This window comes from Caretta caretta, chromosome 1 (assembly GCF_965140235.1).
Source record: "Caretta caretta isolate rCarCar2 chromosome 1, rCarCar1.hap1, whole genome shotgun sequence".
NCBI classification, from domain to species: domain Eukaryota; kingdom Metazoa; phylum Chordata; order Testudines; family Cheloniidae; genus Caretta; species Caretta caretta.
The window spans coordinates 295,518,220-295,590,308 of NC_134206.1; the positions used below are offsets into that span (position 1 = coordinate 295,518,220).

A 72,089-nucleotide genomic window follows, 5' to 3' on the forward strand; every position below is an offset into this window, starting at 1 on the left:
CCACAATGACACAACACTCATGGGGATCCAGCTGTGGAATGAACACAGAAGATTAGACAAATCTAGAATCTGACCACCTTTAGGAATGCTGCAAATCCTTTTCTCTTTGATAAATGTCTTTTTTCCATAACCAGAACAACATTCACAAGATCAATCATCCCCTTCTACTGCCAACAAAAAATCAACAACCAAAGAACCCTACTTCTAGCAGAAGCTGAAATGAAGTCAACAGCAAAATGCCAACTTCAACAGAGTCGAGATTTCACCTAGCTTTTAAAAAAAAAAAAAACAGAAAGGAGCAAGAGTCCATAAAGTTTACTTGGAACATCACTATTGCCAGTGTGCTTTCTGTGGGTGGCACTTGGGATGGGCAGCAGTAGAAACTCTAAGGTAAACAGACAGACTTCGCTAAGAGTAAGATGAAGCCCTTCATCAGTATTCCAAAAGGCAACCTATTTTCTCCTAAGAAAGCCAAGTTCTTTCATTTTATGATAATACTTTGAATTAAGATAGATTATGTAAACTTGCTGAGGAACGATATCTGCAAAATAAGTACTCTATGGAAATAGAATATTGAGGTTCTGCTCAATAAGTATTTTTTAATAAGCAAGAAGATTGCTAGTGTTTTGACTACCATGCTGCTGATTAAACTGAGTCCTGAAGTAACAAATCTAGAGGACATAAAAACTTTAAATCCCTAGCAGAAGGATGGATAAAACCTTTTTATTGTCTGAGACATACCTGTGAGTTAACTAATTGTGAAGTGACAATAAATGATTTAATTATTTCCCATCTGTTAGGATTTCAACTAGGTGCCACTCAATTTGGATAGTTACAAACTCTCCATCATTTTACTCTGCATTCCCTATCCAGGCTCATACCACTGGAGGGTGAATTATGTTATTACCATCTGGGGCAAAAGGACAGAAGGGGCTTTCTTTTTACGAGTTACTATTTAAAAAAAAATCAATCATCGCTATAACTCTACTGTGAAGGAGGTGACATCTGCTTATTGGATTGTATGTGCCCTATTTTCTGGCTCAGAAATGTAAGAATTGTGTCTTACGCCACATTAACAGAGAAGAAAACTTGTGAACTTTGAGCTAATGTTGCTGCTATATGCTAATTACATTTACAGTTTAAAACAAATAAACAAAAACGTATGGACCTGAGCAATTAAGGGAGGGGAGATAAACAATTAAATGCATTTACCATTCTCTTATTAAATGTACAAGTGTTGAATATCACCTGGCACGTTCCAAATACAGCCTTCACTCCTTCCAGCTATTCATCACCCAGGGTCAGCCAATGCATTGGAGATCCCCTTATACTTCTCTCAAATCATAAACATTTCCCATATGCTCTGAAACTCTCCCAAATTACCACTCACTCAACTATCACATATGGCCAATGAAGCATATACCCATTTGCTTACTATTATTAGATAGAAACACTAACCTCTATCTATCTACTAGAGTTATTTGGGAAATATTATTGAGAAATAGAGACAAAAATTCTTGAAATCCTCCAACCCCCATTTTCTAATTGGCCCTTCTATCTATTTTCTTACATAATACCCATCACTGTGATATTAAGCAGGCCTTATAATGTTTTTACAGAGAAGAATCTAAATCCTTGCCAATCCCAACTATCATATAGTCAAGAAAATACAAATATCATGCTTTATTCTTCCTGTTTGGTCCAAAAGCACCTTTTCACCATCTGCTGTTCTATTCTCAGACAGATAATTCAATCTACCCCATTCACCCTTCTATGTAGAAATCCTATTTCTTTCCCTTTTCATCCTCCAGTTACAAATCAGACATCCCGTCTTCCATATACAAACCATTTGTCCATCTTCATCCAAGGAACGAAGACCTCACAATACCAAGTTCATCAGACCAGTCTATTTATTATATAGTTTATCATGGGAGACAGAAGGGAGTCAATGCGGTTGTAGAATGCATTTTTCATTCTGTGCTCAATTATTTCAAAATGCTAAAACCTTTAAATGCTTTGTTCATAGATATGGTACTAATAATATATGTTTGTACAATTCTTGATAATAGAATGTAGTCTTTTCTGCTCACTCAGTCTTAATGTTATATGTGTCACTCCTATTACAGTTCTTTCACCACCACTTAAATTCTTATAATTTAGAATACATTTTATATTTAATATCCTATATTTTTTACACCGTGGAATTTACTGTAATGCTCAAATTCATTATTTTGCTGACACTGCCAGGTTTCCTAAGAGAAAAAGAAGAGCTGCAAGGCAGGAATCCTATGGTGAAGCAAAATATAACTAAAAACCTGTCCAGCATGAAGCATCATTCTTTGCAAATGAAACATGGTGGCCCCATTGGAGCTGTGACTTCTCTCGACTGCAGCAGCTAGCAGTATGAGCCATAGAACTCAGTCTGAAGGATTTTGCAGACACAAACTGAGCCCAGTGAAGCACCCAGTGGAAGGAGTTTGAACTGTACACAGACCTGGCCATGCAGGATGACAGTGGCAAGAAACTATTATTTTATCTGATTGGGGAATAAGGCAGAGGAGTTTGCAGCACTTTGCAGCTCACCACTTCCTCAAGATTCACAGCAGTCCTAGGAGCCCTGGAGACTTATTGATCTCCGAAGCAGAACACAACCACTAAACTTTAGAACACTAAAGACCAACCTGAAGAGGAAAGAATAGACCCCTATGCTGCAGCCTTACACATACTGTCTGCTACATGCAATTTTGGGGACTTGACAGACTTCCTAATTCAGGACAAGATAATATGTGGCACTTGAGATCACAACCTGAGAAAGCGGCTGCTCCAGGAAGGCGATCTCACATGGTGAGACATGGGGCATGCAGTGGAAGTCTGAAGAGAAAGGATGAAAGTCCTAAGAGGCACAACATTTCCAGAAGAATATGCAGGGAGACAACAGCAAAGGAGAGCAGGTGGCCAGGGTTTGCTATCCTTAGATGCATTTACTGTGGAAGACAGCACAAGCGAGTAAAGGAGAAGTTCCCTGCACTAAGATAGCATTACAAGGTATGTGGCTTGTCTACACTACGAAATTAGGTCGAATTTATAGAAGTCGGTTTTGTAGAAAGCGTTTTTATACAGTTGATTGTGTGTGTCCCCACACAAATGCTCTAAGTACATGTAGTCGGCGGAGTGTGTCCACAGTACCAAGGCAACCATCGACTTCCGGAGCGTTGCACTACGGGTAGCTATCCCACAGTTCCTGCAGTCTCTGCCGCCCATTTGAATTCTGGGTAGAAATCCCAGTGCCTGATGGGGCTAAAACATTGTTGAGGGTAGTTCTGGGTACATATCGTCAGGCCCCCCTTCACTCCCTCCCTCCGTGAAAGCAAGGGCAGACAATTGTTTTGCGCCTTTTTTCTTGAGTTACCTGTGCAGACGCCATGCCACGGCAAGCATGGAGCCCGCTCAGGTAACCGTCACCGTATGTCTCCTGGGTGCTGGCAGACGCGGTACTGCATTGCTACACAGCAACAGTTTATTGCCTTTTGACAGCAGATAGTGCAGTATGACTGGTAGCCGTCGTCAGCGTAGTCCAGGGTGCTCTTTTAACCGACCTCGATGAGGTCAGGGGCGCCTGGGCAAACATAGGAGTGATTCAGCCAACGCATTTCCCTTTTAAGTTTTGTTTCATGGCGATTCAGTCCTACCGGCAGTGCACTCTCTTTTAATCTGCAGCCACCAGAAGACGATGGCCAGCAGTCATACTGCACCGTCTTCTGCCGAGCACCCAGGAGATGGCGATGGCTAGCAGTCGTACTGCACAGTCTGCTGCCAGCAAGATGTATAAAGATAGATGAAGTGGATCAAAACAAGAAATAGACCAGATTTGTTTTGTATTCATTTTCTCTTCCCTCCCTCCGTGAAATCAATGGCCTGCTAAACCCAGTTTTGAGTTCTATCCTTGAGGTTTTGAGTTCTATCCTTGAGGGGGCCATTCTGTTTCTCGCAAAGCCACCCCCTTTGTTGATTTTAATTCCCTGTAAGCCAACCCTGTAAGCCATGTCATCAGTCGCCCCTCCCTCCGTCAGAGTAACGGCAGACAATTGTTCCGTGCCTTTTTTCTGTGCAGACACCATACCATGGCAAGCATGGAGCCCGCTCAGATCACTTTGGTAATTAGGAGCACATTAAACACCACACGCATTATCCAGCAGTATATGCAGCACCAGAACCTGCCAAAGCGAAACCGGGCGAGTAGGCGATGTCAGCGCAGTGACGAGAGTGATGAGGACATGGACACAGACTTTTCTCAAAGCATGGGCCCTGGCAATGTGGGCATCATGGTGCTAATGGGGCAGGTTCATGCGGTGGAACTCCAATTCTGGGCTTGGGAAACAAGCACAGACTGGTGGGACCGCATAGTGTTGCAGGTCTGGGACAATTCCCAGTGGCTGCAAAACTTTTGCCTGCGTAAGGGCACTTTCATGGAACTTTGTGACTTGCTTTCCCCTTCCCTGAGGTGCAAGAATACCAAGATGAGAGCAGCCCTCACAGTTGAGAAGCGAGTGGCAATAGCCCTGTGGGAGCTTGCAACGTCAGACAACTACCGGTCAGTCGGGAATCAATTTGGAGTGGGCAAATCTACTGTGGGGGCTGCTGTGATGCAAGTAGCCCATGCAATCAAAGATCTGCTGATATCAAGGGTAGTGACCCTGGGAAATGTGCAGGTCATAGTGGATGGCTATGCTGCAATGGGATTCCCTAACTGTGGTAGGGCCATAGATGGAACCCATATCCCTATCTTGGGACTGGAGCACCAAGCTGGCGAGTACATAAACCGCAAGGGGTACTTTTGAATGGTGCTGCAAGCACTGGTTGATCACAAAGGACGTATCACCAACATCAACGTGGGATGGCCGGGAAAGGTACATGATGCTCACATCTTTAGGAACTCTGGTCTGTTTCAAAAGCTGCAGGAAGGGACTTTCTTCCCAGACCAGAAAATAACCGTTGGGGATGTTGAAATGCCTGTAGTTATCCTTGGGGACCCAGCCTACCCCTTAATGTCATGGCTCACGAAGCCATACACAGGCAGCCTGGACAGTAGTCAGGAGCTGTTCAACTACAGGCTGAGCAAGTGCAGAATGGTGGTAGAATGTGCATTTGGACATTTAAAAGCGCGCTGGCGCAGTTTACTGACGCAGTTAGACCTCAGCGAAACCAATATTCCCACTGTTATTACTGCTTGCTGTGCGCTCCACAATATCTGTGAGAGTGAGGGGGAGACATTTATGGCAGGGTGAGAGGTTGAGGTAAATCGCCTGGCCACTGGTTATGCGCAGCCAGACACCAGGGCGGTTAGAAGAGCACAGGAGGGCGCGGTGCGCATCAGAGAAGCTTTGAAAACCAGTTTCATGACTGGACAGGCTACAGTGTGAAAGTTCTGTTTGTTTCTCCTTGATGAAACTCCCTGCCCCTTGGTTCACTCTACTTCCCTGTAAGCTAACCACCCTCCAGTCCTCCCTTCAGTCACCGCTTGCAGAGGCAATAAAGTCATTGTTGCTTCACATTCATGCATTCTTTATTAATTCATCACACAAATAGGGGGATAACTACCAAGGTAGCCCACGAGGGGTGGTGGAGGAGAGAAGCACTGGGAGGGGTGGTGGAGGAGGGAAGGACAAGGCCACACAGCACTTTAAAAATTTAAAACTTATTGAATGCCAGCCTTCTGTTGCTTGGGCAATCATCTGGGGTGGAGTGGCTCGGTGGCCAGAGGCCCCCCCACCGCGTTTGTGGGCATCTGGGTGAGGAGGCTATGGAACTTTGGGAGGAGGGTGGTTGGTTACACAGGGGCTGTAGCGGCGGTCTGTGCTCCTGCCTTTCCTACAGCTCAACCATACGCTGGAGCATATTAGTTTGATCCTCCAGCAGCCTCATCATTGAATCCTGCGTCCTCTCATCACGCTGCCACCACCTTTCAGCTTCAGCCCTCTCTTCAGCCCGCCACTTACTCTCTTCAGCCTGCCACCTCTCCTCCTGGTCATTTTGTGCTTTCCTGGACTCTGACATTGTCTGCCTCCATGCATTCGTCTGTGCTCTGTCAGTGTGGGAGGACAGCATAAGCTCAGAGAACATTTCATCGTGAGTGCATTTTTTTGGCCTTCTAATCTTTGCTAGCCTCTGGGAAGGAGAAGATCCTGTGATTCTTGAAACACATGCAGCTGGTGGAGAAAAAAAAAGGGACAGTGGTATTTAAGAAGACACATTTTATAGAACAATGGGTACACTCTTTCACGGTAAACCTTGCTGTTAATATTACATACACAGCACTTGTGCTTTTGTTCCAAGGTCACATTTTGCCTCCCCCCCACCATGTGGCTAGCCACTCATCCCTCCCCCCGTCCCCGTGGCTAACAGTGGGGAAGATTTCTGTTCAGCTACAGGCAAACAGCTCAGCAGGAACGGGCACCTCTGAATGTCCCCTGAAGAAAAGCACCCTATTTCAACCAGGTGACCATGAATGATATCTCACTCTACTGAGGATAACACAGAGAGATAAAGAATGGATGTTGGTTGAACACCAGCAAACATACACTGCAATGCTTTGTTCTATAATGATTCCTGAGTATGTGCTACTGGACTGGAGTGGTAAAGTGTCCTACAATGGTGGACGGAATAAGGCTGCCCTCCCCAGAAACCTTTTGCAAAGGCTTTGGGAGTACATCCAGGAGAGCCATGAATGCCAGGGCAAATTAATCATTAAACATGCTTGCTTTTAAACCATGTATAGTATTTTAAAAGGTACACTCACCAGAGGTCCCTTCTCCACCTGGCGGGTCTGGGAGGCAGCCTTGGGTGGGTTCGGGGGGTACTGGCTCCAGGTCCAGGGTAAAAAACAGTTCCTGGCTGTCAGGAAAACTGGTTTCTCTGCTTGCTTGCTGTGAGCTATCTACAACCTCATCATCATCATCTTCCTCATCCCCAAAACCTGCTTCCATGTTTCCTCCATCTCCATTGAAGGAGTCAAACAACACGGCTGGGGTAGTGGTGGCTGAACCCCCTAAAATGGCATGCAGCTCATCATAGAAGTGGCATATTTGGGGCTCTGACCCAGAGCGGCCGTTCAACTTTCTGGTTTTCTGGTAGGCTTGCCTCAGCTCCTTAAGTTTCACGCGGCACTGCTTCAGGTCCCTGTTATGGCCTCTGTCCTTCATGCCCTGGGAGATTTTGACAAGTGTTTTGGCATTTCGAAAACTGGAACGGAGTTCTGATATCACGGATTCCTCTCTCCATACAGCGATCAGATCCCGTACCTCCCGTTCAGTCCATGCTGGAGCTCTTTTGCAATTCTGGGACTCCATCATGGTCACCTCTGCTGATGAGCTCTGAATGGTCACCTGCAGCTTGCCATGCTGGCCAACCAGGAAATTGAAATTCAAAAGTTTGCGGGCCTTTTCCTGTCTACCTGGCAAGTGCATCTGAGTTGAGAGTGCTGTCCAGAGCGGTCACAATGGAGCACTCTGGGATAGCTCATGGAGGCCAATACCGTCGAATTGCATCCACACTACCCCAAATTTGACCCAGCAAGGCCGATTTCAGCACTAATCCCCTTGTCGGGGGTGGAGTAAGGAAATCGATTTTATGAGCCCTTTAAGTAAAAATAAAGGGCTTCGTCGTGTGGATGGGTGCAGGGTTAAATCCATTTAACGCTGCTAAATTCGACCTCAACTCCTAGTGTAGACCAAGGCTCAGAAAGATTCTGTCAGACATGTACAAGAAGGCAATGATGCATGAGACAGTGATGATGACATCATTACTCTCTACTTGAGTCCTAGTGCATATCAAGCTTAGGGTGTTAGGAGGGATAGCAACAAGGGACACTACCACCCCCCCATGCATGTAACAATGTTAATAGTGAAATGCCCTGTCCGATTTCAGCTGTATATCAGGGCCTCCTGCACTGCGAATTGGACTTGAACACCCCTTAAAAAGGACAGGCACAATGAGAGCATAATGCAACCTGCAAGAAAGTGCAGTAACTGATAGTAACTAATCCAAAATATAAGACGATACCAACTGTAGTTTGTAGTGGTGGATAGTAAACATTACAGACCCCTCTTGGGGAATACAGCCATATAAGCCATGGATCTGATCAGGGTGCAGCGTCAGAAATCTATACTGCAGCACAAGAAGCAAAAGGGAGAGTCCAATTGACAATGGAGACCATTTTAAAATCATATGGGGATGTTTTCAAAGGGAACGAGTCCCTACCATGGAAGGAAGATTCCAGTGGCCCTAGGTAATCCAATACACAAGGAGCTCAGAAGCAGAGTAATGGTATCACAACACCTATAGAGGCCAGTGAAGCCTAGAAAAGCAGCATGGTGGTAAACAAGCCATTGGGCAAATTATGCATCTGTATAGACCCAAAGCCTCTGATCGGGCATTGAAAAGATGCCACTCTCCACTGCCCACAACTGATGACATCTTGCCAGAACTTTCCAAAGCCAGAATCTTTGCAGTCTGTGATGTGAAGAATGGGTTTGGGCACATAAACCTGAATAAAGTGTCCCAACATATTGACAACGGTTGCAACACCATTTGGTCACTACAGATGGCTGCATACGCTGATGGGCATAAAATGAGCAACTGAGGTGTTCCAGAGAAGACTCACCCAAGTGTCGTAAGGACTGCCTGGAGTGAAAATAATTGCAGATGATATGTTCATTGTAGGTGAACAAGACCATGACAGAAAACGATAAGCTTTTCTACAGTGATGCAGGGGCAAGAACATAAAATTCAACTCAAAACAAATGCTACGCAAATAGCATGAGGAGATGTACACTAGACATTTGCTTACAGCAGAGGGACTGAAAGCAGGACCTAATAAGATCGAGGTAGTCAGAGACAGTCCAGCTCCAGTGGATATGAAAGGGGTACAGTGCTTCATAGGAATGATACATTTTCCATCTGAGTTCTGTCCACGCCTGGTTGCAGTAGCGGAACACATACATCAGTTCACAAGGCAGGATGTTGAGTGGGACTGTGTAGATCACCAACAACAAGCATTTGACATGCTGAAACAAATGATAGTGGATGTCTCTGGCTTGAAATACTAGTATCCATGCGAGCCACTGATATTCCTGTGTGATGTATTGGGGAAGGATAGGGTGTAGTTCTTTTGCAGGAGCAGCCGGTCACTTATGCTGGTAGAGTCCTGTCAGAGACTGACCAGGGCTTTGCCCAAATAGAAAAAGAGCTTCCGGCTGTGGTATTTGGAATGAAGCAATTCCATCGGTACACTTATGGCCACTCAGTAATAATGCAATCAGACCACAAACCCATAGAGACAGTCATGGCAAAGCTCCTTCTTAGCACTCCAAAGAGACCAAAGAGATTGCAGTGCATGTTGTTGCGCCTCTGGCACCACCTGGAAAAGATCAGATCTTGTCAAGGATGATTATTGGTGTTAGCTGACAGCCTGAGCAGGACATAAATACCCAGCATCAGCAAGTTGGGGCAGGGGATCAAGACACAGAATCCATTAATGTGCTGCATTGCCTCCCAGTTTCAGCTGCAAAGCTGATGGAAATCTAAGAGGCTTTGGAAAAGGACATTGAGCTACAGGCAGTCAAGAAAGCGACATTAGTAGAGTGCCCAGAAGACAAACGCCAAGCATGGGTAAGAGCAGAAACATTTTTTTTAATTAAAGATGAGTTGAGTGTGCAGGATGGAATCACATTTCGAGGATAGAGAGCTGTTGTCTCCATCGCATTACATTAGGATGTCATGAAAAAAATACATGCCTCACACCTTGGCATTGACAGCTGTCTTAGACAGGCTCAAGAATGTATTTACTGGCTGGGAATGAATACACGACTACACTCTTCGATAGAAAGGTGTGACACCTGCCAGTTATGTGATAAAAGTCAGCAGAAAGAGACTCTATTACAGTGGTGGGCAACCTGCGGCTCGCAGGCAGCACGCGGCCCATCAGGGTAATCCGCTGACGGGCCACCAGACAGTTTGTTTACATTTGCACAGCCACCCGCAGCTCCCAGTGGCCATGGTTTAACGTTCCCAGCCAATGGGAGCTGCCGGAAGCGGCGGCCCACCACTGCTCCATTACCACAAGAGCTGCCCATCTGACAATAAGAAAAGGTGGAAGTGAAGTTATTTCCCTTCAAGGAAAAGCAACATTTGATTACAGTTGACTACTCCTCACATTGTTGTAAGTTTATGCCCTGCCTTGTACAATAAGCAAACCAGTGATTGGCAAACTGAGGGCCCACTTTGCAAAAAAACTGTATTCACTGACAAGAAACCTCAGTTTACCCCAAGAATTCAAGGAATTTGCACACAAATGGGAGTTTGACTACAATACCTCTTCCTCAGAATGCCCACAGAGTAATGGTAAGGTGGAATAAGCATTGAAAACCACTATGAAAGCGTTACACAAGGCTGTTTCTTTGGTTCAGACCCCTTCTTAGCATTTTTGGCATACAGGAATACTCCATCACAGGGGTGCCAAAACAGTCCAACACAGGCGTAGATGGGATGAAGGACCAAACCCTGCTACAAATGAGTGGAGACCTGTTGCAGCCAGAAGGATGAAGATGTTGTCAAGAGAAGATGGCCAACAGTCAGATAAAACAGACACTGGAGTATGACAGATCAGCCAAGGACCTACTGGCCCTGGAGACAGGTACTCTTGTGTGGATCCAGTCAATAGACAGACACCAGAAGAGGCCGAAAGGAGTTGTGAGGGTGCAATGACAGCCAGGTCATATGTGGTAACTGTGCAAAAGGGACAAGTGACCCAAAGGAACAGAAGGAATTTACAAGCCAGCAGACACAGCACCCAGAAAGAGCCTACAGAGCAGAGGTGGGCAAACTATGGGCCGCAGGCCACATCCGGCCCACAGGACCTTCCTGCCCAGCCTTTGAGCTCCTGGCTGGGGAGGCTAGTCCCCGGCCCCTCCCCTGCAGCCTCAGCTTGCCATGCCGCCAGCGCTCTGGACGGCGGGGCTGTGAGCTCCTGCCGGGCAGTGCGGCTGCGAGAGCTGCCAGCCTGCCCCGGTGCTCTAGACTGCGTGGCAGCATATCTGGCTCCAGCTGGGCAGCGCGGCTGCCAGTCCTGCATGACCGGCATGGTAAGAGACCTGGGGGGGGGTAGTTGGATAAGGGGAAGGGGATCCTGGGGGGCAGCCAGGGGACAGGGAGCAGGGGGCAGTTGGATCAGAGGTGGGATCCCAGGGGGGCAATCAGAGGACAAGGAGCGGGGGGGGGGGGTTGGATGGGTCAGGGTTCTGAGGGTGGCAGTCAGGGGGCAGGAAGTGGGAGGGGGTGTATAGGGGGCAGGGGCCAGGCTGTTTGGGGAGGCACAGTCTTCCCTACCCAGCCCTCCATACAGTTTTGGAATCCCAATGTGGTCCTCAGGCCAAAAAGTTTGCCCACCCCTGCTTTAGAGATACAGAGATCATCAAGGAACTGAGACCAAGAACAATCTAGAGGCCAACCCCACAGGAAGGTAGGAGATTCCACAAGGAGACAGTTTGCTAGACTTGGAGACAGAGAAGCAGAGATAGGTCACACCTGTTCAAGTGCCCAAACTATCCTCAAAGACAAATGTAACCAGGTGAGCCTGTGGTGAAGATAAAATTCCAACTAGATTACGTGCTAGCAGCCTCTGTTGAAGGGATACATGGTGGGGACCAGGGCACCAATCATTTGTTTTTAATCTTTATATTTAAATGTTTGCAAAATGAGGAAGATGTATTATGATTGGTGGAACTGGAGTCAGAGAACCAATGTTTCTGGAGGGACTGTTATCGACAGGACATCAGGGAATGTGGGGAATTAGTGTGGAAGCAATACAGCCACATGAACAGAGCAGTGCACAGTCCAATTGTTCAACTCAACCTGCGTTCAGCATCCTTATTTTAGTTCCTTCTATGCTGCTGACACATGGAGCAGTCCAGTTCCTCTATTGATTATGATTGCTTGTTAGTTGTAGTATTTTTTCCCAGGTGATGCCAGTGCATTCAGTTTCCTCTGTCAGTGTCTTCTGCCTGTTCTTCCTTGGTCTTGGTTTTCTCTTTCCTCCCTCAGATAGCCAATTCAATGCTTGCTTAGCATGTCTCCCATCTTCCATACAGTGTACATGTCCCATCAATCTGAACCTTCTTCCTTTGATGACATTTTCTAACCTCTGTCAGCTCCTTTATTCTCACTTTTTTTTGTCTTTCCATGAAATGTGTAGTATCTTCCTCAGCCATCTGTGATGGCCAGCCTCCAATCTCTTTTTGTTAGCCACTGTCATTGGCCAAGTCTCTTCTTTGTATAGCAGCAGTGTGCTTAGTTCACTCACATGTATAATCTGACCGTTAGTTTGGTGTGGAGACCTCTCTGACCAGATGTTGCTCATTCTTCCAAAAGTGGTGTTTGCTTTACCTAATTGTGTATGAATATCTTTATTGCAGCCACCTTCAAATGTTTTCACACTCCCGAGACAGCAGAACTCTGTTTGATTTCTTTTCCATCCATGTATGTCTTTGCATCTGTTGTCTAGTTGCCTATCTTCACAATCTTGGTTTTCTCTGCATTTACTTTCAATCCAATTTTTGCTGCTTCTTGTTTTACCTCTGATGTAAGGGCAATCATTCGTTCCCTGTCATACCCAATTAAGCAATGTCAAAGTTGTGTAACTCATCTCTGCCAACTCATTTTATGCTGTCCACAATGCCTTTCGTTGCTTGCTTCATCAGCCGGTCTATTGCTAATGCAAAGAGGATTCTCCCTCTTTTTTGCACTCAGCTTTATTCTTTGTACATGAAACATTTGTGAGGCAGCAGAGAGGAACTGATATTTTGCCAATAGACCCAAGATGAATGCAAACCTCAGAAGCTGAAGGCCTGTTCTTAACATTCAAGTGGGTTGAAAAATTAGGCAAAGCCCTATCCATACGTCATATTTTAAATCATTCCTTAGTGAAAAAATGTTCCTTAAAGCAGTTAGTCTACATGCACATGCAACTTGTTTGATGTAAGTATTGAACAGCTCTGAGTTTCAATCTAGTAACTATCATTTAATATTTACCATGTAATTCTCGATTGTATTTAAGAAGCTGTGTTCTACTCACCTAGACAATATATACTATTATACACAATGGACTAAGTGAAAATGTCAACACACAATCAGGATCACACAAAGGCTAATGTGCTCAGATAAAAGTAAACTGAAGAAAGTGTTAACCTTTATTTCAGGCAAACTGTCTTCTTTTGGTGTTTTGTCTTTGAAACTATGCAGCAAGTTCTTCTGGAAGGGCACAAAGAAAAAAATCATTATAATCTTATTTAATTCTATGACAGCTCTTCACTCAGACGTGAAGAGCCTCAGGTGACATGACTTAGGCCAATTGTTTCACTTATCAAAAATAGATAACATAAGCCCTAAACAAATCCGGCTGCATGGTTGTTTTTTGACCTCTTATTGAATGTTTGTCAATTGTCACTTTGACTCACAGCCCTACATTAAGAAGATTGAAAAATATTGCTTTGCTGGTGTAGATTCATATTGACATAGTTTTTTTTCTGGAGCAGTATATCATCAATGTAATGCTGTGCTCCTCTGATGATTTAGCACACAAAAATATAGCACAAGCCAAAGGACATTGGTAAGGAGCTTATTTATTTCTGGTTTATGTTGTTTTAGTTGTGCCTGAACATAAAGGTAAATGTTTCAGCTTTATTTTGGGCTTGTAGACAGACAGACACAGACAGACAGACAGATTCTCTATTCTGCTAAGGCCACTTTGCATTGTACAGATTGGCCTTAAATCATTCAAAGGTTCTCTGTGGTGGATTTCTCCTGTGTAGAAGGGGATCTTTACTTTAGTACAGACACCCTATATGTATATTATGTTAGTCATTCTCACCAACCCCAGCATAAATGGTAAGTAGGAGCATGATGGGTGGGCAGAAGTGTGCATTAGCAGTGGAAGGGGGGTATAGCAGAGTTGAGCTCCACTGGGCCTGATCCTTCACTGGAACCTTTTGCCAATAGCGTAAGTTAGAGTAGGACCCGCCCTGCTTTAACTCCTGCTTGGATTGGGCAGGGATCTGCAGCAGGCTCTCTACAGACACTACATAAGAATACAGCTCAGACAGAGTGGAGAATAGGGGCAATAATGTATATAAAATATACATAGATGCACACCCAAATATAGCAGGCATTTTTATGTGGTAAATTACAGAGCTATTTTGATAAACGGTCTTCCTTGTGCACCTTTGATCATTTCACCTACTTCACTTTAAAAATAAAATAATTTGTTGGAGAAGTGGTTCCCTTTTCCCCCTGAAATGTGGAATTTCACCAAAAAAATTACACATTTGTGAGGCACATGACTGGCAATTTTCAGTCCTTGAATACTATTCAATGAGCAGTGAAACATTAAAGGTCTGATGTCTCACAATATTTTGGAGATAGAAATGGGAGCTTTATACCACAGGAAAGTTTGCTTCTAAACTTGGATATTACTGAGGAAATGGACTTCACAGTAGCAGAAAAGCTGTATAACAGCTATTATAGGCAGGGCTGGTAGTAACACTTATTATTAAGGTTACCAGATAGCTCCCTTGGAAGACCCTGTTTTCAGTTACTTGTAACTTTGCCAGATTTAACCATTCAGACTGAAATTTTCCATGCTGGATGTTTGCCACAGGCTGCCATTTCCAAGAATGAGGGTAGGACAACATATATTCTTTTGACCACATTAAAAAATTCTGGCTACCTTTTCTTTGAAAATCTCTAGTGCCCTCAAACTTTGGGGCAGAGAGTTGAAATTGTGTGTGTGAAATTTCACTGCAATTGCTGCTCTGGGCTGCTATGGACCAGGTCCAGGCACCAGAACAGAAAGCAGGGAAGCTGTGTTTCCTGTGCTCTCAATGACCCTCATGCTGGGGCCAGCCAGCAGGGAGGAGGAAGCTGTCTGATTCAAATGCAGAGGAGACAATTAATGAACCTGCAGGAGCAGGGAGAATAGATTTGAAAAAGGATCCAGGGGCAGGGGGTGACTAGTACTGGAGGCTGGCAGGGAGGTAAACTGTGACTGGGAGTTTGGGGAGTGACTGGGAGCTCGGGGGCGGGGACCTGAGCTCAGAAGAGGAGCTGTGGGTGGGGAGAGGGGGAAGGAGTAATTGTTACTCAGAACTCACAGTTTGGGAGGAATGAAGGTGGGTGGGAGGGAACAGCTGACACATCTGATAAGGATCTGGGTACAGAGAGAGAACTGGGACTGAGACTGGATGAGGAGCCCAGGGAGGGAGACTTGGACTGGGAGTAGGTGGGAGCTGGGCAACTGGAAGCCAGAGGGAAGGAGAGAGACAGATCAGATGAGGAGCTGATGGGGGAGGGGGAACTGGGACTGGCTGGTCCAGGAGACTGGGGCTAGGATAAGAAACCTGAGGAGCAGAGATTTGCACCAGATGAGGAGAATGGAACTGGGACCCGGAGCCAGGAGTGGAGAAGAGACAGGATTCTGACAGAGACAGGTTGGAGAGGGTGGTACTGAAGGGGTCAAACTTGGGGGAAACAGGCAGAAGAATCTGTGCCTACAAAAATACATTCCTTCGCAGGCCTGGAATGGAACCCTCTTTCAGTGCACAGGATGGAGCTGCTCTGGAGATCATGCAGGGCTGTGTTGTCAAGGAGACTGATGTCTGAAGGACTCATGCTTCATTTGTTGCAGAAGTTGGAAGGTGTGAGAGTAGGAGGCAGCGGACTGCAGAAAGAGAAAGGATTGTTCATGGTTAAGGCGTGTCATAACCATACAGCTAAGAGTAGCCTAAAATTCCTCCTTACCTGTAAGGGGTTAAGAAGCTCAAATAACCTGGTTGGCACCTGACCAAAAGGACCAATGGTGAAAGAAGATACTTTCAAATCTGGTGGGGAAGGGGGAGGCTTTGTTTGTGCTCTTTGTGCCGGGGTTTTCTCTCGGGACTGAGAGGGCCAGGCAGAAATTCATCTCCTCCAAACAATCGTGAGTGAGTCCCTAATATTACAAAAATAGTAAGTAAAGCCAGGCAAGGCAAGCTGGGTTATCTTTTGTTTTAGCTTGTGAATTTTCCCTTTGCTATAGGGAGGTTTATTCCTGTTTTTTGTAACTTTGAAACTAAGCCTAGAGGGAGTTCCTCTGTGTTTTTGAATCTTTTGTTACCCTGTAAAGTTATCTTCCATCCTGATTTTACAGAGGTGATTCTTTTAACCTTTCTTTAAATAAAATTCTTCTTTTAAGAAAAAAAGGGTCTTTCATGCGGGTCCCCACATCGGTACCCCAGAGTTCAGAGTGGGGAGGGAACCTTGACAAGGTAGTTGAATGCTGCCATATAAAACTGCATTCTACCCCTGCATCTGTTACTGAGTTCCTGTGTGATAATAGACAAGGTATTTAAACCAAATTTTTCATGGTTGTCCCTTATTGTGTGTTCCTCATTTTCTGAGTGCCTGACTTGAGATGCTAGGGTTTCATTTGAAGGAGTGCTGAGCCCTCACCGCTGCAGCTAAAGTTTATGGGAGCTGTGCTTTGACCATATAAAGTGCCACATAATGCTACGTATGCTGAAAAATCAAGTCCTTGGTGTTTCAGATTGGGTACCCAAAATTAGTGGCTACATTTTACCTTAATCTCTCTATGCCTCGGTTCTCCATTTGTAAAATGGGAAGAATACTATCCCGCATCTCACTAGGGTGTTCTGTGTTCAGAACAGGTTGTGAGTAATGTACAGTAAATAGAGCTTGGGGCCACGCATTAAATGAGCACTGCCAGATCCAGAGGGACCAGAAAAGCAGCCCAGAGAGAGCAGACCCTGTCCTGGGAGCAGAGCTGCAACCCCAAAGCCAGAGGCACAGCCCAGAGAGAGCAGACTTGCCCCTGGGAACAGAGCTGCAGCAACCAGAGCCAGAGGGGCCAGAAAAGCAGCCCGGGAAGCAGGTCAGTGTTGGGAACAGAGTCACAGAAGCAGCCTGCAGAGCAGACCTGTCCTGGGAGCAGAGCTGCAGCAACCAGAGCCAGAGGGGCCAAAGAAGAAGCCCAGGGAGCTGGAGGCAGAGCAGCAGCAGTGCAGAGACAGAGTGGTGGAGCTGGGGCTGGAGCAGTCCGGAGCTGGGTGCGGTGAGCAGCTGAGGAGACTGAGGAGGACCCTGGGCAGCAGGCCCAGCACAGGGAGACGCCTCAGCGAAGGGGCTCTGCAGGTTAGGCTTGGATCATAACCCCGACAGGGCGGGGGCAACACTGGGAAGAAGGGCCTGAGAGCGTGTGGCCACCACCAGAGCAAGTGTCCAACCCACAGCATCCCTACAGCACAGCCAGGGCCTGAGAAGAAGGCCTGGGACTTACAAGGAACTGCCCTGACATTTCAGAGACACTGTGATGTTCCCTGCCACAGAGCGGGTTGATGTGTTTCCTTTAACCTTTCCCATTTTTCCTTATTCTTTTTAAAATTAATTGTTGATTAAATAACTTGCATTTGCTTTAACTTGTATGTAACGGTCAGTGGGTCAGAGAAGTGCCCAGTGCAGAGAGAGTACCCCGGAGTGGGGACACCCTAGCCCTTGTCCTAGGTGACCACAGCAGGGTTGGGGGTTGAGCTCCCCCAGGAATCCTGGGCCCAGCCTTGTCGGGGTTACGAGGACTCTGCCAGACAGGAGAGTGGAAGGGGAGTCCTCAAGGGCAGGGAGGCCACTGGGTAAAGGAAGTGGGATTCTTTCGCTAGCCCACTTCACCAGGGTAGTGCAGAAGCCACGAAAGTTCCCCACAATAGTGGGACTATTCCCCCACTTACATATGGATAAGGCATTTGATTGGGAGTCAGAAAATTGGGTTTCTATTTCTTTTTTCTGCCACTAACATGCTATGAGATCTTGAGCAAGTTATTTCACCTCTGTCCCACAGTTTCCCCATCTAATAATTAGGAATAGTTGCCTTTCTTTGTGAAGTTCTTCGAGATAAACAGACTAAACACGTTATGGATTAGTGAAAGTGTTAATTATTATTAGGATATGTTCATTTTATCCTGCCCCTCTGACTACCTCACCTGCACTCTTCTCATTAATCTAGCTCCAACAGGATTTATAGCATTCCAGGCCTTTCAGCAACTTCAGATAGTTAAAACAAAACAAAACAAACAAAGCAAAACCAAGCAATTTGGCAGATGATATTTCCCTTTTTCACTCTGTGAAATTTCCATTCCCCAAATTACCTTGGCCTGCATGGGTAAATAAAGATAGAAGCTTTATTCCACTGGAAAAGGGAGCATAGTCCTAACAGGAAATACAGCACATGCTTCTAGCTGTGAAATGTCCCCAGATATTTAATGTTAAAGTCCATGGCATCTTTATGGATAGAAAACTATTTTAGGTAATTTTAAAGGGTTTATAGCGTCCTTTATATTTGGACTCATGGCAACTAAAACATTTGGCTTTGCCTGTGAAGATCCCAAAAAGACAAAAAGATCTCAATAAATTTTTAAAACTTTCTCAAACATTTGTCAAATGCTTTCCCCCCCAACCCGAATGGTATATATGGAATGTACATTGGTGTGGACTGCAAGGCAGGTTTTACTGCCAGTTAAGATGATCTGCATATTCTCATGGCTTTGCAACTATCCCAAACTCATGCTCGTAAAACTTTGATATAACACCATAATGCATTCTCTATAAATATGTGTGTGATGTGTATATACATAAAAATTTAGAAAGACCCATATTCTGCTCCAAACAGCTTGTGAGAGGAGGAGATCTGAGTGTTAAAGAGACAAGAGTGCCTTCTGTGTGTATGCACTCCTGTCCCCTTACAGAATTCCTGCGCTTTTGAAGCAAAAGAGAGTCTTCAATGCAGGAACTCACTGTTATTTGATGGGATTATTCAGCCAGCTGTTCAGGAAATCCATTGCAGGGACAGGTGAATTTCAAGGGAATATGATTGTATCTAATGAAATATGCCCAGTCTATTAGGGTGAGGAAGCAGAAAATGGCCTTGTACATCATTTAGATGGTAAGATCAAATGTAGATTGCCTCAAATTACAATTAAATTCATACTCTTTGGGGCGGGATGATGTCTTTTGATTTATACAGTGACGTCCCTAGCAATTTGTTAGCACTGTAAAATAATAATGTGATGGAGCCATGAGCAAAGAAATGGGATAACCTGGAGGTGCTCTTCTTTTGGGGAATGTCCCTGTAATGGGGTGGCTGCCTCCGAAGAACTGCCTCATGGCCAGGGGTGCCTTAGCACTACCCTTCTCTGCTTTTTCTCTTTTCCGGGCCCATTTCAAGACTTGTTCAATTCAACGATAGTTCAAACAGTCCCCTGTGGGGGTTTCAATTTATTGAATCCTCCAGTGCATACAGCCCTCTAGGCCCTAAACCCAATTCAGTCTCTCTCTCTCAATTAATCCAAAACACACACAGTCTATATCCCAGCTAGCCTTTACAGTCTCTCCCTGGTCTCCCAGCCTGGAGAGCTTTCTCCCACTCTTTGTTGCTCCCTTTCTTTCACCACCTTCCTGTAGTGTTTCTAGACATAACTGCAGTTTCTTTTTCCCAATTCTTTAATGGCCAAGCAGGCTTAATTGAATAGTCTATAATTCTTAAATGCTTATTGGTTTATATTCTCTCACTCTGTCCTGTGTCCTTCAGGTAATGTAACAGGCCTTTGTAATACTAGCTCATTTTGCCAATATTTTTACTAAATAATATCACAGGTGCCAGCTTCCAACTTTCCCCAGGGGTGCTCAACCCCCGCTCAGCCCCAAGCCCCAGCCCGCTCCACCCCTTTCCCCAACCCCCCACCCCTGCCCTGCCTCTTCCTGCCCGTGCTGGGCCCCAAGCCCTGCCACCACTCCACCCATTCCCCCAAGGCCACACCCCTGACACACCTCTTCCCACCTTCACTTCACCCCCCACCCGCCTCTTCCCATCCAGTTCTGCCCCCTCCCCCAGGCACACCCCATCCCCGCTTCTCCCCCTCCCTCCCAGTGCCTCTTGCATGCCGTGGAACAGCTAATCCATGGCAGGCACTGGGAGGGAGGGGGAGGAGTTGGTCGGTGGGGCTGCTGACGCGCAGGAAGGGAGGAGACATTGGCTGCCAGTAGGTGCTAAGCACCCACTAATTTTGTCCGTGGGTGCTCCAGCCCTGAGTTTGTGCGTATGAATAACATAATGTGACTTTTGTTTCCTTAAGATGTTTGAATTCCTCAGAAAGCTTTCCCTCACTTTATCAGAGCCCTGACATACCCATAAATGGTGATCAGCTGTTTCTTCCACCTTACATAGTGCACATAGTCTATCCTTGCATCTCTTTATTCAAAAAAGATTTTTGTTTACGCCACAATGGCCATTTAGTACTCTCAACAAAATCACTTCATTTTTCCTATTCAGGCCCTGAAGTTTCCCATTATCCTCAACTCTAGGGCACAATTGAAAAAATCTTCTTTGTTTGATAGTCCAGGGTTGGGGTTTTTTTTGCTATTCCTCTTTTAAATTGTTCTGTGCTAGGCTTTTGGATTCCTGTTTACTCAAGGGTATTTCTATGTCAATCTTTCCGTTTCTTACAGCATTTTTAGATTGTCTGCCATTTCATTTCCTGTTATCCCATTATGCACTGGGATCCAAGTTATGCTACCTGTATCCCCATGTGTACTAACTCTGTTATTAGAAATAAAATGTCATTGATTCAATCATTTCCACATACTGAGGCACCCTTTTTTTATCACCATGAGCCTGAGATTGTATCCAAAAAAATACCCACTGCTTCTGAGTGTATGTTCCAGATCCAGTTTGGCCCTTGTCTTGCAACTGCTTCATTCACAGCTTAACTTGAATAGCATGTGTAGTTTTAATATCATTTGTTACAGTTTGCCTGTTAAATTCCCAACGAGCCTCATATATTTGTTTGGTGATTTCATCGTTTGGCCCAGAAAGATCCAGTAGTTTCATTCACTAAAGGCTATCTGTAGAATGTATATAGGTGTTGTAATAAATGCACTACACACAATTCATAGTGCCTGAGCTTGTATCCAATCTATTTTTTTGGTTAAGTTCTGATTTTGATGCTGTAGTCAATATCTGGTCAGATTAAGGCTCTGTAGACCATCAGCAATATTTTCTAATCCCTCCCCCTAATTAGTCCCAGCAAGACTTTTAGGCTGATTAATCCTTCCTGTACATTTATCTTTAACATTGTCTATATGATCTTTCTAAAGTAATTTAGGATCAAATATTACTCCTAGGAATTTAAACTTTTTAACTGTACCTATTTATTCTCCATACAGATACAGTTTACATTCCTTTGTAACTTTCCTTTTTTGTAAAGCTCAATCCTTTGGTTTTGGCAATGTAGAATTTGAAACCCCATGCATTTCCCCAATAAGAGGTCTCTTATAATGCTTTATTGATTCTTTTTTTCTGCCACCTCAATAGTCCTACTCCTAACCCATACAGAACAGTTATCTGTGAATAGATAGCTGCAGTTTCCTGGGCTTCCTGCTCTTTTTATCCTGGGCTCATCTGATTCAAGGCTCATCCCATAATCAGGGCTGATTTAGCCCTAGGTTCTCCAGCCCATGGGCAAGCCATTCTGTTATAGATCTCCTTGCTGTGCTATGTCAAACAGGGTTTAATGTATTGCACACAGTATGGAAGGGGATTAAAACTCACTCTGTAACTTGTGGCTTCTGCTATGTTTTGCAGGTGCCTTAGAGAAGAGACAGTGCTTCCGACGGGAGAGTTCCACTGGACCTGCAAATACTCATCTATAGACTCTCCACGGAAAGAACACTTCCTTCAGCTTATTCTGTTCTAGGGCTTTCGTATCTGAAGTATAGCGTCTTTCATTTAGTTGTTTCCCTTCCTCCCCCTGTCTGTTTTGGACCGATTTATTTTTTGAAGTTTTTGCCATTTCTTGCTTAGATTTAGGCTTACAAAGGTAGTTTATATTGACTTGCAAAGGTAGTTTATATTGATTGTTTTGTAGTTTTTTATTGCTTCTGTATAAAGCTGAGTGAATGAGGAAGTAAGCTGAGGGAAAAATAACTTTTCAACCCAGGTGTTGAATTGTGAACTAGTCACAAACACTATGTAAATTAGAAAACAAATACTGATTAGCCATTTTTGTACCCGTATGCATTCTTTTTCTAAACATTTGCACAAGAAAAACATCACTCAGATGTATGCTTATGGAACACTTATTTGGAGCCTGACTTTCATTTTGTGACAAAACCGACATTATTTGGTAGAAGCATTAGGAGTAGACATTTTGATTTGCTCAACCAAGTTTTCAAATACCATTTTAGTGCATGTAAAAAGCAAATTCTATTTACAGATCTAGAATTTTATCAGATTTGTAGATATTTAGGCCAAAGGGGAACACTATGATCAATTTGTCTGACCTCCTGCATAACAGAGGCCATAGAATTTCACCCTGTAATTCTGGCAGTAGAGGAAATTATTCTTCCCTACTACCTTAATGGAGATCATTGAGCCCAATTATTTTTTAAAAATAAATCTGCTTTTTCTTTGCAACTGATAATTTTTGTCTGCAACTAGCTGAAGTCCCAGTGTATTACAATAGAACATTGCTTAACTAACATGACAGAGGGACAGACTTGTTAAAATATTTCCTTGACCCCTGGCCAGAGCCTGGATTGAGAAGGCCAGACACTCAGGTGATGTAAATTGCCATAGGTCCCTTGATTTTGTTGTTCATTTGAGCTCAACAGAGCAATGAGAATTCACATCAGCTGATGATCTGACCCAGAATGCATTAGAAAAGCCTACCACATTCCTTCATCTGGAAGAGTGCACATACACGCATGCTGAAATTATTGTATCAGTGGCCTTGGTATTCTGTTTGAAACAGAGGTTTACACTGGACACTGCTTAACAACTGCACAACACCACAGGGACTGTATTACCTTCCAGATGCTGGGCTAGAGCCTTGACATGGAGGATATCAGAGTGATCCGATGTCGCCTACATGAGTTCTGACTGTGAGTGTGTGGAGTATAGAGAGCACCTTAGCCATGTTTTAACCATATTCCTGACTGTACGAACATCTTTGTCTATCCAAGACTTTGGTGGAGTTCCAGGATATAGTTAAAACATAATCAGGTCCTGCATATGCTTTAATTTGGAACTGTGTTTTAATTGTGCCAGCCAATGGTTGTGTTGCAACTGGGTCATAAGGACCCAGTTGCTTTTACAGAGTGGATTGCCCTTTGAAGTTCTTTCCACTTAGCTCAGTGTTTATACTGTGGAACATGTAAAGCCAAAATCATAACTGTGCTGAGAAATAACACACACAGTGAATAAAATCTCATTTTTTGAAACAGATTGTGCTTTTGCTAGGTCCAAGAAAGATCCATTTGGAGCACAACTATGAAATAAAGTAGTAAGCTACCAACTTAGTTAAATTGGTGGCTGGAGGGCAAGCCTACACGGTATGGCTGTTGCTTTTATTCTCTGCCTTCATCAACCAAAGCCCAGTAGAGCGCGCGCGCACACACACACACACACACACACACACTGTGTATATTGTGTGGAAGTGTTACAGTACCACCTACTGCATGTTTACCAGGAGGGCGTGGATGCTACTGCAGCAGGGCTGCTGTTATTTTGCTTTGTGTGATTCTGTGTCTGAGTGTAGAGAAATAATTAAAAAACAGAACAGAAATCCAAAATGACTGTCGGACCCATACTGGGAATAGCAAGACGAAAGCATCTTGAAGTCTTTACATCTTGGACAGAACAATTTGAAATCAAAATGGGGGTTATTCATTTCAGTGATATGTATGTAAAGATCAGCTAACAATATATAGTATTGGCATCTGTAAAATTTCCATATAAAAAGACAATATTTTATATCTGTCTACAGCATTTGTCAGGAAATGAATGTTTCCACTCCCTCTTTAGTACTATCTCATTTAAAACCAGGAAAATGCAGAACCAGTGGACAAGAATTCTGTGATTTGTGCCAGTCTGTTAGTCTTAGTATTACATTCTTATTAAAGACCATAAGCTGCAAAATTCCTGCTTTTTTGAACATGAAACCATCCCCTGGTCCAGTCTAAATACAACTTTGTTTACACTGATTTAGTAACCAGATGAGATTGCAGAGTTGCTGTCTTGAGTTCCCTCAGCAGGTGAAATTACTTGCTGAGCAGCACAAAAACATGGTGGGAAATGGCTGTGCCATGTGGATCTTTCCAGTATTTATTTAATGTTATGTTACCGCTTGAGAATGAAGGGTGGCAATATTTAACACGCAGCCAATATGATGACTAATAATGGGCAGAAAAATCTGGGTAACAAGTGAAACTGTAACTCACATGCTGGATTTTGTGTAATTGTCTGTGCCCTTATAACAGCAACTCTCTTTGGGGTTTTGCAAACCACAAACAGTATGTTAGTTATGTGTCTCTTTCAGAACTGCTGGCATGCTAGCTCATTAAAGCTGGTGTGCTCTGAGTTGTTGCAGCCAGTGCTTTTGAATTTATGAAGACAGGAGATCTCAGAGAAAATTCAGGTTCTCAGCCATGATAATTGCATCTCTGGGTGGTAGGAAATTCTCTGAGAATAAATAGGACAATGATACAGGACTACATTTTGGCTTTTTAAGCCAAAGTTTAGTAAATTTATGTTAATTCAAAATTTTTACTATATTATACTGTTAACTATGGACATTTTATTTTTTGTAATATAATATCTAAGATTGGGGCAAGAATTTTTTAATGTATTCAGTTCATCATCGTCATTTTCCTTATTGTTAGTAGGCACAATACTCCATTTATGTTGGCAAAAAGGAGCATAGCGGGTGAAGGTGGAGCACGGGGTATGGAAGGGAAAAGTAGCAGTTCTAGGCATGTGCTAGCCCAACATTGCAGCTGTTCCTTCACAGGCATACATCATAGCTGGGAATCAAAGGGTCAAACAAGATTGAGGGGTCTGAGGAAGTGGCAGCAGAACAGCTACTTTACACTCAGTACTACAGAAATATACAGGAATTAGCTTCCCTTGGCAACTTCCTTGGCTCATTTGAAGAGTCTATAGCTACACATATCTCTCAGGAGTCATGCTTCTCTTTGGAAGGTGGCCCAGTGAGCTGTGTGGATGAACTAGGTACCTGTTTGACTACTGGGGGAGCCTTGGGGATGAAGCTTGCTGTTATTATTATTTGTGTAGAGAGAGTGCGTCTAGGCCTAGCCAAGATTGAGGCCTCACTGTACTAGGCACTGTAAAAACACATAGTAAGAGACAGACCCTGTCCTGAAGTGCTAACAACGGGGATACAGAGGCACAGTAAGGTAGAAGTGACTTGCCCAGAGTCACAAATGGCTGAACCTGGCCATCCGTTTAGTATCCTTTCCATTAAACCCACTGCTTAATTTCCTTGATAAGCCCAGCCCTCAGTTTGGATTTCTGGACGCTATCACATCCTCCCTGAGTAAAATAAGGAATCACTACTGGAGGGGAAAATGTGGAGGAGACTTCATGAGGTGAACCTTGAGGAGTTTCCAGCATTTTTTCCCACCTATGGATTTTTCTTCAACAGGGGTAAAACCTGCTCAGTTTTATTTCATTTTCTCCTGATTGTCTTTTCTTAAGTCCAGGTTTCTTTTCAAAGTCAACAGATATCTCAGCAGAATGTCCTGAGTGTTGACATCGACTTTAGTTACGGGTCAGAATCACTGCTGGTGGTTTTCCCTGTCACATTTTCTAGGCTCTTGCTATGCAGATTTTTGTCCATGTGTTTAGTGAAAGAAAGTAAACATTTTTAAAGGATCTCCTTATTGGTGAAAGAAGAAAGTATTTCCTCCTTTTTCTCCAGTCCTGCTGCTGGCTGTTCATTTTCTATCAGTAGAGAATGTCTCTTTTGGAAATGAGCAAATAACCATTTTGAATCAAACATTTACAAATGCGAAGTCTTTTGAAACGTCAAGAAATACATTTTTTAATAAATGAGAGTTCACTGAGACACTACAGAGATAAAATTTACAGAAGCACCTTGCAGATGACAAGAAGAAACTGCTAAAAATTTGAGTGCAAGCAGAGCACGGGAGCACTTCCCACATGCTTGCTGGAGGGTACAAGCATTTGGTTTTGATGTGAAAGTTGTTTCAAAAACTCATCTTTATACACTGACTTTTTTCATTCTTTTTGTCTAGGTTTGGCAGTTATTTTAATCTGTAGACAGTGGGAGGTGGATGCCACTGAATTCTGTCCATGAATTCATCAGAACCTACAAAAGGCACATAGAGATTTCCTCTTGAAGGGCTAAATCCAAGGACCCCACTTGAGTAATGAGCTGTGCAATAGGTATTTCTATCAGGGGAAAGGAAGGAATTCTTCTCCACAAGCCTTGGAGTGGCTAAGGATCTGTTTAGTGGGAGTTTCTTCAGACCAATGCTGAGGAACTTTCTCTAGCTCCATTGTGTTCCTGCTGCAGAGGAAAGACTGGATAAGCCATGAAATGGTGAATCCTCTAGTTCTTCCCGTCATTTGCTCAGACCCGCTCCATTCTCACATGCCCCATGCACTGCCACACAATTAGGACAGGCTGAATGTGCAGGGCAGGCACCACCAAATCCAGCCAACCCTTTCAGAGCAGAATTGCACTGGTTCACTTCAAGCAGGACTTTTGTGGCAGTGGAGGCCACAGTGGCATCTAAACAAAGACAAGGCTTTCTTTCCTATATCACTCAGCTGCTACCAAAATGGGGATTCAGCTATAGTACAGTGAATACTGGGAAAAGGTAGTATAAGGATTTTGCATGACCTTTAAAATGCTATGGGATGGTGGGGGTATCCATGGTCTGACCATGTAAGAGGCTCAGCATCGGCAACTTTCACTGATTTCACTGACAATGCTCACCCTTCCAGAGGATCCAGCCTGCAAAGGACTTGCAGAATGAGGCCCCTAGTACCTGGATCATCCATTTAGCTTGGTCTGAGCTCCCTCAAATATTGCAGATTGAAAAGCCCGAATGAGATTCAAATGCTGTTGGGATCACATTCAACACAGGAGAGACTGTCAAGAAAACAAAGAAAGGAGAAGAGAGAAAAAGAAGACCAGTGAAAATACGATGATAGATGGCAAAGGGGGGGACACAAGAGAGGGAGAAACCAAATAGAGAGAGAGAGAGAAAATGAAGATAAGAGAGAAAGAGAGAGAAAAATTCTAACAAAATGAAACACAATATACATACAAACAGAGAGGGAAGCAGGGGGCAGCACAGCTCCCCCTCCTCTGCCTGGTTTGGGGAAGCACAACTCCTCCTCTTCCTCGGCTTCCTTTAACCACTGCATGCAAATATATTTGATATGCATTTAAGACAATGACCAATAAAAGAGAGAAAAAAGATGGGTAACAGATGAATCTACAAGTGTGATCGTTAATGCCCGCCTTTCTCTGAGAGTGTAAGCAAGTGGACATTAGTGGGACATTCTTCTAGCCTTAAGAGACAGCATCTTTTTGAATGGAATTTTTTTAATTGAATCACAAACGTAAAACATGGAGGAAAATGTGTAATAATGTAGATTCTAAGGCCGAAGGGTACACTGTGATCTTTTATTCTGTATAACACAGGCCATAGACTTCCCAAAATATAAGAAGTTTTGAATGTGTTAATTACATTTGCATGCCCTTCAAACCAGTTTGAGAAGGTACCAAAATCTCAAGCTCCCTAAAACTTACCTATCCCCACCAGCAACAAAAACAAAGGGAAACATGCAGGAAATTAAGTTAGTCATTTTATTTTAGTGTCATTTGACTTTATTATCGATCAGTCTTACAGTATCTGTTGGGTCTTAGAAATCAAGTGCTAAATGAATCCTGAATGTTGTGCTGTTATCTCATTTAAAAGGATCCATTCTAGTGTCATTGCCAAAGCAAAATGATATGACGCACCATGTACAGTTATATTATGAAACTTCATTATCTTGTGACTCTCAAAAATGTCTAACTAACATTGAAATTAACAGGCATAATCAGAAAGTTTTATTTATTCTGCAATATTCCGGTTTGGGGGTAGACAGTTGTCACCAGCTGTTGTTTAAATAATATAAGGTATTTCATGGCTAGACTATTAGAACAGTATACGTTAATGCAATTGTGGTAATAATAATAAAAAAAAATAAGAAAAGATGTTAATCTGAGAGCAATTTTGCACATACAAGGTCCTCTCTCCCTTAAAGAGATGAAATTGTGAGGGGCTAGAGGTTTCCAAATAATCTCCATCTCAGTGTATTGTCTATTCACGTCTAAGCAGGATGCTTTTAGTCTTCTATATGTGATTTTTTCCAATGTCAAGGCATTTGAGAAGATTGTATTTTTTACAGTGTTTCTAATCTTTTAAATCAAAGGGAAAAGGGAGAAAAGAAGCAAAGGTTAAGAATTTGATATCCCTAGCAGTGAAAATATATCCTGCTTTGGGAAAAAACTCTGTGAAATGAGCTGTCAGAATTTACCTTCTCTCTAGCTGCTACATTGCACGGGCGTGAAGAGAGCTGGAGCGGCCGCTGATGCTTTCCTTAGATTCCAATGCACCTAATCATATTTTCAATACCGTACTTTTTCATCACTGCAGGAGATGACAGAATTTTGTGACAATTCTGGGAAATGCTTTCTGATGGTCCCTTCCATGAATTATGAATATTTCACAAAAGCACCACAGTAAATGAAATAGGTTTGTTCTTCACAGACCTAAGAGCTGGTTAGCAGTAAGTTTCTCTGTTTCTTATACTTTAGCTTTGATGTTATTACTATTAAGATACCAAATGACACCTTTGGAAAATGTAGATTTCCTCCAAATTTGAATGACCAAGAAACCAATTTTGATTTCTATGTTTACCCTGAGGTTTGTTTTTCCCAATGTTTATGAAATATGTTTTTCTTCCAAATTACTGGTCCAAATTCTGGCCTGGGTTGGAAGTAACAGAAAGCCATTATTACCATCTGACAGTTGGTCAGTAGCCTCTTTGACACTATTTAGCAATTTCAGTCTGCTTCATAGGCAGCAATTGTCTGCATCACTTAAACCACTATAATAGCACTAAATCCCTCACATTTAATAATCTCAGTAGAGAGACCAGGGACAGAAGACCTAATCCCAATCCTGCAAAATTATCTATCGACTTTAATGGGAATTTTGCCTGAGTAAGAGCCACAAGTTTGGACCACTGGTCCTGATCCAACTCCCACTGAAGTCAAAGGAAGTCCTTCCAATGATTTTAAGAGAAGAAATGAGCATGGTTAGGTCTGTATTGCCTAAACATGCACAGACACACACACATCATCTCTTCATGTTAAGGTTGCGGCACATTGTGGTCTCCATACTATCATCTAGTCACTTCTTGAATGGGATTATCTTCCTCCAGTGGGAAATAGCCTCAAGAAGTGACTGCATGGGATGCAGGAGTGGTTCTTTATGGGCTATTCCCATAACATTCTCTGAACGAAGCATGAAGAATACCACAAAGGCATTACATAATTATGATAGTCAAAACTGGTGCCCACTGAATTTGAAAGCTCAATAAAGTCTCCCTGGAGTTTCTATATTTCTTATCTTACAACATTTATAGTCTCCATGTATGAAATAATTTTTCATATTATGTCTATGGAGATTACAAAATCCATAGACATAACCTCCCTCACAGAATTTAGAGATGGAAAAGATCCACAGGTTCATCCAGTCCATCTCTCTGTCAGTGTACAGTTGTTCCTACCATCTATTTTCTCATGATTTGTGTAGTCTATCTTTAAATCTACAAAGTGATGGACTTTCTGCCACTTCTCTTGGGAATCTGTTCCACACCCTAAGAAATCTCATTACCTGGAAGTTTTATTCATAGATTAATAGGGCCAGATCCTCAGCTGCCATGACTCCACTGACTTTACCCAGGTTCAGCTTCCAGCCATGTGATATTATTATGCCTGCATCTGATAGATTAAAGAGCCCTTCGTGCTGGCTAACCACATTGCTGCTAACAGTGTAGGAAAAGAAGCATCTGAAGAGTCGCTACACCCTCATCATGCACGTGGGCAGGAGGGGCTAGAAAAGGGCAAGGACCGGGAGGAGTAACAATTGTCCTCCTGGGCTGCCTCTGCAGCACGGCAATATTGTGCTTTCCCTTACTGCAGGCTTGTGGCAAAGCCATGACTGCACCCCAAGGGAGCAACAAATATGATGTAGCTTGGAGTAGGTTTTTCTGCTCATTCTAACTCTGAGCCTTTCCTGTATCTCTCAGGAGCTGAAGCAAATACACCTCCCACTCCCATCGGCCCTTCTGCAATTGCCTTGTAGACTGTTTTAAATTATGCCAGGGCCATTTTGGCCCCTGGTTTGCCCAGGATTGGAGGAGTAGAAAGGGAACTAACATCTTTTCCCCTTCTTCTCCACAGATGCGTTGATGGTAAATTTGACATAGCTGAGACTGGCCCGAACAGAATACAGGGTTCAGTTTTTAAGCCTGTCAACTTTTGCCGTTCACAAGCACAACATTTACTTACAAATGATTTATGTCTACATATTGCTATAATCATACCTTCACTACAAACTGTTCAGCACCATGAAAGCCAGTTGGAAAGGTTTCTTTTGAATATAGAGTTATGATATTGTGAAAAATATGTGCCTTATGAGGTATTTTTGTCAAGGGTGTATTGTAAATAAATTAATTATACAGACAAGAAAGCTATGCAGCAGAGCAAAAATACTGGAAAAATGGTTGTAAATAATAGGCTGAAGTAGCTTGAAAAGCCATATTAAGGTAAAAAAAGTCATAATTTTTTTTGCAGGAAATATAGTATTAATGCACACATTGTCTGTCATAGTTTCTTAGGCCCTGATCCTCTCAGGAGCTGTGCTTTTATTGATGTCATAAAAGCACCTGTTCATATTTTACCCAGGATAACTGACAACCTATTAAAATTCACATGCTATCTACCTTTTCACTCATGGGGCAAACTGTTTTTATTTTATTCTTGATGTTTTGACACAGCAAATAATTTGGTTGCTTTCACACAGGAATGCTAAATGTTCTGTAAACAATAATTACAGGGTAACCCATGTATGTTCATGCTATTCATAAGACATATGAATAGACCAATAGATACAATTTACATTTCCACTAAGTATATTTGTATTCTGGACTAGTTACGATCAGTTGTTCATGGATAAGTTTAAACTGTCACCAGGGTCATCACACAAATAAAATGATTCCTTTTCTAATCTGTAATTTGGCTGAGATTGCTTTCATTTACCTATTATACATTTTAAAACAATGCAAGCTCTTGTTATATTTCTCTTGCAAATAAGTTTAAAATCTTTACTCCTTGTATGTCTTTGTCTGTTTTGAAGGCTTGTATATGCAGTTTCTTAAATTAGGATGTTTGTGGTATTGAGATAAAGATTAAAAGATGATCCAAATCATTTTAACCAAAGTATGAATACCTTTGAATATGGCTGATGGTGGAGGAGGAGGGACAATTAGATACTCATATTGTCTCTACTTAGCATTTTCATTCCACTGTATTGAACATATATCTGTCTATCCTTTTTTGGAATTCTCATTAATGGTACTCTGACGTTGGAAGATGATCAGTGGTTCACACTGTGGTGTAAGAACTACAAGAACTTCAGTGGAAGGTGGTAATTCTATTCAGAAGTTTAAACCCTGATTTAGCAAGGTACTTAAGTATATGACTAACTTTAAACATGTGAGTAGTCCCACTGAAGTTAAGCATGTGCCTAAATATTTTGCTGAATTTGGGCCTAAAGGTATAATGCACTGCTCAAAGTTCTTATAGGAAGTTAAGATACATATTTGATGTGGGGCTATTCAAATACTTTAAATACTTCTCTCATAGTAGTTAACAACCACATTTCATTCCTTAAGAACACAGAAAGTGAAGTATGCATTTAAAAAGTGTTGCAAACCATATAAATAATCTGTTTTACACACAAAAATTGATATGTTAAAGAAGAAAGGAAACATGGAGCAGATATTTGATATCTGAACAGACAGTGGGTTAAAAGAAGTAGACAGTGAAAAGAAGTAGGGTGGTGCTTTGTACTCACGTCTAAATATGTACTGAAAATTTGGGATAAATTGGCAGAGCTCTGTTAATTTTAATGATTTACACCAGCTGAGATCAGGCCCATGATGTTTCTCCCCCCAGTTTTCAGGCCATACCTTTCAATTTCAATTTACAGTCAGATTAGGGAGAATCACATGCATGTGGACAAAACAAAACTGATCCAGATATTTTTGTTTTCTCTCTGCTGAAATCCAATAGAACCTCTAGGCAACATACCATATTCCTGCTTTGAGTCCAACTCCATCGTTTCATTTCCCATATGGACAGTGTCTGGCCAGGAGGGAAATGGCTGTACTTTCCTAGCAGCTACTTGAATAAAGCTGGTTTTGGTTACAGTCTGGCCTAGTGGAAATTTAGCCCACTGCGTCTCTGGAAACTCACAACTAGATGGAACATTGCAGGATGAAATGGGGTTCAAGATAGGAACAGCAAACATCACATGAAATAACAAGTTTGCATTGGAAGATTTTAAGATCTTCTCCTGCAAATTCTTACACGTGCAAGTGGTCTCATTGACCAGGTTGTGTGAATAAGGATTACGCATGTGTGATAAAGTAAGAAAGATTTGACACTTATGTATTTAATTGTTTATTGATTAGTTTATTGGTTCTGAGTCTGTGTAGCCCCACTAGATAGCAGTAAGCTTTCAGGGAAATTCAAGAGGAAAATTTTTCAAGCCATCAATTGAGACCTGATAGAATACCATCATTCCAGATTAACTCAACTTCCTTTGCCACCAGTGGAAATTCTGGGGATCATGTGGGGAGTATTTCACACCTTTTAGTTAAATTTGAGTTTTGATTATAGGATCAAGTTAATACCTATTTGTTCTGAACTGATTTTTGTATCCCATGTATTTATAGATGCAGTGCTCCACGACTTCACTATATAACAGGTAATGGAACAAAATCCAAAAGGGAAAAATAACTATTTGATTGGTAGCAGCATGAATAATTAAGTATTTGCTGGATTCAAAAAAACTCAGCCTGGAGAACTGCTAAGTAACCCACACCATTTCAAATAGTTTAGCACTTTTTAAAATGTGGATTTGCATAAAAAGTGAGACATACATCTTGGGATTTATATTTAGAATTTAATAAATTTTTGATTTACTTTTTCCTCTCAATTTAAATGATGCCAAGCGTTGGGTGACCTCTCCCTCTTGAAGAAAATTAGAGATCAAATTATTTGTTCTTCATTAGCATCACTTGGAATGACACTCGATTTAGCCATTGGTATACAAAGTCAAAATCTACTTTCAGGAGAAAGTTCAACATGCACTAAGGAAAATTAATTATACTTTTTTCTTTTTTGGCAACTTTTTCTTTCCTTTTCCACCCCCCTTCCTATCCAAACTCCAAATTAAGCCTCCAAATGGTGGTGCTGCATTGTTTAATCTCTTTCACACTGCCTGCAGACATTAGCTGAGGTGACACAATTTCTAATAAAATTTCACACCAGAAAATCTGGCTTGAAGAGCAAATGTAAAAATCCTGCTGATTGTCATGCATTTAGGCATTCATTCATAAGAAAGCACACTACTGTGCATATGTGGGACAGGATGTTTTGCGATGCCAAAAGTGAATCTTCATGCTGTTGAATTTATGCATTTCCCACTGCTACTCAAAATGCTTGTCTGAATGTTCAGGCAGGAGAGAGCTCTCTCCATGGAAAATACTCGTCTTCTGTTCAAGTCAAAAGATCTGACTTGTATGCCATTCCCTAGGATTCAGTGGTAATTTGCAGCCTATGTTTGCTTTACCTTCACAAAATTCACAAAGAAAATTGAGGTACTAATTTTTAGTTCAGCAAGGCTGTGTGAAACATGTAATTAATGGAGAGGAGAAAAAGAAGAAAACAAACCAGAGATTCCAAAAAATAAATGCAACATCCCCTTGACCCTTAAGAAACAAAATTATTCTGACAGGGTCTACAATTCTGCTTGGCAAACCATCTTAAATTAATTACCTTCTTGACATTTTAAAGGAACGTTTCAGCTTGTAAATTTGACCCAGACAAAGCATTCTTTTTAATCTTGTCAGTATGCAAACTACTTTGCACTGCAGTCTGTGAATTATTTATCAGAGAAACGACCCCAAAGGGTGAAAGGAAAAGCAGGAGTATTTGATCTAAGATTCTGCAGCCTGGTGTACTTCTTTGCCTTAGATCTCTACCTGTTGCAATTACTTATTTTTTTCTTCTTTTGATATTCCTGATATTTAGCATGGGCACTCTGTTTCTCAAAAGCTTAGTTTAAAGTCATTTTTTCCAATTCAAATGCATTTATTTGAGTTCTAAAACTATATGACCCAGAAAAATAATTATTTTGTATGTGCTTTCCAGTGCAAAACAAACATAACAACCCCCCCTTTCTTTCTGTACCATATGTTTCCATGGCGTAAATGTTTGACATGAATGTTTTTTCTTGCACCCAAATGAAAATAGAACTTGAAGAAAGAGATCAGGGAAATCACAAATTACCACTTGCAAATAGCAAAGCTATATTAATAATTTTTCAAATGACATAATATTAGAGAAGATGGATGGTCTTGTGGTTAAAGCAGTGGATGGCAACTTGGAAGATCTGGGTACAAATCAGCTCTGCCACAAATTTTTGGCATGACCTCGGGGAAGTCACTTAATTTCTGTGCCTCAATTCTGCCATCTACAAAATGAGAATAATACTACTTCCTTTTTCTGTCTTGTCTAATTAGAGTCTAAGCTCTTTGAGGCAGCTCTTGTTGTGTGTGTGTACAACACTTAGCAAATATTTTTTCCTAATTTAGGGAACAGTGCAAATCAGACTTTAGTGTAGTAGAGGGACACAAAACCCACATAAAACCCTTTCCTGGGCTGGGGGTGTCATGTGAAGAGGGGTCAGATACTTCACGCAGGGGATGGGAGACCAACAAGGGGTGTTGGAGAGTGAGCCCACCCCATGCTCACTCTGCAGTGGCAGCTCCTATCCCACAGGGCTGAGCCCAGCTCCCCTCTCTGGCCCATTGGCTCTTTCCACAGTAGCACATGATGTGCATGTCCACACGCAGGTGGGACTGTCCCCCCATAATACCCTGCCCCCTTCCTGGCCTTGGTGCCACTGGATCACTTTGCTCAAGCTGGGCTGTGGTGGGCCTATTAAAATGATCTGGTGGATTGAATGTGGCCCTCGAGCTGCCAGCTGCCGATTCCTGTAATAGGGGGTCTGATTCTGATCCCACTTACACTGAGGTAAGTCGATTGACTTATTAAAGTTACCTCATATTTTCGCACAGATCAGAATTCAAAAAACAGTTTTGTCCACCTACCACAATGGATGATTTTAAAAGTCCGTCTTTGGCACCTTACCAATAACAGTGTTTTAGAATATCATATCTAAATCAACTTGCAACACTACGTTTTAGTCTCAGAACGTCAGTATTCTGCATGTACATTGCTAAGTTCCACTAGCACATTAGTTCCTGTTTCATAAATATATGAATGCACTTTAGCGGAGGCTGAGACGCAGTATGAATTTCCTTCCTTTGTAGCTTTTGCTTTTGTTGAAATTTAAGTAGACAGTCTATCAACTTGCAGGGAACAACTATAATTCTCTTCAACTCTTGTCATACACCTGAAAAATGGCTTATTTGGCCTATGGAATTTTCTGCTTCTTGCTGTGAGTTGAAATGAATCTGATAAAGAATGTTAGTGTGTTTTCAGTTTTAGTGCATTTCCTAAATGGTTTTGTTCTATAATTCTAATTCTTTGATTGGCTGTGGGGATTTTTCCTAACTCCACATTTTCTTTATTTTCATGTGCCAGTAGCTAAGTGTTCCAAAACCAAGACATGTGATACTTCTCCATGATACAAATGAATATAAACAAGGTGGGGCTCTTTTTTAGTGCTACTGGATATATTTTTCTAATAGAACAGGTTAGTTCCTACCGAGACCATTTCTTAAAAACAATATTTCTAAAATCAATATTTGGGCTCTGTTCTTTCACAGGTGCACATGAGATTTTCATGCTGAACTATTGTCCACACTAATCGCAAGTGTATGCCTAAATTCTTCTGTGTATTAGTGACAGATTTGACGGCTCGGTCCATAAGAATAAGGTCATCAAATGAGCTAATTTTAAGGTAGTGGCAGTAAATGTGCTCTGTGCTTTGAGGCTATAGAAGCTCTTCATTTCATTTCCTTCTGCCTACCAGAGGCAGGAGGGAGGCCTGTGTGTATCCTCCAAGTCCTGCTCACCCACCTCCACTTTCCCCATGTGCAGAGCTTGGAATCCATGAAAAATCCACATCTAAAATGCGGGATACTTGTACTCATTAAATGTGCCAGCCCCCCATTTACTAATGTAGGCTGTGAGCTCTGGTGACCACTAATTAATTCTGAGGTGTGATGAAGTCTATCAGGCCTGCTGGAGGTGCTTGTGCCTGACAGCCACCTACTAAAGGAAAACCCACTCAATCTGTTTTCTGAGGAGTATGCTGGATGAGACTTGGACACAGGAGGAATGCTTCAGTGCTAGCCCAGAATCCCAGCTCAAGGTCAGTGCTTGAAATCACTGATAACTGGGTCTAAGTGTTAGACCTGCTTTGGGATAGTGTCTCTGATGCAAGAGACTGCCCAGTCTCCATTAGCAGTGAGACTCCCCCACTAACAGCTGAAATCACTGAGTGAAATCACTAAGTGGTAGGACCTTAAGACATCCCAGAGCGTGCAGAGCTGAGTGGAGTGGAGTGGAGTGGAGCGAGAAGTGGTAAGTGGCTGGCAGGGCAGCCGGTGGAGTGCTGCGGCAAGTGGCTGGCACAGCAGCTGGCTAACTGGCCGGGGTCAGCAGTGAGCGCCCGGACAGTGGAGCGAGCAAGGTGCTCCCACAGCAGGGTGGGAGGTGAGCTCATGCAGATGCACCTCTAAACTCTGGGTCTTCATTTACCAAGCACAATAACTGTGAGTGTGATGCAGTGGAAGGACAAGGGAGGGGCACATTAAAAGAACTTTTGGTTGCTGGACTTAAGAACCTGAGGCAAAACCGCAACGTATTCTGAGGTGGGCATTTTGCTCATGGTTTTATGTTTATGAATCCTGCTTGTGGTAGTTTCCCAAGTTAATGCCAGGTTATTTTCCTCCTTTTATTAATAGTGTCTTTTTTAAACTCAGACTCTGTGCTTGCGAGTGGGGAAATATTGCCTCTTAGAGGCACCCAGGGGGTAGTGTGTAATTGTCCCAGGTTATTGGGTGGGGTTTGAGCTGGTTCTGTGTTGTATTGTTGAAAAGAAACCCCGAGATATTGAACCCGGCCCTTGTTGCTGCCGAATCCAACTAGTAGAAGAGTTACACCTGCATAGTTTGTAAAGTGCTTTGAGGTCAATGGATGAAAGGATCTAGATAAGGGCGAAGATTTATTAACTCAACTTAAATATTATTTTATGCTAAACATTGTATTTACACTTTTAAGACTGGGAAAATGGGCACTTATTATGTTTAGATATGCATCAATAGCCATCAAACGTTGGTGTCCATTGTTCATGACTTTTTTTTTATTCTCCCTCTTCCCCCATACACACACATCATTAAAATTAATTGGGGGAAAGCCACAAGAAGCAGATTGTAGATTCATATCTGAGGTAGCTGAGGCTGAACACTTGTAGAGAAAGAGAGCAATGTAAGAAATAAATCTACTCTATCAAGATATGCACTGGCAGTCTTGTGTGTCTTCCCAAAGTCCAAATCATTCAAGATGAAATTCACTTCTATGCTGCACCAGATAACTCCCAAACAGGGAGTTAGTGGGACATATCTGGTACATAGGCCATGTGCTGATATTATGCACAAGAATGAATTTCACCAATGATGTGTTCAGATCTTCATAATTTGAAATATCATCTCCCTATTTATGTAGCTCTTTTATTTCCCAGGGCCTATCACTGAGAGCTTGGAGTATTCACAACTACTATTTACTTTTAAATTACCCTTGCATGGTCACTGATTCCTCTTGCTATGGCTGTTTTATATGGTTCATTGTGATGGGGTCTACAGACCCCACACTGAACCCTGGCATGGTTGTCAAGACCAAATTGGACAAGTGCCCAGTTTTGCCAAAAAGTGGGCCCTGCCCCACTAGGGGAGCATGGAGGAATGTTTGGGGTGGGGGGAAGCAAGCAGCAATGCCAGATCTGCACACTGGGGCTCAGGCAAGCAGTGATGCCAAGTGGCTTGGGGGGGTCTTAAAGCCAGCCCCATATGGGGGCAGCCCTCAGGCGAACAGCTCCATCCAGCATCATGTGGGGGGGGGGGGGACCCTCAGGCCAGCAGCTTGGGCCAGCTCCACGTCAGGGGTGCAGTGTGCTCGAGCCAGCAGCTTGGTCAGGGGAGTGGGCCTCAGGCAAGCCGCATGCGGTGTCCCATTTTCTTTTTGGGAAATATGGTCACCATAGTCTGGTAGGAAATGACCCAGGGAAAAGTGTAAGAATGGGTTTATCTATAATTGGTCTGGACGCTTTGACAAATATCTAGAGCTCTGGGTTGGGACCTGGTGGAGTGAGTGGGCCTGGGTCCCTTATCTTGTCCCCCTGCTTTTCTGTAGCAGTAGAACCCCGAGGGGACTGACAGGAACATTCAGGAGGGACTGAGGCCTGCTGTGTACAATGTGTCCAGGGACTCTTCTGGAATGACTAAGTCAGTAAAATGATAAGGCAAGTGCCTGACCACTAGGAAGCTGGTCACTGGGCTGTCCTGGTACACCCATCTTTTCCCCTCTGCCTTTCAGGCTGACTTGGTATGTACTGTGTAGGTTGCTGTGAAATACAAAGCAACATCCAGTATTTAACAATGTTCCTTCTGGAATAGCTCCTGGATTACCACCCAGAGTTGCATGCAGATTACAAGATGATACATTATTACAAGTCTATGTATTGCTAATAGTCCCAGCCCCCTCACTAAGAGGTCAGGGCACTACATCTGCTTTTCACTTCGTGAAAACTTTAATGACAAAAGGTGAAAATATTTCTGAACTGTACACTAGCACAAATCATTTTAAAAGTAAAATTTAGCATAAAACTAGGTGAGATGTGTCTTTACATGAGCAAATTCCCCCTTCCCAGGATAGACAAGTTCAATTTTTCCCATTAAAATATATTTAGTAGCTTTAATCAGCATTACTTTCTTTTCACTGTATTTTGGTGTTAGTACAGGGGTTTCCCTATTTAGGTCTGGTTCAACTGTTTTTTTTGTTTACTAGCACGTTGTATTAATACTGTTGTTCAAAATGCAGCCATTTTACTTCTTGGATAAGGGTTTTTTAATATAGAAACTCTACCTTCATTCTCTACCTCATTATTGAGTAATTTGCTATCGTCTAAAAAGACCTCATTAATTGTTCCATTCAAATTATTTGGCTTCCAGGTGGGTGGTATAAGGAGGTATAATGGATAAGGTAGTTTCTTACACATTCTGGTTGAGCATTTTCTTTTTCTCTGGTGATTAGTTTTGCTGCATCTGTGTTTACTTTAGAACCTGTAGCTAAAGTGATTAGTAACAGGTGGCTGGGGTCTTGGTAATAATTTATTTGCCTTTTAGGTGTATTCTTATAAAAAAAAATTCTCAGTTTCTTCTATCCATCTAGCAGACAATAATAACAGATGATCTCAACATGATATGTTATTTGCATTCATTTGAATTTGGGAGAGGTTTTAACTTTATAAATTTGGCTGAAGAGAAGCTAGATAATTGATCTTAAATAATAAAAAATCATGTTTCAATTCTTCCAGCAATATGGGATGTCCATGGTAATCGTCTTTCATAGATCTGGTGTAAAGGTGTTTCTTGTGATTCTGTCCAGCCACAACTTAGCGGAGCCATTTGTTTTATATCTGGTTTCTTGTTCAAGCAACATATACCATTACTGCTCTTTTCATTGTACACTTTATTTGGTGGACTATTATGGAGCAGAATACAAAAAAACTTCTTTCATTAAAGGTGGAATTGGCAAAGTCAAAATTGGTCTGAATGTAGGAGATTGACTTTTGTATATGGCCAGTTCTGCACAGGCACATGTAAAAGATGAAAAAGGGAAAAGTTAAATGGTAAATGAGTTCTCATTGAAATATGCTTTTTGTCCAGGCCTACTGCTTCAGCCTTGTCAGTGGGCTCTTGGGGTTGGCTCTAATTAGGGCTGATTTTCCCTGCTATTGTCCGCATGTGCTGGCCTAGGTTCTGACGCCAGTGTTTAGTGTCCTTTCAAATGAAGAGAACTGGAGAAGTAAAGGTAGGTGGCCAGTGACTGAGCTGGTTTGCTGGTTCTGTAGAATTCCAGGACTAGGAGTCATCTTAAGTCCCAGAAGTCAAGGCAGTGATTCCGATGAGACTGTCAGCTGGGACTAGACTTCTTTGGTGAAACACTGAAATTACAGAAGTTGAGGGAGTCTGCTCTGTCACTGTGTCCATAAGAAGAGCGGTCCCAAAAGGGAGGGTAATTTCATTCATCTAGTATCTTTCAAGATGAGTAGAGGAAGTGCCTACTAGAGGTTTTTGTTGATTGCTGATGTCATTCCCCTAGAAGAAGAGCAAATATCTTATACACAGGGGTAGCCTGTGAAAAAAGTTTGATAATCCCATGTGGGTTCCTTTCCTTAGGGAAAAGGAAAGAATGATCTCCTGGCATCATTTCCTCTTGTCCATTTGTATGGGATTGCATGGGATTGTATGGGATTGAAGTTCTTCTTCACACAGTGCACAGTCAACCTGTGGAACTCCTTGCCTGAGGAGGTTGTGAAGGCTAGGACTATAACAGGGTTTAAAAGAGAACTGGATAAATTCATGGAGGCTAAGTCCATTAATGGCTATTAGCCAAGATGGGTAAGGAATGGTGTCCCTAGCCTCTGTTTGTCAGAGGGTGGAGATGGATGGCAGGAGAGAGATCACTTTGATCATTGCCTGTTAGGTTCGCTCCCTCTGGGGCAGCTGGCATTGGCCACTGTCGGCAGACAGGATACTGGGCTGGATGGACCTTTGGTCTGACCCAGTGTGGCCGTTCTTATAATATGTTCTCATGTCTATACAGGGAGGAGGCTGAATGAGTTCTGGCATTGTGTGCCAATTTCAGCTCTTGTGTACACTGTCTTCTGGCAGAGTGTCTGTTTGATGGAAGTTGCAGGGGCCCATAGTGGCCAAGGGTTCCCCTTCATCAAAGCCCTGCAGAGATCTAGTTTAGCCACAAAAGTGTGTGTTGCTCTCGGGGAGATTATTTGGCTTGGGTGACTGGAAGATGTGCTGATTTGGTACATCCCTGCTGCAACTAAAGTTCTCCTACTCTTGTGGAAACCCCAAAGAAGAATGGCAGTGGGGATGCACATCCTCCCAACAGACATGTGCCCCTCTGGGTGCAGCACGCATGAAATGGGCAGGGAAGTGCAATTTTCACTGGACTTCCTTTGTCAGTCTTTCTCTGTACCTTTTCAGAGATTCTCAGTGGCCTTCTTATGTATCGTCTGCGACACTGAGGAGCTATTGTGAACTGCAAGTATGAATCTGTTTTCCAGAAGTACATATTTATGTAATAAAATGTGGTTATTATAATAGTGCATACACATGTCCAGGTTTCTTAGATATTCAGCCATGAATGCAATGGGTACGGGAAATCATTAAGTCACACATGGCAGACTGTATTTGGCTAACTGACATTAATGACTACGGGGGGTATCTGAGCAATCAAACTGGGTGGCCACATCAAAAGGCCAAGACTAAGAACTAGTGTGGCTGGGAGCTCCTCCAGAAAGTACAGCCTGACGTTTAGTTACCAGCGGATTTCACAACTATCCGTCATCTTACAATATTAAGGAATCTGGTGCTTTTAATAAACCAGTCATCATAATAGTCATAATCTACAGTTCCTCAACTGGCTTCCTTTTATAATCAGTGATAAGACCAAGTCATGTAGTTTAACCTCATTTATCAAACACCCAAAAGTTTGAGTGTATTTGAATGTGAGGTTTGGTTCAGCCCATTTGAAAAATGGGAACCATTCAAGTTAATATTTAGAACCCTTTTCTTATCCACCTCTCCTAAAAGGGTTTGGATCTGGGGTTTTGCTTTAGGCCCTACCTGCAATATTGTGTTCTGTCAATAGATTTATGTTCCTCAGTAGCCAATGGATCTTTGTGCAGTTCTATAATGACTACGAAAATGATGCTCTTACCAATGACCATTTTTAAGCTACCATTTTAACAGACAGTCAATGAAACCTATCAGAATGAAACCTCTCAAAATGCTCAACATAGAAAAAAATCAGTAATGATACAAAGATAACACTTGACTAGTTACAGAAAATGATAAAATGCAAGTCTGGAGAACTTCTACACTTAACAACTACACCAGTTCAATAGACTTGCTTAAGAAAGAGAGAATAATGGCATAGTTGTATTTCTTGATGTAAAATATTCTTAAGGAAGATTGTGGTAAATTGTCTTTCATAGTTCATAGAAAAGGTACTTATACGGATGGCTATTTAAATTAAGAATAAAATTATGATGCAGTTCATTGAGAAGTAGTCAAAACAGTTGATCAGGCATTTCATATGAATGATTCAGAATATAACAAATAAAAACAGAATACGGAGGAATGCTGAAATAGCTATCACTTAAAACCTTTTATGAAAACATTAAGAAATACTTTACTGCAATGGAAAACAATGAAGAAAATGAGAGGAAAGCAAAAGCAAGCTACAAAAACACAGACACACTATTAATCACTAGCCATGAGATTTCTCAGACCCTAAGATACTTTGATTAAACAAGTTTTATTTTACAAGATGTAAAACTAAAACTGTTTTTTTTACATGCAGGAGGACGTGATGAGGATATTAAATACAATTATTTGGTTTAAAATACTAAGGGCTACTGAAGTCCTCTGTTCTTATCGATAAATGAAAAGGATAATTAGAAGTGAGAATAAAAGAACTTCTACATATAAATAAAAAATAAGAGATAAGACTTGTGCTACACAAACCTATATGAGATGTAATAATTATCCCAGTGGTTCAAACAGAAAAAAGATTTCAGCAATAAAATTCTACAAGGTAAGATCATTGAAAGAGTAGGAATCATGGTTACAAAGAAACACACTTTGCTAGTGAGTATTGGATTCACAAAGTATAGCAACCTACTGCTGCTACCAGTTAATCAGCTCAGCATTGCTAACCTCAAGAGAGCAAAAAGCATACGTTGGACCTCCTCAGGAGACAAAAAATCACGAGCTTTTTAAAAACAAGATTAAATTGTGTGTGGGGGGGAGGGGGTCTGTCCTTTGATTTTTTTTTTAACTCCCTCTGCTACTCCTCTTGAGCTGAGAGAAACAATTAGTGTTGCCCACTCACCCAGATTTATTGGGTCAGGTGACTTTGACTCCTGCTGAAGGAGGTCTCACCTCCACATCTGCCCATCCTCTGCTCAGCAGTTCATTCTGCCCCATCCAACTTTTACCCCATCAACTCAATTTCCAACCCCCCAGTTCAGTCTCCCATCAGTTCAGTCCACCCAGACCTCAACCCCATCCATTCAGCTCACTCTCCCACCCCATTAGTTTGGTCCCCATCAGTTCAAATCCCACTCCATCAGTTCAGCCCCCAAGCCTCACCTCTATTCCTCCTGGAGTTGTTCACCCCCTTCTCCCAGGCCTGTGAGTGCTGCAGAAAGGTCCTCTTTCTCCTTCCCGGAGCTGCTACCCCACCCACAGTTTCTTTACACCTCTGTGCCCCTTCCCAGGCTGGGTGCTGTGGGGCAGGGGAGGAGCATAGGCACTGCCCTGTCCCCGGTGCTCACAGGAGGGAGGAGGTAGGGGAGTTGTCCTGGTCTCCTGGGCTCATTAGCTCCCTCCTAATGGCAGGTGAGAGAGAGAGAAATCTCTGCCTTCAGCCGCTCTGATTGCTTATGCTGCCCCAGGAGGCAGGCAACTGGGGCGGGCTAGTCAGAGGGCTGAAATTTGTGATAGTTCTGGAGCTTCTTGCGTTACTGTGAGACTGGCTCCAGCCACAGCCTAAATCATGCCACTCGAAACAACTCATGAGAGTTGACAAGATACTGCACATCTAAAAATCCCTCCCGACCTTGCTGATGACCCAAGTTGGGGGTTCAGTATGGTTGGGGGGGGGCGCATGATGTAATTTATCTGGGGTTTTTTTTCAGTTTTTCTTCCAAAATTGGGAAATTACATCCCCAAAAACTACATTGAAAGAATGTTGAGGTTACAAAGTTAAGCACTCCAAAGTTTGGAAATGCCAGAACTAAGGCTGCCTCTGCAACCTTCATTCACCCTTCTATGTATGTATTGTGATATAGTCTTTACAGGATCAAATTTTTTTCCACAGGACTCTGACTTTGTACCCTTAACATTCTTTTAACTTAGGGGTTGTTGGTTTTTTGATGTAAGATGTATATAGTATTTGGTCTTTTTAATAGGCAGTTTTCATTAGACCGTTTTTAAAGCTTTATAGCTGTATTTGATTTAATAAAGCCTCCCCTGGCCATACTTATCCATACTAAACAAATTATTGATCATAAGAAAGCAGCATCATGGCATGAAGACTTTTGGAAGTAGAAGCACCATTGTATGGTGTGAAAAAAGCTTATTTCTTTGTAAAACATATTTGGTTAACTTAAATATCATTCCCCCTTAAAGGATGTTACATGGTATAATAAACATATTGACTTATTTTTTCCCATTAATCTCAAGATTTATTGCCTATAGAGACACAGAAAATATTGATTTTTTTTGGCTTCTTACTCATCAAAGTTTACTTGTACAGTCTACAAATCTTGCTATTGACTAAAACAATAATCAATATATGCTTATAATTCTTGCTGGTGGTGCTAATAATTTATGTTCTGGAATCAGATTTTTTTTCCAGTGTAATCATGCTATTTATCATTCTATTTTAATATGTGTTCTTTTATGTGATTTTTAATTACCAGTCTGAAACACAATTGCTATGTGAATACTGAGCAACTTTCAAATTTTATCAGTTTCATTTTTCTTTTGCAAACACATGCATTATTAGGGAGATAAGCTATTAATTATAGTCCTTCTTGTGAAGAGCAGAATTAATGAAGTCATAAGAGATGACAATGTAAGACGTAAACATAAAGGTTTTGCTCACCTGCCTATGAGAGAGGCCTATTTTTCCTTTACAATTGCTAAATTTTCCTAAAATGTTTGAGACATTGACATATTGACCATCAGAAACTTAACTGCCATTGAAAGGAAAGAAGGAAACACAGAGAAAGAGGCTGGCTAAATATCCAGAGATATCCCAAGCTACTTACAAAATTCTCTCCCACAATGCTCATCGCTCTTATGAATCCATGGCCTGTTCATAATTACCATCTTTGTTGTGCCAACTCCCTTGTTAAATCAACATCTTTCCATTTGCTTTATATTAGCTATAAATCTATTGATAGATCTTTGTGTCTAGTATATTCAGTCTTTATCACTTGTGAAACTTCAATCTGAATTTTGAAGATATTTTAAATTTGGTTAGCAATGGGAAAAAGATTTCAAAAATGACTATCTGTCCCAAAAATCTAATGTGAAGTGCACATCAGTGAGAGGACTGGCAAGACTTGCTCAAAAAAAATGAAGATAGGGAACATTCTATCAAGGCTATATATATGGAAAGATGTTGACAAATTGGGGAGAGTCTGGAAGAGAGCAACAAAAACGATAAAAGGTTTAGAAAACCTCACCTATGAGGAAAGATTACAATAACTGGGTGTGTTTAGTTTTAAAAAGAATGAGGGGGAACTAGATAAGTCTTCAAATATGTTAAGGACTGCTACAAAAAGATCAGTGATCAATTGTTTTCCATCCAGGCAGGACTACAAGTAATCAGCCTAAGCTGTAACAAGGGCGACTCAGGTTAGATATTAGGAAAAACTTTCTAATTATACAGATGGTTAAGTACTGGAGCAGGTTACCTAGGGAGGTTGTGGAACACCTGTCAGGGAGGGTCTAGGTATTACTCGATCCTGCCTCAATGTAGCGGGGATGGGAGTAGATGACCTCTTGACATCCCTTCCAGCCCTACATATTGATTATTCCTATTTTAAATAGGTTTTTAACATCTTGTAGACGCACACAAAGCAATTTGGGATATGTGATAGGATTCTTTGAACGCACACAAATTATGCCACTGTAACAGGGCATACTGAAAGGTGTTTTAGAGTGGATTCTAGATCCAGCTCTGCCCTGCTTCCTGTTTTCCCCCCAGACCAGAGGGATTCTGGGACTTGTAATCCACAGGAGTTATAGATTGGCAAGAAATGCTGGAAAAGGGGCCAAATGCACATAAACACCTTTTCCCTAGTACAGAATGAGTTGGGAGGGAACAGGTAGTGCGTCTCTCCTGTTACTGTCTCTACAGATACGGTTGTGTTGAGCTGTTCAGTAACAGCCCTTATTTGTCAGTTACATTGCTACTTATGTGTATATTCTTTATTGTGAAAAGTATATCATTAGCAATTCAGTGTACACTAAAATTGTTCATGATGATGTCTTGTCATTGCCACTCAGAGGTAAGTTTGTTTTAGGAGTGTGTAAGCTAAAGTTTTACATGCCCACGGTATTGGTAAGTGAATATATGGGCTGCAATAACAGATATTTCTGTAAAAAGAAAAGGAGTACTTGTGGCACCTTAGAGACTAACCAATTTATTTGAGCATGAGCTTTCGTGAGCTACAGCTCACTTCATCAGATGCATACCGTGGAAACTGCAGCAGACTTTATATATATACAGAGAATATGAAACAATACCTCCTCCCACCCCACTGTCCTGCTGGTAATAGCTTATCTAAAGTGATCATTAGGTGGGCCATTTCCAGCACAAATCCAGGTTTTCTCACCCTCCACCCCCCCACACAAATTCACTCTCCTGCTGGTGCTAGCCCATCCAAAGTGACAACTCTTTACATAATCAAGTCGGGCTATTTCCTGCATAAATCCAGGTTTTCTCACATCCCCCCCACCCCCATACACACACAAACTCACTCTCCTGCTGGTAATAGCTCATCTAAACTGACCACTCTCCAAGTTTAAATCCAAGTTAAACCAGAACATCTGGGGGGGGGGGGGTAGGAAAAAACAAGAGGAAACAGGCTACCTTGCATAATGACTTAGCCAGTCCCAGTCTCTATTTAAGCCTAAATTAATAGTATCCAATTTGCAAATGAATTCCAATTCAGCAGTTTCTCGCTGGAGTCTGGATTTGAAGTTTTTTTGTTTTAAGATAGCGACCTTCATGTGTCACGCAATCACAGACAATATTTGACAAATGGTGTTTGATTATCTATGCAGCTGCTTGAACAGTGAAAAAAATTAATTGTTGAATCAGGACATGATCCTGCAAACCCTTGTGCACATGAGTAGGTTTATGCAGATGGCAGATTGAGAGAAGAAATTTGTCAAATATTACCTTTGGGAATATTAGAGAGACAAGGTGGGTGAACTAACATCTTTTATTGGACCAACTTCTGTTGGTGCAAGGGACAAGCTTTGGGATCATTACTTATCTGGGTCTATGTGTTAATGCTAAGGTTTTAAACTATTGTTATAATATAGTTAGTGTAAAAAGAAAAGGAGTACTTGTGGCACCTTAGAGACTAACCAATTTATTTGAGCATAAGCTTTCGTGAGCTACAGCTCACTTCATCGGATGCATACTGTGGAAAGTGTAGAAGATCTTTTTATACACACAAACTATGAAAAAATGGGTGTTTACCACTACAAAAGGTTTTCTCTCCCCCCCACTCCACTCTCCTGCTGGAAATAGCTTATCTAAAGTGATCACTCTCCTTACAATGTGTATGATAATCAAGTTGGGCCATTTCCAGCACAAATCCAGGTTATCTCCCCACCTCCCCCACAAACCCACTCTCCTATTGGTAATAGTGTACTTAGTGTTAGTGTACTTACTGTAGTGACCTTAGTTTTTAGGCATCAAAGGGTCATTTGTCACTGTGAGATCCAGACCGAGTTTGGGAGCAACACAGAGCTCCAGGAGGAGCTCCAGTCTTGCTCCAGGAGGAGCTCTCAGACTTACAATGCCAGAGTGCTAGGGGAATGTACAGGATACATTTCCTATCACCCTAAAGGGAGCACAGGAAATGCAGTTGTGTCAGGGCCCAGCAAGGAGGCCCAAAAGAAAGATATTATTTCTGTAAAGGCCAGAGCATAATCTTGTCAAAAGTTTTTTTATCTTGGACTAGTACCAGATATTATGATGTAGCTATGATGCTTGACCTAGCATGAGTTAAATAATACTGTTAAAATAATGAATGATGGCAGTGAAGAAGCAGAAGGCCCTTTTATTACTGACCATTGTCTGTCTTCCTATATTTTCTCCAAAACCAGAAACATACCATAGCATCTTCTGTTCCTCATATGTGCATATACAGACACCTGCCTCGTTTAATGGTACGAGTCGTTTGCTATCTTTACTCTGATTCTAATTTCCCATTTCAGTCTCAGTATTTTCCTCCTGTGGAGATCCAGCTCCTTGTTCCCACAAGGTCACTAATTCCCACACATCCATACTGGCAGGGCTACTAAACTGAAGACCCGCATCTTGACTCTCAAAGCAATATACTACATTTGTTAAATCCACTTCAAGCATGTGCTGTCCTTTTTTAATATCCTGGGTACATTTTTCATCTTCTCTAAGGCTCTCGCACAACATTCTTCTTTAAAACCCTTGTATGTTTTTACTTTGATTCTTCCAATCCTTTCTTTGTTCATATTTTTACAGTCTGCGTCCATTTCCCCTCTCAATCCTTATATTTATTCCCCCCAAAGAGTTAAGGCTGTTAAGTGACAATCATGCACTTACTTTTCACATAAACTACAAAACCCAAGTACTTAAAAAGAAAGGAAATGAAATATAAAGGATAGCATAAATCTTACCTGCCCACACAGTCAACATAAACACATTGGACTAAATACTCACAAGTGACTGAGCTTTGCTTGGCACTGCTGATGGGGGTCAGAAAGTGGCTAATAGCAACTTTGTGGTTCTCTGATCTTCAGGGGCTAGTGGGAAAATACTGCACTCACTTTGCAGAGGTGTAAATGACTACACTGTGCAACTAGAGTTGCCACATCCCGGATGAGAGGTAAAAGTAAAACTGAAATGTAGAGTTGTAACTCCGAGCAATGGCAACGTTCCAGTTTGAATAACTGCATTCTCTTTAACTTACCTGAATCCCCCCTGTAGTTTTAATTGGCTATCATATTCATCTTCACTTATATCCATAAACTGTTGTATAGAGTTGTTAAATATGTCATGTTTCACCCCCATGGAAGCCATATGTCCAGTGATGAGCTGCCAAAATTTTAACAACGGGTTCCCTCCTCACTCCACGAGGGGGTGGTTGCCCACCCCCGCTCCCCGCTACTCCTGCCCCATCCACCCCCCTCCCCTGTCCCCTGACTACCCCCTGAACCGGGCAGGAGGGTCTCGTGGGCCACCGTAGTGGGTGTCCACCCCACCCCTAAGAGCCAGAGGCACCTGCCAGGGGGCGAGGTGGGGAGTCCCGGTCGTGCTTACCTGGGGCAGCTCCCAGGAGGCATCCGGCTCTGGCTCCTAGGGGCAGGGGAGCGTAGCGGGAGGGGAGCAGGGGGAGTGGCTGTTCCCCCGCTGATCACATCAAAAGTGGCACCTTAGGCGCTGACTCCACGGGTGCTCCAGCCCTGGAGCACCCAAGGGGAAAATTTGGTGGGTGCAGAGCACCCACCGGCAGCTCCCCGCCCCGCGCCCGGCCCCAGCTCACCTCTGCTCCACCTCCTCCCCCTGAACCCGCCGCCCCGCTCTGCTTCTCTGCGCCCCTCCCCCCCAACTTCCAGTGAATCAGCTGTTTGGCGGGAAGCCGGGGAGGACTGAGAAGCAAGCAGCAGCTTCCCACTCAGGCTGAGGGTGGCAGAGGTGAGCTGGGGTGGAGAGCGGTTCCCCTGCACACCCCCCCGGGTTACCTGCTGCAGCGCGGGTGGCCCTCCTTGTGCCCCGCCCCCCAGCTCGGCCATCGCTTGCTTCTCAGCCTGCCCCAGCTTCCCGCCGAACAGCTGATTCGCGGGAAGCCTGGAGGGGTGGAGAAGCAGAACGGGGAGGCGCGTTCAGGGGAGGAGGTAGAGGCGGAGAGGAGGTGAGGTGAGCTGGGGCCAGAGGTGGGGCAGGGAGCTGCCGGTGGGTGCTCTGCACCCACCAAATTTTCCCCTTGGGTGCTCCAGGGCTGGAGCACCCGTGGAGTTGGCGCCTAATGTGCCACTTTCGGACGGTTAAATTTAGAAGCCCTTTTAGAACCGGTTGTCCCTTGCGGAACAACTGGTTCTATAAGGGCTTCTAAATTTAACAACTGGTTCCAGCGAACCGGTGCGAACCGGCTCCAGCTCACCACTGCATATGTCCATGACTGACTGAAATGATCCCTAGGTATAGTTTTGTATATGGCTTGTAGATTGTAGAGCACATTTGGGTCTTTTGCAGTGAAAGGTGTTGTTTAAATTTAAGATATTATTTTTCAGATAACAGTAAACTACACATACATCTTAGTTTTTTTAAAAATGTCTATCTCCATGTCCTATTTTGCTCAGCTTACCTTATCTGCAAGTGCCTCTCTGAATATTTTACACTAGGGAAGTAAAATGAAATTAAGATTTTGAAACTTGGAATACTTTAGAGAAAAGACTCAAGGCCCTTTTAAGTGATGAGAACCTTTAATAGCACACTTCTATGGTGTTATTTGGGTTTCCCATTCCTTTTTTTTGCCCATTCTCTCACAGATACCCAAGCTTCTGGACATAGCTCTAGCTTCAAAACTGTGCTCAGAACATTTGTGTCTGTACTTCATCCTAACCCAGTGCAATATGTCACCTCTGAAATATTGAGTGTTTTAATGTTCAATGGAACTAGGGTGTTCCAGTTCCCCCCCAAGAATGCTAGACTGAGCAAGTTGTGAGCAGAGCCTACAGAAAGGACTTCACAGAAATAGGTAACATCAAGAGGAGGAGAATGACAGTGAGAATTCCAGGTGGGCTACATGGGTTCAAAAGATGGTTATGAAGAGTTTTTAATATAGTGAAAGGGAAAATGTGTGTAGAGGCTCTCAGATAAACTCATTTCACTTATTGTAAATCCCAAGACTTAGTGCCATGTGCAAATACTGAGATAATTCTGTTCAAAATGGTAATTCAGACCTGCTTTTTTCATCTAGAAGGTGGTGAACTCATGAAATTTTCTATCAGCAGCAGTTGGAGAAAATAGCATGATTATATTTAAAAACTAGAGCTAGGATTCAAAGGAATACTTTGTCTATATAAGAAGAAAAAATATTATATATTATTAAGTACAATTCCTATCTAGGCACCTGGGGTAAAATCCTGGGCCCATTTAAATCAATGGCAAAACTCGCATTGACTTCAGTGAAGTGAGGATTTTACCCCAGGTTGTTAGACTTAATGGTATTGTGAGCCTCCTCTCATTCTAAGCTTCTTTTTCTCTCTCCCCACTTCTTAATGTTCCTACTTATCTAGGGTGAGGTTTTCAAAAGTTCCTATGTCACTTAGGAGCACAAAGTTCCAATGGGACCTTGTACTCCTAAATCTCTTAAGCACTTTTGAAAAATCCCAACCCTAGTTGCTGAGCCTTTCCTTTGCTTCTGAGGTAATATTCTTTGCTTTGTTGCCCTCTCTGAACTCAAGTTTGTGTGTTATGATATTGAATTTTTATGTTACCCATTAGGTGAAGAGAAAATTTGATTTCTTTATCTAAAGAGGAAAAATATATAAGATAGGGCAGGAAGAGACTTCTTGGATGTTCTAGTTCAAGCCCCTGCATGAAACTGGGAAGATACTGCGTGATTAACTATTATACATAGAGAGCTGTTTAGCAGAGATACACTTTGAGACTATAGTACATCGGAAGAGTGGACTTTTTCATCCACTAGGCTCACCTTGATCATTTTACATTATGTAGCTGTCTCAGAGGTGAGCAGCACAGATCTTAAAACCTTAATCACTTCAGAGCAATCAGATATGACTGAGAGCAGGGAAAGAACAGCAGTAAGCTTTCAAAATGATTGGAAGATTTTGGATTTTCATTTCTACATTTCTGTGACTTGAGTTGGGAAAGAGGAGAAAAGGAGGTGAAAAAGATTTGAGATCATAACTTACAATGGATATCAAGGTGAGATTCTGCAGCTAGCAAGACCAAGAGAAAGGATATTTGTGTAAAATATATTCTGCCTTATACTACAGAATGAAATAGAACTGGCAGCAAGCAATGGGACAGAAATTATGACCACATTTTAAACTACTAAATACCACATGGACCAAACTCATCACTGTTTCTTTATTGCCTTCAACTGATTTGTACCTGCCTTCACCAGGTATTGCTATATTTGGCCCTGTGATGGGGAATTCACCCTACATTAGCCTGGAGGGGTTAATATATGCAAGAGAGGCCAATTGGCCATAGGCTGCACCTGGAGGGGAGCTAGGATGTGATGAGGCTTAATTGGGAATGCAGCTCACCTGAGCAAAAACAGGTGGGGCTTCTATAAAGCCGGGGGCAGCCAAAAAAGGGTGGGGGAAGAAGAGTAGGAGTTTGTAATAGTTTGTGTGGGAGGGAGCAGTGAGGGCTGGAAGAATAAATATCTGAGATGCTCGGTCAAAGATCCTTGGGTTGGAATCCGGTGCAGAGGGTGGGCCTAGGTTCTCCTATAAGATACTGTGGGAGTGGCATGTTAGGAGAAGCCTATTTTGGGACTGCTGGAGACAGTTTGTAAGGAGACTTTGATAATATCCCAGAAAGGGGTGGGGGGGTTTCCAGGTGATGTGACTAGAGGGCTAAGATATGAAAAGGAAAGTGCTGTAGCTTTAGGAGCATGAGAGAATCCAGGGACCAAGTGAGTCAGACAACAGGCTGCACAACCATAGGAAGGGGCATCAAACCATGGGGTAAGTTAATCCCCAAATGGGGCACTAGGAGGTGCCATGCAGTAAGTGTGCACCCTGTGTGACAGACTCTATGAGTTGGAGCTCAAAATGGAATTTAGTGAGTAGGTGGAAAGCAAAGTGTTTTTAATTACAGTTTAAAGTATAACTTTCTTTCTTTAACTCCTTTGACTACAGCATTGCTTTATGTTTAATTAACAGCTTTAGGCTTTGAAATTGTATTTCCTTCATCCTGCTTGCCTGGTGGGATATTCCAAGCCCTTCCAGCTGTAATTACAAGTGACTTTCCTTGTACGTTCAAAATATTGTCACTCACATGAAATTTTACATTCTGCCCATGCTGTTATCAAGAGAGTTAGTTCATAAATGAGTTCACTTTCATTATCATCCATGGCATTTGCACAGGGTGATGTGCCAGGAGATAAGCTATAAACTCCAATGGCTTTTCCCTGGAGGTCCCTTTGTACCCTGCTGACATGTCTCAATCTCTTTCTCCCTGAGGGTCATGAAATCAATTTGTTGCCAAGATACTTGTCTGCTTTGTTCTACTGCTTAACTGTAGACTTACAGTGACATCATTTCTGATGGGATGGCATGAATATAATGGGGCTGATTCTGAGGTCTGGCCATACTGCACAATGTAGAAGGGCAGTGCAAAGTTCACCTTTGTTCTCCCTTGATAATGGGGCTGCTGTTTGTGTGGCCAGTCTCCCAGTGTAACTTACAGCAGCTTCATCTCTATGCAGAGGATCCCCTTTGAGGAGGAGATGTTCCTAAGAGCTGGCTGTGAAAGTCCTGATAGTACTGTGGGGATGCAATGCAAGAGAGCCAGAGGTGCAGGAGGAAAGATCAGTTACAAGTCTCCATAACTGAAACTGCACGGAAATTTATTTCCAGAGTGTCTTTTTGTCGGTGAGAGTGATTAGGACTACAGTTACTACACTTAGCATATATATCCAAAATAAAAATTTATGAGTGCAAAAGCAATGGCAGCTCTACCATCATAGAGCCAGATGTGCAGCTGGTGTAAATTAGCACAGTGCAATTAAAGCTGAAGACCTATCCCCCCCCCCCTTAAAATTTTAAACTTTTCATACTTAGGTCATCAAATTTACAGGGAAGCTACTGTAACCACTCCCACTCAGTGTAGCACTCTGTCCCCCTCTCAGGGTGGCTGGGTCATGGATAGAGGCTGATGAGATGAACCTGCTACCACCTTGGTTAAAAGAGCTGGATCCTTTATCTCAAGAGATAGATGTTCATGCTTTTACAATCAGAAGTCCCAGGCTCAGTCTCCATTGCTGATGATCCACCCAGGAATGAAGCAGTAGAATGAGTAGGCTACATATGTCTCCTGGCTGGGGGAAGCAGTTCACCTGTCTCAAGTCTCTGCATGGGCCACTAGTTGTAACCCCACCTTGTTGGCAATGGGGACTGAATGTGGGACCTCTGGTTCTAAAAGCATGAGCCTCTATTGCCTGAGCTATAATATTGTTCCCCAAGCTTGTAGCAGACTCCCACCCACAACTAGAGAGGGATAGACCACTACACTGAGTGGGTGTGGTTGACACTTGAACCTAGTATATAGTATCAGAGGGGTAGCCATGTTAGTCTGGATCTGTAAAAGCGGCAAAGAGTCCTGTGGCACCTTATAGACTAACAGACGTATTGGAGCATAAGCTTTCGCGGGTGAATACCCACTTCATCAGATGCAACCTAGTATATAAACACTCAGACCAGAAGCAAATGAATGGCTTTAGCTGTTTTGTTGTTTTCTTGTATCATGTTGCTATAAAATAAATAAAATTAAGACACAAAATTTTGTTTCACTGTTAATGCATATCCCTCCCTCGGCTTCAGAGCCTGAGCCCTAGCCTGTGCCACAACATCTACACAGCTATTTTTAGCATAAGCCCTAAGAGCCTGAGTCTGTCGACCAGACTCAGAGACAGGCTGGCTTAGAGGCCAGAAGAATCTTGCCCTGAAAGTGGAATGAACTTTCTGTACCATAAAAAGAACGAGGAGTACTTGTGGCACCTTAGAGATGAACAAATTTATTTGAGCATAAGCTTTCGTGAGATACTCTTTTTCCAGGCACAAATGAGGGTGATGTAAAGATATTGGGAGAGTCTTGCTTCTGAATTTTCTATTGTCACTTTCAGTAGTAATCTCTTGCAAAGACAAGGGTTTTGCAGTGGCCTTATATGAGGTACCACAAATTTTGTGGTCTCTATCTTTGAAAACGAGAAACTTACAGGGCTTATGACCTCTTACGGGAAGTCTTTGCCCCATCTCAGCAAGTCTAACTGGAAATGGTTGGAAAATGACAATTATACTTCACAGGAAATTTCAACAAGTTTTTTTAATATGTCGTATAATACTTTAGCTTTTGATAAACTGAAAACCAAACTTTTTTTCACCCCCTTTCTTCCCCAGGGGAAGGGAGTAAGGAAGGGAGAATGATATTGAAAAAACAGAAAACCAAAGGCCCATATCTTTGTGTTTTTGTTTAAATATGACATGTCAAAGAACACAAATTTCAGTGAAAATTTGTAGTTAGAAACAAATGTGAAAAAAGGGGCTGATGGTAAAGTGTCAGTCCACTCCAAGCAAACTGTAACATTCTTTGTGTTTTTTAACATCTATTTGACATGCTCATTTGAGCCTTTATTTTAAATGAGGCAAAACAAAGAACACTTAACTTATGAATTGTCGTACTATAATTTTTATGCAGGACATGGACTAATTAGAATAGATGTGATCTAATAAGTAATAGAAACAGTTATTATTTTAAGGCAGTAAATGTGTTTCTCTCCCCCCCCACCGCGCATACCCTCCTTAAGCCTGTCATTTTTAGTTCAAATGCAGAGAGACTGGAAAATAACTATTTTCAGTGGGGTATGTGACCAACACTATCACTCTAGTTGCAGACTTAACTATTTGGAAGTCTACAGTTTCAATTATTCAATAGTCATCAACTTTAGAATGGGAATCTGTGCTGCTTTCAGTAGTATGAAAACAAGTTTGTTTCTCTGAATTGGTCTCCAATCAATAAATCTGACGGACAATACAGTGGGGGTGGTAAGGCAGGGTTAGGAAGGAACTGCAAAAGAGCATTAGTACAAATGTGAATCTTGTTTGTTTTTTCAGTTCTGTTTGACCGATTTGCTATCTTAGATACAGGCTGTCACTCGCTTACAAAAATACCCACCTTCTAATCAGTTTCTCTGTGACATACCATTTGTCTGTTCATTTTATTAGCTCACATTAAAATATGCATCCCCGTGGAATTCTTTCACTCCAATGTTCCTGGCATTGAATATATTTATCATCTGTACCAACACGGAGTTTTTTGACGATAGAAGTGTGCTAAAGGGGAATGGTCTTGTGGGTAAAAGCACTGATCTTGGACTCTGGAGATCTAAACTCAGTTTATGTCTTTGCCACAGATTTCCTGTATAAGCTATACATAGGATACTTAATTTGTCTGTCTCAGCTCCCCATCTGTAAATTGGGGATAATACTTTCTTTGTCTGGTCTATATAGATTGGAATCTCTCTGGACAGGGAATTTGTTTTACTATGTGTGTTTACAATGCCTAGCACATTGGGGTTCTAAGGTCAGCTGTCATAGTACACAGTACAGTGTACATAGTACAAATATTAATAATACAAATGTAGCTTGGCTAGCAATCGGCTAACTGAGCACCACTGCCTGTAGGGTACATGAAGCATACACCAGCAAACAAGCTAGTTCTCGTTGAAGCATTGCACAGTTTTTAATTCCTGCTCTCATACATGCACTATGATTTTGGAGGGTGTTTTTAGTTAGCGGTGAGCAGCAGGATTATTAAATTGAACTAGAAAGTTGTGTTTTTATAAACAGGGAGGTCATGTTTTTAATAGGGCTCAGTCCTGCCATCACCCATGCACAGAGCTCTCAATGTGAATGACAGGTCTGAGTGCGGGATAACATGGCTTCTTCTGATTTTTCCAGACCATTTCTTACCAAACATCTAAAATGAGGGGTTTTTTTTGCTGTATTCATGCTATTCATCTAGGGCTTGATCTAAAGCTTATTGAAGTTTGTGAAAGTCTTTGCCACTGACTTCATTGAGCTTTGGATCAGGCCCCTGAAAAGCAGTTAACTATTTCTAGACAACAGTACCTTGCTGTGAACCAAAAGTGATTTTTCACTTTCTTTATGTCTTGAATTGGAGTAAAGATGAAAGTAAGTTTCAATGACCCATTTACAAATGAAGCATTTAATCCGTACTGTACTGTGCATATATCTACACTGGAAAATAACTAAAGAGCCTTCCACAAACCTAACTTAACAGCCTGTTTCTCTTAAGAATATATTTCTAGGATGCACCCACTAAATTCTTATGCATGAGACCCTCCTATTGTACATTTTGACAACTAATCCACAAGGAAAGATTTCCATCATTAAGAAAATGGTTTTTAAATTTAACTTGAACCAGGATCATGAAGGAAATCAATGGTTAATAAATCCAAATTGTATAATGTGTTATATATGAATCAATAACTTGACTTCTTTTCTCCCCTTTCTCAGAAATCAAGGGGGGTGATAATGCTCCTTTTGTAGGAATTGGTGACATTTTCTTTCCAGATGGCTGGGGCACGTCCTCAAGGAGCTATATGTCAGTTACATGAGCTGATGATCAATATTTTTATTGCATATTTTCATTGTAACCCAGCCTGTTCTTTGTAATGTTCAGGATAAATACCATTTTGGATAAGAGACCCATTCCTTTAGACTCAGTTGAAAAGGTTTGCACTTTGAGGTACTGTAGTAAAGTCTTTCTGCTAATTAACTAGCTCCAATGGGACTTACTTTTCCAGTTTAGCTGCAGCTTTTTTGTGTGAACATGCAGTTTCACTGATTGACAGTAGTTTAAAAGCAATCTCTTTGAGGTACATTTTTACTCCTTCTCCTACAAATAAACACATCATTCTGTACATTAACAAGATATTGTAAGGCAGATTACATGAAAGAAACCTTTTAAACTAAGAACTGTGCAACTGCTCTATTCCTCCTAATACCTAGCAAGATATTGAATCTATCATTGAACTTGAGGCTTGCTCCAGCTCCCAAAAAAAAGGTAATCTCGGGTTGCCAACTTTCTGATCGCAGAAAACTAAACACCCTTGCCCTCCCTCTTCCCGAGGCCCCGCCCCTGCCTGACCCATTATCTGAGGCCCTGCCTGCACTCACTCTATTCCCCCTTCCTCCATCGCTTGCTCTCCCCTACCCTTGCTCACTTGCTCATTTTCACGGGCGGGGGCAGAGGGTTGAGGTGCAGGAGAGGGTGAGGGTTCCGGCTGGGGGGGGGGGGGGGGGAGGGCAGGCTCTAGGGTGGGGCCAGGGATGAGGAGACTCCAGACTGGGGGGTGGGGCAGAGGGTTTCAGAGTGTGGGAGGGGGCGCTGGGCTGGGGCAAGATGTTAAGGTGTGGGGGCATGAGGGTTCTGGCTGGGGGTGCGGGCTCTGGTGTGGGGCTGGGGATGAGGGGTTTGGAGTTCAGGAGGGGGCTATGGGCTGGGGTAGGGGGTTGGGGTACAAGGGGGTATAGGGTGCAGGCTCCAGGAGCAAGTTTGGGTGTGTGAGGGGGCTCAGGGCTGGGGTAGGGGGTTGGAGTGTGGGAGAGAGTACGGGTTTGGGCTCCGAGAAGGGACTCCGGGCTGGGGCAGGGAGTTGGGATGCAGGAGGGGGTTTGGGGTGCAGACTCCAGGCGGCGCTTACCTCGGGTAACTCCCAGGAAGTGTCCAGCACGTCCAACACCTAGGCGCAGCCAGGAGGCTCTGTGCGCTACCCCCACTCACAGGCACCACCCCCGCAGCTCCCATTAGCCATGGTTCCTGGCCAATGGGAGCTATGGAGCTGATGCTCTGGGCAGGGGCAGCATGCGCCGCCCGCTGACCCCCGCCCCGCTCCTAGGAGCCGGACATGCCAGCTGCTTCCAGGGAGTCATGCAGAGCCAGGGCAGGCAGGGAGCCTATCTTAGCCCCACTGTGCCGCTGACCAGACTTTTAGTGGCCTGGTCAGCGGTGCTCACCAGAGCTGCCAGGGTCCCTTTTCAACCGGACATCCCTAGGGTGACCAGATAGCAAGTGGGGAAAAATTTGGCCAGGAGGGGGTGTGTGTGGGTGGGTGGAGGGGTGGTAATAGTTGCCTACCTAATGCAAAGCCCTTAATGTCAGGATGGTCCTGATAATGTCAGGATATCTGGCCACTCTACCTGAGAATAGTATAAAGTGTCTCATAAATAATACATAAATGAAAAATGTGGACACTTTAAAGCAAATAATCTTGGGGATTAGAAAGCCCACTCTGCTGATGCAATCACAGCGTATGGGGAAACAAACATGTTGCACACAGTTGGCAATAGAAAGAACCAGGGCATTCTGCTAATATTCTTTTGCACTTCATTTCCCAAAGAGGCTGTTAATCTGAGTATACATAAATTGCGGAAAAAAAGGTTTGTTTTAAGGAAACTTTTCCTTTTCCTGGAAGAGCGCCAGGTGGCTTCTTTGAAGGGTTGATTAATTATGTGGTTTCTACGAATGCATTGTGCCAGCATTATAGACTAACAGTTGGTATTATGGTATTATTAGCCCCAATAGGTTGGTGTAGAACCTTCCACATCAGGAACAGTACAGAAGGTTACAGAAAATTGTACATGGCATCACTTAAATTTGTCCCTTAAATTTGTGACTTCCCCTAAGAATTCATTCTAGAGGGAAAAAATTGGAGATAATGTATAAGATAGCAACTATAATTCTCAATGGACCATGGTATGTTGTTTTTTAAAGTCTCTATCTAGTCTTGATCTTTTTCTCTCCTACCCAAAACAGTAATTTTTCATTTAAGTCCTGAATCAACACCCACTGAAGTCAATGAAAAGACACCCACTGATGTTAATGGCAATTAGATCAGGCCCCTATAATAGTGTTAGTACAGATTTACCCAAGTTTAAATGAGAGCAATACCTGGCACATAATTTTTAGGAATAATGTCAAACATGGGTTACTTATATGGGTTTGAAGGGTGAGCAGGCATCAATTGCTATTTTTCAGGCGTATCTTGTTTGGTCATTTTGTAATATTAAACAAACTAAACCCACACTTTTGGATGTATGGATTTTGTTTAAAATCAGTTTCAACAATTCTTGTTCTGTCCTCTACTTTCCAACGTGGAAAGCTTTTTCCTCACCAGTGTAATATTTTCAGCTCTGCAAATGGGAAAATAAGTTTTGTCTGAAGTTGTTGACAGAGTAATCCCAATAGGATAATTTTTATTAATTTAGTTTTCTTCTCAGCTAAATTTTCAAAGCCCTACTGGTCATAACATATTCAAGATCCAAAGGAAAGCTGCAGATTAGAGCAATAAAATGGTGGGGTAAAGGTCCACTACTGAAACCCAAGTTCATTCCACATTATGGCCCAGCTAAAATGCATCAAAGAAGGACTGATTGAATGGTTCCTACGAAGTTGGCCTTTGCACTCAAAAATCTACTGATTTAAATCTACTGATTTAAGCTTTTAGGGCAGATTTTTAGAGGGATTTAGGGCTTATCTGCATCTTTAGGCACCTAAATGCCTTTAAAATCTGACCAATTTTTGGAGGTGGTTTTACATTTTCAAGGCTGAAAGTTTGCCATTGATGTCACTCTGCTAGTGTTCCCTTCTTAAAAGTTAAGATCCAAATTTTGAAAAAGGTCCACTAATTTTTGGGTGCCTCAATGTATGGGCACTCAATTTGACATCCAGTTGAATGGACACTGTTGCAAATTTGAACCCAGTTGGATGCTGGACAACACTAGTGGCTGTTTCAACTCACGGTGCAATTCACTACACTTCCATTCTCAACAGAGTACTGATATTAAAATGTCAAGGGAGACCCTGCATGTCAGGCAAGATTTGGTAACAGTTCTTGTGAAGTATCAATAACATTTAAGAAACAGAGGTATAATAAGCCATGGCAGAAAAAGGTGGACAATTGTTTGGCGCCATAGACAAAAAGAAATCTAGAATCTTAAATGAGAATTTTCTCTTCAACTATGAAGAGTGAGTAAAAAATAGTTGATTTCAAAAGATTTCCAGACTTATTTTCTGGAAATAATGTAGCAGTTCAGATTTCTCAGTTTAATGTAGAGGCCTTTGAGCTGTTGTCCAATTTCCTGGAGCGTGCTCAGGGAAGGAAAATTTTAGTCACAAATTTTCAGAAGCACTTTTGAGAATTTTATTCATGTCAATTAAAGGGCATTTGTTGGTTGATAATGCAAGAATGTTAGACAATTACATACATGAAAACTAAACACAAGGCAAAAACTAATACAAGTTTACCTACGTGGAACAAGAAAAGGAAGGGATCACATGTACCTGTTTGGGGTTTGGGTTTTTTTAGAGGTATAAAGTCATATGGTAAAAAGGAAGCAGATTTTTGTTTGAGGGAGGGTGGAAGGTTCAGTGGAGAGGAAATAAAGGATATGAATATGTCCTCTCCTGTTCTCTTTTGGATTCTAACTACTATAAGGCTTTAAAATTCCTCATTCTCCTTTATTCTCTATTCCTTATGAGGATTCATTTTTATGCCCTCAAACATCCATATTCTATGGACATACAATAACCCAACTGCTAAAACCAGGTGTTTTTCATGAAAAGTACTGGGAGTCATTTCTGAGTAAGTGGGGTTCGGGCAGCCCTGGCAGGCTATGATATATGAATGCCAGAGTGATCTTTCATGACAGCATTCAATTCCCGGTAGGTCAGGTTTTGTTTGTAGTGTGTAAAGCTGCTAACCCTGGTTAGGAAGCGTACACTCAAACTGAGAGGAACATGTCAGCATTGCTAAATGTGTGCTGGAGTAAACAATACATCAGTAAAATCATAGATTTGAGTTTATTATCTGTGAGAAAACAAAATATCTTCTCTGTTCTATTAATTGGTCTGGAAGTTCATTAGCTCGGCTCAAATTGAACTTCTCTGCTACATTAGGTTAACTACTGTATCTCTAATACAATTGTGAAAATGAGATGATTCATGGCCGAATGGGATCCCAATAAACTATTCAGAATAAATAATTGGATGCAGGAATATCAGCTGTCTTTGCAAATCCCACTAATATAAAAACTGCTTACCCTGGACAGTTAACTGGACTAATACTCAGAGTGTAATGATTTTTAGGGACTGTACAAATGATAATACACACCCAGGACAGATACCGCACTGCTACAATCGCCATGTAATGAAATTGGACCTTTTTCCTTAGCAGTCTGAAATATTTCAACCTCGTTGAGGTGATCAGGACAGTGTTAATGTTTTTAAGGTGACTCTGTAATTGAGTCGATATGATCCAGATCCATACTGAATGCAGGTGTTGAGATGCAATCTTGCCTAGAGAAACAAGGAATGTGATATACAGCACATGCTCTCAATCCTCTATCAACTCAGCCGATCAGTCCAACAGTGACTGTAACCCCCCCGCCCCCATATTTGATTGCACTACAGCAACACAGAATATAGTACTGGCAGGTAGGGTGTTTTATTTATTATTTATTTGATCCATTTATTAGTGAACGCAATACACATTAACGTCAGGAGTGGCACACTGCAGTTGGTATTCTCTTCAACCACAGAGCACATCTTGGGCTGCCAGCAGTATCTTCATTTTAATTCTTTGTGTTCCAGGTAACTTGTGCTTTAAAAAGGCCACCCTCCTCAGGACATAAAGGGCCTTTGAAAGCTAGCTTGGCGGGATTTGAGTGAGACTAAATTATAAGTTTTGTACCAAATGAAGAAGCAAGATAGATTGAAAAAGAAAAAGTGTGTTTGAAATGCATTTACCAAGGCAACCACATTCAGAAGAAGCTGATCTTTAGTCTCACAAACAGAGTAGTAAATCCCTTCTTTGTTTTTTGGAAATGAATCCCTCTAGGATTCCTGAAAAGAAAACAAAGAAATATGCTCAGTGTTTGGTACAGATACAAATCCTCAAGTTGATTACAAAGGCCACTTAGGGCTTACTGTGACGGCTAGTGCTGTTGAGTCATGCTCGCATGAATGCCAACACATGATTTCAACAGAGAAAAAAAGTGTGCACACAGAGCCAGCACAGTAGCTCAGCAATCTGATGATGATGTTTCTGAGGATCTTGATTCAAGAAAGGGAGCCCTAGGTTGGGTCACAGATTTATTCCTTTGTGTCAAATGGCAGATTTTGTTCAAATCAGTTTCCATGGTGACATGGTTACCCCTGGGAAGAGCTGAAAGCTGTTTTATAAAGCTCCCATTGGCAGATTTGCCATCATCACTGCTATTTGCAACTGCATAGAATTCTGAGAGTACAAATTATTGATATGCTGCACTAGAAAAAATCATTCCTTTCTTTAGATATAGAAGTTATTTAAACCCTACTTCAGCTATTTTGTTCCGATAGCCTATCTGATACATTACTTGCTAGCAAGAATGTGACATGTTAGATGTTATCTAGCAAATTACAGAATAAGTAGGCCTTACTTTTGCAAAACAACAGGGAATTGAAACAGGACATTTTAAAAAACTGCAAAACACAGTTTGCAGCTCTTACCTAGTTAAATATCTCAAAAAGCTATCCCCTACTTTTTCTTTGTTATCCGGATTATGTGGGAAATCAGAGAGAGACAGGTCACTTGGATTAAATTAATCCAGAGAGCAAGTGTGAGAAAGCAAAAGTTGGAATTCAGTGTAACAGTTGGAGCTGATCATTTGGTATACTGGGACACTTTAATATTACCTTTGATTGTATGCTGACAAACCTTTTATAAGTTATTTAATGAAATAAAAATTAAATGTTCCTCTATTTTAAATTCTTGATTATTTTAATTTCACTTTGGAGGGGATTATGTGCTGGTTTGGGAGAGTTAATAGCTTCATTTCTGCAATGAGTTCCATGCAGGCTCTGTGTGGGCACAGACATCTGATTTCATGGAGTCAATGGCAGGTTTGGGGTGTAAATGTGTATCCATCCATTGACTTCTCAGGTTGTTAATTTTCCCAACCATACCATCAGGCTGATCCATACATTTTGCTAAAATAACATATGGATAAGTGTGTGCTTGTAACTAGAGAAGCTTGGGGAAACTTCAAAAGGCTCAATGGTAACTGGAAAAGTATTTGTGGGAAAATGTTTCACAGAATTTGTTGTCCATTGTTCAACCAGCACTAATGGCAACAGTAAAAAAGGACTAAAAAGTATAGAATGTTTGTGTGCAAGCAATTGTCACATAGATTGAGATTTTTTTCCAGCAATATAGCGGATTTGGCCAAACATAATCTTCCATTAAAACTGATGGAGGATGTGTGTAGTTAAATCCCTCAGAGCTGAGCTGAAAATCTTAACCATAATGTTTTGGGAAAATAATATTGCTGAATCATGGCAAATGTTGATGTTACTGAAAAATGTTTGTGAAATGCTGATTCAGTGTGTGTGTTAGGTTTTCTGCATGCATCTTCTGAACACTAGTTATACATACTATAAAATGAGTTATGTATTGATATGTGGGACATTTTGCTTCTAATGATGTCTCCTGGAATTTTGAATACACATGGAATGACCCGTCACTAAACACATAGACTGGGGGATTGAACAGAGACCCCTGAGCACCAAGAACATAGGCCTGTACCACTGGAGCTAAAGGTGTTGCCCAATTCTTTAGCAGCTATTTATTTCCAATTAATTTTTAATTAAAGAGCTGGGTAATGTAGAGTTTTTAGTCCCAGAATCAGGCACAACAGAATCAAGGTGACCAAGTTCAATATCTGGTTGGGAACCTTGATGTGCACAGTGAAGACAATGAAGACACTCCCAAAACAAAACTTTAAGCAATTTTATTAGCACAATTAATAAAGACACAAATGCTCCACACCACATAAAAATATAGCAGTAATACAATAAGGTGATATTTTGTAACATTCCTCATATATACTCACACCCTTTCTTGGAGAACAGGCGGCGAAAGACAAAGGTCCATCCCAGACATGCCAAACAAGTCTGACAGTCCAGATCTCTTTTATATGGTGGTCTGGAATTGGTTAACAGGGAGACTACAGTGGGTCCTACTGAAAGGTGAACTGTTAGGCTGGAGGGAGGTTACCAGTGGAGTTCCTCAGGGATCAGTTTTGGGACCAATCTTATTTAATCTTTTTATTACTGACCTCGGCACAAAAAGTGGGAGTGTGCTAATAAAGTATACGGATGATACAAAGTTGGGAGGTATTGCCAGTTTAGAGAGAGACTGGGATATCATACAGGAAGATTTGGATGACCTTGTAAACTGGAGGAATAGTAATTGGATAAAATTTAGTAGTGAGAAGTGTAAGGTTATGCATTTAGGGATTAATAACAAGAATTTTAGTTGTAAGCTGGGGACGCATCAATTAGAAGTAATGGAGGAGGAGAAGGACCTTGGAATATTGGTTGATCATAGGATGACTATGAGCCGCCAATGTGATATGGCCATGAGAAAAGCTAATGCGGTCTTGGGATGCATCAGGCGAGGTATTTCCCGTAGAGATAAGGAGGTTTTAGTACCGTTATACAAGGCACTGGTGAGACCTCACCTGGAATACTGTGTGCAGTTCTGGTCTCCCATGATGAATTCAAACTGGAACAGGTACAGAGAAGGGCTACTAGGATAATCCGAGGAATGGAAAACCTGTCTTATGAAAGGAGACTCAAGGAGCTTCGCTTGTTTAGCCTAACTAAAAGAAGGCTGAGAGGAGATATGATTGCTCTCTATAAATATATCAGAGGGATAAATGCCGGAAAGGGAGAGGAATTATTTAAGCTAACTACCAATGTGGACACAAGAACAAATGGATATAAACTGGTCATTGGGAAGTTTAGACTTGAAATTAGATGAAGGTTTCTAACCATCAGAGGAGTGAAGTTTTGGAATAGCTTTCCAAGGGAAGCAGTGGGGGCAAAAGACCTATCTGGCTTTAAGATTAGACTTGATAAGTTTATGGAGGAGATGGTATGATGGGATAATATGATTTTGGCAATTAATTGATCTTTAACTATTCATGGTAAATAGGCCCAATGGCCTGTGATGGGATGTTAGATGGGGTGGGATCTGAGTTACTACAGGAAATTCTTTCCTGGGTATCTGGCTGGTGAATCTTGCCCATATGCTGAGGGTTTAGCTGATCGCCATGTTTGGGGTCGGAAAGGAATTTTCCTCCAGAGCAGATTGGAAGAGGCCCTGGAGGTTTTTCGCCTTCCTCTGTAGCATGGGGCACGGGTCACTTGCTGGAGGATTCTCTGCTCCTTGAAGTCTTTAAACCACAATTTGAGGACTTCAATAGCTCGGACATAGGTGAGAGGTTTTTCGCAGGAGTGGGTGGGTGAGATTCTGTGGCCTGCGTTGTACAGGAGGTCGGACTAGATGATCACAATGGTCCCTTCTGCCCTTAATATCTATGAATCTATGAATGATAGGGCCTAGGGGCTGTCATGAATATTCATACCAATATCCAGCCTCCTTTATCCATATCTAACTTCCTCACCCTAATAATGTTGGGGAGTCCTTATCCTATACATTAGTATGTTAATGATCTTAACCTATTGTCACATAAGTCAATTCATTGCCAAAGCAAGAATCTCCCAACATCTCTATATCCTAAAATATCCAAGCCTTGTATCAGTTCAGTGTTCCTGCGGCTTACCTGGTATCACTTTGTACAAACTACCTGACTAAGCACAACATTCCCAGTTCCCCAAAACTCAGGGGTATTGTTGGGTAGTTATGTATGCTAAAGTTCATAGGCCTCAGAGCCTTATGTTAACTGCTTAAGCTAATGCCTTACAGGATGTAGGCCTGTCGGTTCCTTGTGCTACCGCTAAATAGAATGCTAAGTTAGCTCTGTGGGCTACATAGGAAAGCTCCTTTATCCATAGGTGAGAGTAAGCTGGTTCAGCCCGGTATGGTGTACCAGCAAGAGCCAGTACACCGTGCTAGACTGGACCGGCTTCCCCAGGCTGGGGATTTAAAGGGCCCAGGGCTCCCTGCAGTGGCTGGAGCCCGGGGCCTCTAAATCACAGCTGGAGCCCTGCCGCTGCTACCCTGGGGCTCCGGCAGCGGGGATGCATCGGTGATTTAAAGGACCTGGAGCTCCGCTGCGGTAGCAGCAGCTGGAGCCCCAGGTCCTTTAAATCACCCCGGGGCTCCCAGCTGTGTCATGATCACATACCCTAAGCCAATTATACACTCACATGGATTTGACAAATTATTTTGCATATACACTTTGCTGTTAGCGGGGAATGTTTAGAGCCACTAGGGAGCAAGAGGTAAGAGTCTGTAAACAGGAAATAGTCTTGCATTCACCCCAACTACAACACCCTGAGTCTCTGTAATTTCTTTGTACATCATGGAAGTGGACTGTGCAAGTGTGCACCACAAACTCATCACTCATACACTGGCACGCTTGTGTTTTACACTCGTCATGGAAACTGAGTTGCATGACTGCAGAAATGAAGTTGTGCCACACTGACAATTACTGTCATACTGTGGAATTTGGGTTATCTGAGATTGTATTGTGAAATGTATGAAGCACCATACATGTTATGGCTGCGTGTATCCTGCACTTATGTCTTATGTTATGGATCATGTGTCATGCATATGTTGTGCAACTCTTTCTGACATTTTAAGTTTTGTACTTCTGAGGCAATGTAGATGAGAAGGGTAAATTCAAATTCAGTGGCACTGTGGTGTGAAGCAAGAATGTCAAATGATCAAATATATTTACATTTCAGTACATTATCTACAACCTTAATATTCATAACAATAGTGCTTCCAAATCCCATTAAAAAGAGAACTAATTTGGCTCTGTCTCTTGTTGAGCTTCATTAATTAACCTGTGACATGCATTTAATAAGTTCATAATTTATCTAGAATGGGGGGAAAAACAGATGAAACCAAGAGCAAATCTCTTGTGTTGTCTTGTTTTCCATACTTTTTATTTTTAGTATTTTTAAGTATTGCAGTGTACACTGGAATCCTGAGAAAGAGGTAATGGATACAGACACTGTTAGGTACAGTCTATCTTATTGACAACAAATATTATCCTTGTTACAGTGTCTATGAAATCTGAAAAATTTTATATCACTCTTGGGTGGACTTTGCTATTCAGCAGTAATTAAACTGAAAGGAAAATGGTCAAGAATGGAGAATTATGGTTGCAGGTGTAGGCTAAAAGAGTTCCCTTATTCTCCCTTCAGCGTACAATCAGCTCACTGCCTTGATGCTAAAATGTTAACTCTACTGGTGCCAAAAAGAGAAGCTTATCCGAAACAACATTTCTAATAAATGTTCACTGCAAACTGAGGATTTATCTACAATCTTCCCCTAAATATCTTCCTTAATTTTCCATAAATGTGTTAACTAGCTGACATCTATCAATGGCTAAATATAGACATGCTGTAAATGGAAAAACCTCCCCGTAAAGGTGAATGACCAAATCTAAGATAGCTATAGCTGTCCTAGCCAGCTAAGTGGCTTGAGATGAAAAGAGAGAGTTGTGTTTCAAGACTGAGTTGTGTTTCAGGGCTGTGGTTGGAGGTCTGGTTGCTGAATAAAATAACATGCTTGTGACAGTTAATCTTAAAATGTTTCTCAGATATTATCTAAATTCCCTTTGACGCACCCTCTGAATAAAGGGTGCAGAAAGTAAGTGTTCATAAGGAAAAAAAATCCATAACTGCTACATACCAAGATCCGGCTCTAAGAATCAAATGAGAAAACAAGATTTCTAACTGATGCCAAACTCAAAAATAACAGTAAAGACAATGCGTGTAATAAACTCCTTGTCCATCATTGCATCAGCAGTCTGACAATAATGAAAATGGTTAATAATTCATTTTGAGTGACAGACCTAATGAGACAGCATATCTAATAGTCTTAAAGAAAAAAGGTGGGAAATGTGCACTTAACCAAAAGTTACCCTTTACTTAGATACTGTTGTTGCAGAAGTGGGAGGATCAAGTTGCATTAGAATCTAATGCAGGCTATGGTGTAAAGGTTAAATGGACTAGAGACCATATCATGCTTAAATCTGTAGTACACAATACACATATTTGTGACAAAAGAGAAATCTTCTGCAAATCAATCTCTCTCTAGAGACAAAAATATACTGTGGGTATATGGATAACACAGATCAATACAGTAGATGCAACTGTTGTACTAAATAGAAATAATTAAGCTAGTGTGAGTGTGACACTTCAATATGTAGGATCTGCTGTCATAGTCTTACAAGCAGAACTCCCCTTTAAGTCAACAGTGATTTTTTTTTTCTGTGTAAGGAATGGAATATAGGATCAGTTCCATAGAATATAGTAAGCATGAAATTCACCCCAGCAGAGTGCAACTTGTGAGCAACTGGGGTGAATTTCATCCCAAAACTCATCCCCCTCCCCCCCCCCCGCCGCCGCCGCCAAGCAACTCTGGGGTTCCTCTGCCAGTGACTGGGAGCTGCGGGGGTGGAGGGCTGGCTGCTCGTGGTGGCTGAGAAGCTGCAGGGTGTGCCTCTGCCAGTGGCTGCGGAGCTGTGGGGAAGCTCCTCTGCCCGCGGTTGTTGGGCAACTCCAGGTTCCCTCTGTCGCTGTTGGCTGGAAGCTGCAGGGGGCCTTGGCTGCTTGCGTCAGCAACTGGGCAGCTCAGTGGTCACTTGTGGCAGTGGCAGCTGGTCAGTTGTGGGGGGGTCCTACCACCCACAGCTACTGGGCTGCTGCAGGGTCCCCTGCTGCTGACAGCAGCTGGTCAGCTGCAGAGGCCCCCAATGTCACGGAGGTCGCTGGAAGTCATGGAATCCGTGACTTCTGCAACCTCCGTGACATAATCATAGCCTTACATATTACACATTGCACCATATATTTATCAATAGGGTCAACATTTATGTTGTCTAATTACAAACAGCACAAGATTATTGGTGTCAATAACTTGCCTGCATCTATTCCTATTGAATTATGCAGTGAAAGCTACAGTAGTTCTGTATAATGACAACCTCTCTGGCAAAAGTATGCTGCAATGTCAGAGGAATATCTATTAATTACAGAAGTGATGGGGATTTCTTGCATTTTAAAACGTAGGTCTAATAATTGAGTACTCTTGAGTTGTCAGTTTTATTGCAAAAAGAGAGATTCTTGTGTTTAACGTTATTTTGAAAACTAAACCCATAACTGCTGTAAGATATCCAGAAGACACCATAGTGAGAAAGTACAAGGTGAAGCGGGAGGTCTTGTTTATCACATCCTAGCTATTTATATTACATTGTGTCAGATTATCACTTAAGAAATTAGTGATTGAGCTAGAGAGAAATCTCAGTGGTTAATATCTTTCAATACTGATTCCTTTGTATAATGACAGCAATGGTTTGGGTACATAATAGCTATATTTAGTCTCTTGCCATATGGGGCAAACTGAAGTTAGAGACCTCACAGAAGAGAGGCCTGTATATAGGGAGAGAGTTAGTGCTGCTCTTTCCTGGAGTTCTAAACACAAGGCAATTATCATACAGACAGAGCCAGGTTGTGGCTGGTCATAACCAGGTTAAAGATAGTAAGATCCCACTCCACAGCTGCATTAGGGTTAAGCCTCCTGACATCATGGCCCTCTGAGTAGTTGACAGAAAAGGCTTCAGGCCTAGTACAATTCCTTTTCCCTAGTGCAGAGGTTCTCAAACTGTGGTCCGTGGACCACCAGTGGTCCACGAGCTCTATTCAGATGGTCCGCGGATAGTTCCCTTTAAGGTGCATGCCTGGGTAGCCGCACACGAGAGAATGAAGGGCCACCCACCGAATTAGTGGAGCTGCGCAGGCGTGGCTCCACTAATGAGGTGCCTGGCTCTGGAGAAGACGCACATATAAGGTGAGGTGGTGGCCTTGGGGGGAATAGGGGTAGGTGGGAGGGGGCAGTGGGGCGAGAAGAGGGGGTGGGGGAAAATTGGGATGTGCAGGGCTGCAGCGACCAGAGAAAGAGGCGACTTTCCCCAGCTCCAGGGGTGCAGCTGCCAGGGAGAGATGGCCCTCCTTCCCAGCCTCAGCTCGGGGGCTGAGACCTCTAAACATTACTGCTGAATAAAGAATAAATAATAATGTAAAGTATCAAAGCAGAAGTATGGATCATCAGTTTTCTTCTGAACTACTTACTTCTCTTTGAAAAGACAATAGAGCAAATGTTCTGGAGTTTGTATGTTTTCCACAGAAGGAATTAGAAGGTTGAGTTTGAAGAGAGTTTTACAAAGCTGAAGGCAGATTTGGCTTTTCAGAGTTCTTTCCAGTTTCCTAAAATACCTATAGTCGCACCTTCTGTTTTTAAAAGTAATTTGTCATGTCCAGTTATGCTGGTACGTAGTTAGGAAAGTCACAGAGGTTGAGTTTGGAAAAAAAAAGGAATCCAACAACAACAGTTTTAATAGAACATTTTTCAGACATCTGATCTAATGTATTTCACATATATTAAGGAATGCTATATATAAGTAAACAAGACAAGTCTCCTCATCCCCTGGGAAAGAGAGAGAGAGAGGCAGGAGCAGCTGTGAAAAGCTGAAAGTGAGCTCTTCCCGGCTCCTACATATAGTACACTTGCGCACCTGGCTAGCCTTCCTACCTAAATAGGTTAGCTTGCTAAGCAAATGACTCCGTTTTACAAGAGTTGCGGCTGCATAACCCAGTCAGAATACACCTGTTCATAAGTATCTGAACTGCCCAGGCATACTTTAGGGTTGTGGGTGGGGAGACTTCTGTATGAATGTTTTTCCATCTTTCCTTTTATTGTGGAGCACTGTGGAGTCTTTTTGTTGAAGCCCTCAGATGTGGTTGTTCCCTATCTTTCAAACAATCTGCCCCCTTATGTCCCTTAATGCCATGCCTGACACATTCACCATATCTCTAACTCTTCTGTCTAATCTCTCCTCTTCT

At 42.3% G+C, this 72,089-nt stretch overlaps 1 long non-coding RNA gene across 1 annotated transcript; it reads left to right on the plus strand.

The window, feature by feature from the left end:
* Positions 1 to 15,598: 15,598 nt before the first annotated feature.
* LOC142070896 (uncharacterized) lies at positions 15,599 to 23,910 on the plus strand. The gene is made up of 2 exons (XR_012666813.1): positions 15,599 to 16,053; positions 21,734 to 23,910. It is a non-coding gene; the product is annotated as an uncharacterized LOC142070896 (long non-coding RNA).
* Positions 23,911 to 72,089: the final 48,179 nt, after the last annotated feature.